The sequence below is a fragment of the Falco cherrug genome, chromosome 5, assembly GCF_023634085.1.
Source record: "Falco cherrug isolate bFalChe1 chromosome 5, bFalChe1.pri, whole genome shotgun sequence".
Lineage (NCBI taxonomy): Eukaryota > Metazoa > Chordata > Aves > Falconiformes > Falconidae > Falco > Falco cherrug.
Window position 1 is genome coordinate 626,019 of NC_073701.1, and position 60,948 is coordinate 686,966.

At 51.3% G+C, this 60,948-nt stretch overlaps 4 protein-coding genes across 9 annotated transcripts; 2 read left to right on the top strand and 2 right to left on the bottom strand.

Moving 5' to 3' along the window:
• Positions 1-13,057: 13,057 nt before the first annotated feature.
• Positions 13,058-27,174, bottom strand: PEX5 (peroxisomal biogenesis factor 5). Of its 2 annotated transcripts, XM_055710870.1 has the most exons (16): positions 27,082-27,174; positions 26,484-26,677; positions 25,894-25,929; positions 25,587-25,719; positions 24,752-24,886; positions 23,533-23,638; positions 21,555-21,645; positions 21,101-21,217; positions 20,625-20,717; positions 20,310-20,429; positions 19,618-19,761; positions 17,450-17,520; positions 17,067-17,282; positions 16,761-16,926; positions 16,408-16,565; positions 13,058-16,048 (listed from the first exon to the last, which is right to left on the bottom strand). In XM_055710870.1, the coding sequence occupies exons 2-16, from the start codon at positions 26,631-26,633 to the stop codon at positions 15,847-15,849; spliced, it is 1,938 nt and encodes a 645-aa protein (XP_055566845.1). In that variant the 5' UTR covers positions 26,634-26,677; positions 27,082-27,174; the 3' UTR covers positions 13,058-15,846. The 2 variants fall into 2 exon arrangements, with proteins under 2 accessions (XP_055566845.1, XP_055566846.1); XM_055710871.1 differs by lacking the exon at positions 21,101-21,217.
• A 4,898-nt stretch (positions 27,175-32,072) lies between these two features.
• Positions 32,073-41,394, top strand: LOC102054258 (solute carrier family 25 member 36-like). 3 transcript variants are annotated; one of them, XM_055710879.1, is made up of 8 exons: positions 32,125-32,175; positions 36,713-37,016; positions 37,600-37,776; positions 38,229-38,306; positions 38,626-38,726; positions 39,345-39,411; positions 39,596-39,879; positions 39,979-41,394. In XM_055710879.1, exons 2-8 carry the CDS (start codon positions 36,991-36,993, stop codon positions 40,176-40,178), a joined length of 933 nt encoding a protein of 310 aa, XP_055566854.1. In that variant the 5' UTR covers positions 32,125-32,175; positions 36,713-36,990; the 3' UTR covers positions 40,179-41,394. The 3 variants fall into 3 exon arrangements, with proteins under 3 accessions (XP_055566853.1, XP_055566854.1, XP_027654198.1); XM_055710878.1 differs by lacking the exon at positions 36,713-37,016 and having other exon boundaries at positions 32,073-32,175; XM_027798397.2 differs by lacking the exon at positions 32,125-32,175 and having other exon boundaries at positions 36,413-37,016.
• A 60-nt stretch (positions 41,395-41,454) lies between these two features.
• On the bottom strand, positions 41,455-56,754 carry CLSTN3 (calsyntenin 3). Of its 2 annotated transcripts, XM_055710839.1 has the most exons (18): positions 56,576-56,754; positions 53,653-53,775; positions 52,513-52,708; positions 51,826-52,034; positions 51,382-51,531; positions 50,541-50,726; positions 49,803-50,072; positions 49,395-49,507; positions 49,153-49,315; positions 47,996-48,052; positions 47,041-47,198; positions 46,710-46,858; positions 46,012-46,238; positions 44,768-44,938; positions 44,028-44,173; positions 43,761-43,896; positions 42,241-42,458; positions 41,455-42,156 (listed from the first exon to the last, which is right to left on the bottom strand). In XM_055710839.1, exons 1-18 carry the CDS (start codon positions 56,658-56,660, stop codon positions 41,989-41,991), a joined length of 2,925 nt encoding a protein of 974 aa, XP_055566814.1. In that variant the 5' UTR covers positions 56,661-56,754; the 3' UTR covers positions 41,455-41,988. The 2 variants fall into 2 exon arrangements, with proteins under 2 accessions (XP_055566814.1, XP_055566815.1); XM_055710840.1 differs by lacking the exon at positions 47,996-48,052.
• An 859-nt stretch (positions 56,755-57,613) lies between these two features.
• RBP5 (retinol binding protein 5) lies at positions 57,614-59,327 on the top strand. 2 transcript variants are annotated; one of them, XM_055710888.1, is made up of 4 exons: positions 57,614-57,771; positions 58,005-58,183; positions 58,650-58,806; positions 59,197-59,327. In XM_055710888.1, the coding sequence occupies exons 1-4, from the start codon at positions 57,699-57,701 to the stop codon at positions 59,208-59,210; spliced, it is 423 nt and encodes a 140-aa protein (XP_055566863.1). In that variant the 5' UTR covers positions 57,614-57,698; the 3' UTR covers positions 59,211-59,327. The 2 variants fall into 2 exon arrangements, with proteins under 2 accessions (XP_055566863.1, XP_055566864.1); XM_055710889.1 differs by having other exon boundaries at positions 58,650-58,751.
• Positions 59,328-60,948: the final 1,621 nt, after the last annotated feature.

Below are 60,948 nucleotides of genomic sequence, written 5' to 3' on the forward strand. Positions count from 1 at the left end.
GACCGCCTTGTTCCCTGTATAGTCTCAACTTGAAGCTTAGTCCCTGTTTCTATACCCTTCAACAATTTTTCATGTCACCAGGGCTTGTGACCCACAAGCTCGAGCACATTCCTTTCAGCTAACTGATTGTTACTTATGGTCCTGACTTCCAGGCCCCCTCCTGCACTCTGGGCTCCGGGCTGCTGACTGACAACCTTGTTTGTGTGACCCCAAAGCCTTTAACCAGGATTTCGAAAGCTGCTATCTGCCGTCAGATGCATCATTCTCCACCCGAATGCGAAACAATAACTGCCTGCCCATGCGTAACAGGTTTTCCACCATCCTGAGGTGCTTCCTTTGCAACAAGAGTTTCAAAACCAGCTGGTAGGTTCCCCTCTGAGCAAGCGTGCCAGTACCAAGCCTGTGAGTGCAACAAGGATGCTGCTCCCCAATGCAGGGCTGAAGCCCTTCAGCAGGATCCTTCTCCTGGGCAATGGCTCAGCCCACACCTGCACCGCTACACGTGCAGCTGCTGAAGCTCTGCGGGGTTTCTCCTCAGAGGGCCTCTGAACTTGAGGTGCAAATTAACATTTGTGCCACCTTAAGCTCTGTACATATTCACGCCTGGGAGGTAATTGCTCCTGTGGGCTCATCTGAGTATAGGTTGCTGTGCGAGTGGCTTGCACGTGCTCGACAGTAACTTCTGGTGTGAGTAAGGGGAAAAAATCCCAGGAGACGAGAAGCAGGGTGTGATGTGTGTGTTACACAACTTTGAAGAGAGGAGGTATATATTTTTGCTGTTAATGATTGTACACAGAGATTTAAAGGTTTCAGCTTCTAGGCAATATTTTCTGAATGAAATTTGGATCTAGAGTCTGTAAGTCACGCCAAACAGTTCTTCCCTTGAACACCACAGCCTGAAGGATGGTCACCCGGGGTTCTGTCTGCCAGGAATCATGACCCATCGGTGCACAAAGCCCAGCCATGAGCCGAGAGCTGAGCCAGTACAAGGAGTCAGCTCCAGGAAAGTTTTCTGAAAAAATCTGTTGTCTAATCAGCAACGCGACCCAGCATGGTTACGCAACAAGGTAAGTGGTTAATGTGTAATCATCGCCCTGCTTCTGGGTAGGCAAGATCTGACCTTAAACCCAAGTTTTATGTTCTGTGGTTACCCAAACATGTCTGAACAGTTCTGTGGACGTTTCTAACCAAGCAGAGAAAAGTTCAGCCCGTTTGTGTATCACTGCTCAGCCATACCCATGGTGCCGCCTTCTCAAGATATCCCGTCTTGGTAACCCACTCCCTGGGCAGCATTCTGTTCCAACACCCATTTGCACTTCACTGTGGATCAGCAATAGTCCCCTCTGTGAAACTTTTTCACTGACAGTTTATTTTGGAAGCAGCCTTTTTAGCCTGTCTCAGGCCCACAGGCAGGTTAACAGGGCTTGGGGCCTCTCTGTACTGTTCATCCCACGCCGATGGGCAGACTGAGGTGCCAAAGCTGTAGCCTTTCCTGAGCAAGGGTGATCCAGGACTTTTTTACAGGGGTGCACATCACATGAGAATGCCAGGGATGCCAGGGAGGGTGCTGTGTCCTTCTGAGATGCCCCTTGAAGCGCATTGCAAGGGCGAGTATGATCAGAGAACATGATTCAGGGGTACTGCTGTCTGAGCACTGCTAGCCTGCAGGCACTGCCCCCTGAAAGCAACCTCACCCCCAGCTCCAAATTAAAGAAAATCCCCTCTCTGGTGACCAGGAGAACCAGAGACAAGCAGAAACGTGAGATGGTTAAAATCACAGAGTAACAGCAGCTTTGAGAGGTAGTGTAATCTTCTCTCTGCCCGAGAGAAGCAGAGGGAAAACTCAGAGATAGAAAATACCTGATTCGGAGGCAGCCTGGCTGTAAATAACTTTTCAGTTATATAGGCCAAGAAAATAAGAGAATGCCTTCTTTCTTCTTTAACAAATGGCATTTTTCACAAAGTGAAATCATTAACTGTATTTCCTAGGAAAGGTAATTAGAGACAGCCTAAATAATCTCTCTTCTGTTAACAGTGGCAATGTAACATCGTTACTGTGCTGTGGTGCTGTAAGGAATCCCTCAGGTGTGACAAAGGCAATTCAATAGGATCTCCAAAAGAATTTCTTCCACAAATTTGGCTTGGGCAGATTAAAACATTTGCCACTTGATTTGCTACTCCAAAAGGTATTAGTACTATAGAGTAGCATTAATACAGGGATCAAAAACATACTGTGTGTGGTGTTCTGCAGCTTTGTCATACACTGTGCAGCAAAGCGCAGTGCTTGGGCCCTCTGGAAGCAGTGCAATGGTGGTGACACAGGGCTCTGCACAGTCTGGCTTACCTTGCTGAGAAGGCTGAGGTCGCTGCATACCACACACCCTCTGACAGCCTTGCTCCAGCCCGCGCTAGGACACCCCGGTGTCTGCTGTCCCCCTCCCGATATGCTGTCGCCTTCCTTTGGGCACAGCCACCTGTACCTGGCGAGTGCTCGGTGCTCCCAGGTCATTTTGGTCTGGAGTAGGGAGAATGCTCCACGTTCCTGGAACTGAATTTGAAAGCCCATTAAAAGAAGTTCCTTGGTTAAGAGAGCAAGGAAACCTGAAACTGGCTGCAAAGCAGAAAGAAGAGTCCCCAGACACATCTGAGCGTCCCCGAAGCTGAGCTGTCACCATTGCACCTGCCTGCGTGTGCCCAGCAAGGGAGTGCACACAGCACAGCCTGCAGCCTTCCTTTCAAAATGGGAGCAAAGCCCAGCACAGGAGAGCACAGCATGTTCTGGGCTTCATTTTTAGCTATGAGACAGTCATGGCAAACAGGGGCTCAGCAGAGAGCCAGATGGACGCTGCAATGCAGGGCTGCGTGACGGCTGCCACCACACGTGGCTCAGAGAATGCAGCTGCACTTAGTGGGAACGCAGAACTGCGGCTCTGTGCTCCCCAGGTAAGCCTGCACATGGTAAACCAGTTTTTGAAATGGCTAGCGATCCCACATCTGCAAGAAGGCCTTGCACAGTCCATATTCCAAAGGCAATGACTTTGAAGTTGGCTCTGTCATGCAGGTTTTACCGTACTGCTTTGGCATGGTCACCATCCTGCAGTGCTGCGATGGAGAGACGGGACACAGCTTGATGCAAGCAAATGTCAATTTGTTTTACAGAAGCATGAGTTTATATATGCTTTCAGAAGCTGCGCGTTTTAAACAGATTGGTTCTTGAAGCTAAGCATTGCTTACTAGGCAATGCCCGATTGGTGCTTAACTACCATCAATTAACAGCAAGGTGTTACCTTTCCTTGGAGCCATCCTTGGCTCATCCGTCCCCCACTCCCCTATGCTCTCTCAGCATGACTCATCATGTTAATTGTTGTGTCTATTTACACTCCTCGTCTTCCCAGGGTTCATGACCTACAAGCTTGAGCACATTCCCCTCAGCTAACTGATTGCCACGCATGGTCCTAATTTCCAGCCTGCTCCTGCACTGCAGGAGTGCTGAGCAGTGGCTCACTCCCCAGGCTTGCTGCAGGTGCTTCAGCAGCCCTTCTCCTGCAGCTCACCACTTCCCACAGCTGGCATCTTCATCCTCCATTTGCCTCCTTGCCCTGTGAAAGCTCTAGTTTGTGGCCTGTGGCACCCATGGGTTTGGCGAAGGACAAAGAAGGGCCCCCCAGGATCCACTGGTGCTCGTGGCGTTGAGAACCCCGGTACTGCTCGGTGTGCTGGAGGGCCTGGAGCTACCTGAGCTAGTATGTAAGGCTGCCCTGCAGTAGAGCTTACCACGTGGTGACTCTGCACACTGTTAAAACAGTAAAACACCCATTACCGCATTGAATTACAGTGGAGGTAACTTTAGAAGCTGGAGATTTTCTGTTCTGATTGAAATGCTGTGATTTCAAAATGATACATCTCTTATCAAGGTAACAAAGTTTTAAAGAAACCAGACAGGTTTTTCTAGTACCATCAACCGATCAATCAATTCAGATTTACCAAAACTTTCTGCTTGATTACGTAACTCAGGGCAGTAGAAGACTGCATTGCGAGCAAGATCAATGCCTTGAGATGCACTCAGGGTCGTGGTAGCTCAGTCAGCTCTGCAGGTAAGAGCTTGGCCGGGACCACAGCAGTGCTTGGCATGCTCACCAGGACCTCACATCTGGTTGATTCAAGGCTGAATCCAATGTTGCTGACAAGTGAAAATGTAAGGAGATAAAACCTTCCAGGAGAGATCCATGAGAAATATTTATAAGTGTGCGCATGAACCATTCTCTGAATACATAGGGGTATCTCATCATGAAAGGGCAATATGTATCCATATGAAACCACAAATAAAAAATAAAAAAGACCCGTTGCTTTCAATGGCTTTTCTAATGGCAACAGTGCAAAATGGAAAGCAAAAATATAATGGCAGAGGCTGTGTAAAGCAAGAGTGCTGTAAAACAAATCACAAAGTGATGCTGGTTAAACATGTTTTGTTTATGTATTTAGCAACAGAAGCTACGTGCAATGCTTTTACATTATTTAGTATGGAAAAATCAAAATACAGGTGCAATAGGCTGCACACCCCTGGCATGCCTCTTATCTTTGAGTGTCTTTCGTTTGACGACGTATGATAGCTCTTGCGTTTGCAGGCGCCGTAGGGAGGCAGAGCAGTGCAAGGCAGGACTGGGGCAGGCAGGTGCGCAGTGCAGCAGGGAAGAGCTCTCCCATTCAGCGTGATGCAGCGGGAAAAAGCAGTACAAGTACAGACAGGGATCTGGGTCTGCATCTCCTGCTGGGGCTGCATCTTGCCTCAGCGCTGCAGGTTTTGCAGCCCAACAGCCTCAGCTCCTGCCAGGGATCAGGGGACGCAGAAACGAGAGCTTGTCATTGAAATTGATGGCACCGTAATATGGGAGGTGCTCATTTTCTCTCGCAATGTAGCGAAAACCGCTCCCATCGCTGTGTTCACACAACAGCCAGACACCGCGCTGGACTTTGTGGGAAGATATGATGTCGTTGTCATGTCCCCTGGCAAGGTTGGTTGCTTCTCTTATCACCCTGCTCTTCCCTTGGTAATGGGCATGTTCGTAGAGAGTGATCTGGGGACTGCACAGATTTTCAGTGATCAGCTGCAGAGAAGTGATCTTATCATTCATCTCTCTGCCAACAAAGCCATGTTCTCCCTCCTCAAACACCAGCAGCTGGCCTCTGTAATTGCTGTGCTCATAAGCCACCCAAGGCTGGCCGAATACTTTCACTGAGGAGACACAATCATTCCAATCTACATCTTTTAGATTGGCAATGTCACTAGTGAATTCTCTGGAGTAACCTTGGAAGTTGGCATGCTCGTAAATGATGATTTTTCCCATCTTGGCAGGGCTTCTGTGGGCTGGACTTCTTGCTGTAGGAGCTGGGTGACAGTCTGCAGAAAAGAAAAACAGAAAATATGCAACACTTGTGAGAAGCCTTTTCACACCAGGCACAGGATGCTGGAGAGGGGGAAAGGAAAAAGAAAAAATGAAAAGTAAAACATTTTTAGCAGAGGATAAATATAGCAACAGCTGGAAAAGAGTGAGAGCGTGGCACAGACATTTGAATTGGGAAGAAAAATGTAAAATGAGATATGTATTCAAAAAACATCCAGTCCTATTTAGTTGTGTATATGTGCGAGGCTCATCTAAGCATTTAGTTTAACATCTTATTGGTATATCCTAAATTATAATGAAATAAAATATATAACTGGTGATAAATCTTTCAGTTGATAACTGACACTGCATTTGAGAATTATTTCAGAAATCAGCATTAGTTGTTTGGACTAGATTCCATGATCCACATAATATTACAAGTAGTGAGACCTTCAATTAATTTCTAAATGAAAGTGCTTTTTGTACTGTAAATACAAAACCACCTATTCTGTTCAGGCCAGAACTGAACTTCTAGACTGAAATACCTTATTTCTCTTTTTATATTAAATCCTATTGAAATCAAGAGATTCCTGTTTGTGATGTAAGCTGAGAAACGATCGAGATCAAAGCATCATCTCTTCGCATCAGACTAAATTTCAGGTTGTAAATGTCTTTTTGTAGCACTGTTACAAATACTCATACCGAATTCCACACAAAGTCACCTGGAATCAGATGAAGAACCACAGTATTTGTTAGCAACAGCTGCAGGGACAGAAACAAGTGGCCAGTTAAGACAACAGCTCCCTTCCTAAACCACGTAACAGTCATCAAAGCAAAGTTGTAGATTTCAGGGCAAATACGTCAGATGGAAAGAAGCAGTTACTCTAATTGATTCTACAAAGCCATGGAAGATCAGATCTGCCCAAGTAAGAGGAAAAGTCAGACTAAAATTGCAAGACCTGAGCAACACAATTAACCTTAAAAAAAACCTCTCACTTAAATTTCACTTAAGAAAAATATCTCACTATGCAATTAAAAATATTTAAGCATTTTTTCAGTTATAACTGAATTTACGGAGGCTGTGGCTACCTGAACTTTAATTTATTGATCGATGAGCACTGGTATAATGACCTTCTGCCTGCAGAAAAAGCAGCAGCAATAATAATAAGCCAGTTAATTTTTCTGACACAGCATAAAGATCCTATGCGCAAAATTAATTTGTAAAATAGTCTCATTTTCACCCCTCGGAATTTTGTAGCAAGGGCTCCCTCCATCCTTGCCCTTTGCAAGGTGTGCTTATCCTGCAGCTCTCATCACCTGAACGGTGTGTGAAGTTTCAACGAGCACAGACATCAGATCCTCACATACATGTTGCAGCCTTATGCTAACACAAACTTCCTCAGCTGCATTTCGCAGTAGCTGCCCAAGAAGCCGTTGGAAGTTGTCACACACAAGCACGCATCTCACCTCGGTGTCAGCTCTGGACAGAGAGACCCGACTGCGCTTCCTCCGGTCCGGCTCTAACGATGATGGGAGCAGCTCGCTCGCCTACTTTTATAGCTTGCACAGAGGTCTTGGGAAACACCCTATGCCACGGAACTGAGAAGTGGCTGATATTACCCTCAGGGATCAAAAGTCACTAACTGTTTTGGGTTTGGTTTGATCTTTCTACAACCCGCCATCTCATTGTTTCAGGTCAAAAGTTTATTGAGGAAGCATCTTGCGAAACCTTAGAGCTTTGCTTATTGATTGCGTTATTCTCCAGAAACCAGCTCTGTGACGGTAATAAAAACAAGTCAAAGTATTTTGTGGCACATGGGCTGTAGAATTTTTTGCTTCCTGCAGTTTTCATTTTTCCTTACCTAGGAAGCACGTCTAATACATGATGTTAGTTCTTCAGAGGGTTTCTGTGTGAAATATCCAGGTGGCAGAGGTGACATTTAAGTAGGTTTTTTTTTTAAATTCACTTTCCCTCTTCTCACCTATGTAGCCATTTGAGCAGCCATAGGGATGCAGAGCTGGTAAAGCAGGGCAGGGAGGCACTGGCAGAGCTGCAGTAGCAATATTTTTGCTTATTTTCATATTGCAGGTTTACTCTGTAATATATGGTCAGACATGGGAACTGGGCAGCGTACCGGCAAGCTGCACTGCAGTGGGAGGAAACAATGGGATCTTCGTCAGGCCAAGAGCAAACCAGATCCTGCAAATACCCGCAGCAGTGAAGAGGTTCCCTTTAAAGGCTTCTTTGGCCTGAGCCGTCTCCAAATTTTGAAATCAGCCAACAGTCTGATGAATGATAACAACAGTGTAAACAATGAACAAGCTGCACCACCAGTGAACAGCAGCGAGCGGCTCCACAGGTAGGAAGGAGCCTCTGGAGGTCCTGTCCAACGCCCCCCCATAGCCAGCCTGAATCTGCGCAGCGCCTTGCCTGGTGACTCCTGAACATCTCCCAGGCCAGAGAGTGCCCATCCTTGGAGGACACGAGAAAGCTCACAACAAGGCCTCAGAGGAGATTTTGTGGGTTATTGGCACAAGCGAATCCAATACCCACATGCTCAATAGTAGTAGATCTCAGTTAGACCTTAGGTATGGGCAGAGTGGCCGGGCAGGGTGCGCAGCCCTCTGAGAGGAGCCAAGGGGGCAGGGGCTACGAGCTGCTTTTTCATACACCAGAACTCCCATGAAAGAGAATACGCAGCCGCACATACAGCTACAGAACCAGTGCCATGCTGGGCTGCCGTGAATCGATGACTTCAAGGGGTGGTATCTGACCAGCAGGGCCTCTTTCAAGGTCACTCTTAGAACATGCCCTGCCGCAGGATGCTTCAGGGACCCCTGCTCCGCAGGTAGGATGTGACTGGAGAAGATGGGGAGCTGGGAAGGGAGAGAGCTCCCCCCTGCCAGAACAGACAGCCCTACACTGGCTCCATCCAAACTCTCCTGCTGCATCTCTTCCACCAGTGGTCGGCTGAGCTCATGGTGTGCCAGGTGACGGAACACCGCTAGCACAAAGCCACACCGCTTCTTTTCCACATGGCTCTTTCTTTTGATGCTCTGCAGAGGCTGGAAGCAGAGCAATTGACATTTGCATTCTGGGCTTTGGAGGAAAGCAGCAGGACCTCATTGTCTAGCAACAGCAAGATGCAAAATCAGCCCCGCTGTGCTGGCAAGCTGCGGCTTTGCAGCGCGGTTTGCTGTGGTGCAGGGAGCTCACCCTACAGCATGGCACCAAGAGGAAGAACAAGGCCCCATCCCACTCCTGAACCATCCTGTCCACCGCTGGCTAGGAGAAGGGAGAATACAAGCACACCAGTGGCAGGAATGTTTAGAAGACGGACTAAAACAGCCTAGAACAGGATGGATTTATGCCACCACTGAACAGCATTCATGCTTCTTAGTCTGCTAGTATATTTTATTCATGAAATTATTTAGTTGCGTTTCTGAAAAAAAGAAGTATTTTTTAATATATATATATGACATAATTCATCATAAACTAAACGCTTCCATCTATCTCAACACCTGCATACTCACAAAAGCCCTTTGAACAAATGTATGTGCCACAAAGGCAGCACAAAGGTGAGTCAGAGCGTGCCCCAGCTGTGTCAGAGCCATGCAGCCCACAGCACGCTCAGAAGTCCCCCACATCCTCTCTGCAGGGCACCAAAGCTGGCAGCGGGGCTTTCCATGGCACCAGGGAAAGTCAGGAGGGGATGTATGGTGGGATGAGTTGGCACAAAAGCTTGGCAAAGGATGTGTGTATAAACATGCCCAAGCTCACATAAAGAAATGAGTTCCTGGTACTAATGGCCATCTTTCCGAATGTTATGGGGATTGAAAATCAAAAGGATTCCAGTGTCACTCACCTCATTTCTATGGGGCTTTACGCACGAGGAATTAAGCCACTGCACACAGCAGACTAGCACTGGGTGGGACTAGGAGTTTAAGACTGGAAATATTTATGGCTTATGGGTTTTTTTGTTATACTTATGGGAAATTATGTTTCCCAAACTTCCCTCCACCTCCCTCCTGCAGAAAGAGCAGTGTCTCAAAATCTGGAAAAGAAACTGTGACAAAGAAGTGCAAATAAAAACAAAACTCAAAGAGGAAAAGGATAACCCCCTCTTCCTCTGTTGCCCTCAGCAGACAAAAGTGAAAGAATGAGCAAGACTAATGATGAACATGCAGTGTCTTTGAAAATGTCCAGAACACATTAAGCAAAAAAACACTTGAACAAATAAAGACTTACCCTATTTGGAGCAAAAATTACGAAAATATTTTGATCTTTTCCATAAAATCCATCTTCTCTCTCTCTCTCTTTTTGACAAAGCTTAATAGTGGGCTTATTTTTTTGTTTTCCTATAGAATAATCTCCAAATACATCAAGACTTTTATTGATTTCCTCTGTAGTTGGCTTCATCATCATTGCACTGCCAGAGTCTGTTTTCCACTAGACTGCAGGGTGACAAAACAATTTCACTTAAAGCTTTGGATGCCACGTAGGTACCCACTCCACAGTGCTGGAACAGGCAAAATGTTAGAAAAATCAAATTAACCACAAACCCCTTCCTCCTCCAGATCCTCTTGTATTCCCACCATTCTCCACCACAGTAGATACCTTAGTTTGTATCTCAATCTCACATCCTTTTATTCCTTACTTTAAAATGAGGGTTTTAAAAACAATAAATAAATAAAATCACACATGCACTCTATCTCCCCAGTTTCTGATTGCTATTTGGTCTGACAGTCGTGGACTCAAGGCAGCAGGACATTCATTTCTTTGGGCTGGAGAGGCTTTTTGTGGTTGAGGGGGTATTTTTTTGGTTTTACTCTCTTTGCAGTTGTTAGGGTTGGTAAAGTAATTCATCATAAAGATGGAGTTTCTTTCTCACTTTTGGCTCTAAGCCTTCTGTTTCTCAAAAAACACAGCCCCCAAAAATGCAACATCAGAACATGCAGTGGGACATAGGACCGCAAGCAGGCCACCGACCAGTAAATGCATTCACTGCCAAACACTGGAGGGGGGAAAGGCGCCTCCTTTTTTGCCCAGCGTGTATCTCACACAAGCTCCCTTTTTTTCTTCTTTTCTCTTTGTTTACCACTGTTTGCCACACTCCCCCATTGCCAGCGCTCCGTACAGGGGACTGAACAGCACTCGTTCAGCAGAGACTAGAAGAGGGATGGTGGCGCTGTGCTGGGTGGGTGCAGCAGCCCCACTCGCAGCAGCAGGGAACGAGCTCCGCCAAAGTCGTGCTGGGAGGAGAGGCACAGCAAACACTGGCAAAGCCTTACGGGTCCCACTTGACAAGACGCAGAAGCCAGAAAGGAAAGGGAAGAGCTTTTCTAACTATTCTTTCCTTCCCAAAGTCTCCCTTTTCCAGATAAAGGAAAAGGTAACAGGCTGTCTGTGAGTAACTGTTTTAGCTCACAATGTCAGAAACCCAGCTGGGTCGCTTTCTGTCCCCACATTTAATAAATGTGCAAACGGGTTTCCACGGCATGGTTGCTAAGCTGGGCTTTGCAAACGCAAAGGCCCAGACTAATCAGATGCTCGGTACCTGATGCAGGACCTCACCCGTCACGGACTCTCAAAAGGTTCCCAACTCCACAGCACCAGTTTGGCTGGGAAAGCCCCTCCGGCTCTGAGGCTCACGCGTCCAGCACGTTGCTCCCTGCTGGGCTGCTGAACCCTTGCACCCCCCGTGCTGGCCTGCCCCACCCAGCACGAGTGTCACTTCTGCCTAGGAGATGTGACAGAGAAATGGAAAAGTTCCAGGAAAAAGCCTACCCACCCGGCATCAGATTTTCAGGGGATCTCTGTACCCACAACCCTTCCTAAAGCGATGGACACTTGCAGAGCTTTGAAGTTTCACACACCTCAAGTGAGGTGCTCCAAAGCTTCGGCAAACACCAGGCAACGCTCTGCCCGTACTAAGTGTAACGGTGACCGCCGAAACGTTTCTCTCATTTTTGGGGGGAGCAAGGAAGCTCATGCCTAGTGAGCGAGGCCCTGCCAGGTGGGGAAGCTGCCAGCGCCCGCTCCGACAGCTCTGCCTGGCCGGCACCTCTCGGGCTGCTCCGCACCTCAGGTGGGCAGCACTGCGCTGCTGGCAGTCCCTCCAGCACAGGCTTGCCTGCCAAAAGGGTCCTGAGCACCAGGGGCTGACTCAGAGGAGGAGAAACATGCATGGAGGAGTTGGTGGTCAGGGCCCCGAGGCAGGCTAGGGCACGAAGGGAACCCTGGCAATGCCACAGGGGAAGCAGAGAAGGTGCAGGAGCATGGGCACAGCAGCAGGGAAAGGGCTCCCTCTGGGGAGACACAGAATGCACTAGAACCGTAATATTTGCTCTCTCTTACAGTACCAGGCCACGAAGGAAGAAGTAGCAGGCTTAAAACAAAAGAGAGTAATTTGGATATCTAAACACAGTTCTTCTGTGCATCCACAGGACATTGCAGAGACCAAAAGCACCACCCGTCTTAAAAATCAAGGCACCGACAGAGAACAAATTCACCAAAGGCTATTAAACTGACACAGTTTCTGTGCCAGGCAGTCTTTAAAGCAGCAGGATCCCTAGAAAATATGAAGGTACTGTCACAGTCCACTCAGTGGACTCGTGATGGTTCGTTAACTATGATCTTGAAGCGCAAAAATCAAGGCGACCATGCCAAGGGGTTATGCTTCTATTAAACAGCACAATTTTATTGTTTGCCCGTAAAGCGGCATGCAATAGGTAGAAAGACAGAAAGTGAATAAAAGGTAAAGTAAAAAGAAAAGGAAAGAGGATTATAGCTACCACCATGGGTCCAAGGTGTCCCTATGGTCCCAGGTCCAGGCAGCATCCCACCGGTCCTTCCTATCATCGTGATCTTTGGTGGGGAAGATCTCCAAAGTTCAGTTGCTAAGAAGGCATCTTTTTATGCCAAGCAACACACCTTGCTCCTCCTCTGGTCCATGGATTGTTGCCAGTCTCTGCCTTCTCGAGCCAGGTTATCATGCATGTCCAAAGAAGAGTGCCCAAGACGTGGTTTGCCTCAGAGGTGGGTAGCTTCAGACCAGGAGTGTTTTTGTATTGTTTTCTGGTTCATTGTTATGACCACGGTTGTGATCCATCTTCTGGACAGCTGTTATGAGGCCTTATTGTAGTTGTTCCTTTCAATCCCAGGTGGCAGGGAACAGCACAGCACTCCTTGTACTGCGCAGTTCTCTTTCCCAGGGTCTTTGTGTCTTGCTGTCCATGAGGAGCACATTCCATCTCCAGGTCTCTGTTGGCAATGTTGAGACAATATTGTTCTCTTTAGACCGACTCTTACAGGTACCCACTACATGCTGGCCCTTATACCCTTTCCATGAACACCCAGTTCAGGTCACCACTCCTAGAGGACTGGAAAGGCTTCAGCACACACAGGCAGGTGAGGTAGGGGCCTGGGACCCGAAACAAGAGATCAAGGGGTGGTAACTCGAGAAAACCCAGGATCATAACAAAGCTCAGCAGCTCAAGGTGAGGAAACAGCAGTGGTAAACCAGAGTGTACGGTGGCAGCACACCCACCTTCTCGACAAGCATAAACACTAACGAGGAGCACAGTGGAGAGAGGTATAAGGATTTCAGCACATAGACTTCCATTTGCTGGTACCTTCCAGCTGCGAGTCGAGTTAAGGTCAGCACCAGGAGACAAGAGATTCTCAGATTTATTGGAAGCAGCAAATAAATAAAACACTGAAAACACAACAAGAAGCATGGGTGGAAGAACATGTACTGAACCATCCCTTTTGACTGCACCTCCAGTGCCCTGCGAAAGATCTAGTTGGGGTCCTGTAGCACCCACAGACTTGGAAAAGAACAGAGAAGGGCCTGTGGGCTCCCCTTATGCTTCTAGTGGCGACAGGCCCTGCCGCTGCTCTGTGTGCTTGGGAAAGTACAAGAGGAGAAAGTACAAAAATTGCAGAGCATGCTCATTTGTAAGGCCCTCAGCTACCTGGTCTAGCATCCAAGGCAGGCCTGTTGTGACAGGGGAGTGGATTAGGGACCCCCAAACACCCCTCACTGCCTCACCTGTGATTCTGAAATGCTCGGCACCTGCTGACCACCCCCACTGTACGACAGGGCCTGGCACCAGACGGTGTAGCTGGAAATGCAAACTAGAATCAAGGTACTTCCAGAGCCCCAGCACAAGCCTGGTTCAGAGGTGGCTGGAGGGCAGGCAAAAGGCGTGAACAGGACCCACAATCCGGATACGATCAGCCAGCTGCTGCTCCCTGCACCAACGTGCCGTTTCCAAAGACAATTTTTAACAGGACAAGGTTAGACAGGGTCCGGACAGAAGCAGCTCGGTCTTACTCAGCCCTGGGAGGCTGAAACGGGACCTCATGTCTAGGTGAAGATCTGGCCTCAGCAAAGGCAGCACACTTGCTAGGAGATGATTTAAGGTGGGGGGGAGGGAAGAAAGAACAACTTACAGGGAAAGAGAACAAATGGTGACAGCTCACTCTAGCTACAGAGACAGGAGGGGATGTGCGATAGGTAAGGACACCAAGCACAAAGCCAAGAGATCAAGCTGAATAGCAAGGGACATTGAGACAACTAGGAAATCAAGGAGAAGAGAAGCATTAATGGCATCTGAGGATGAGAAAAAGGGAAGGCCAAGCAGTGACAATGGGAGTGTGAACAGAGAGGAATGCAGTGCAGCAGAGGGGCAAAAAAAATCAGTGGCAGGGGGGACCACAGGGAACAGAGAAAGGGAGATCAGGTGGACAGCAGGTGAGGAACAGCACAGGCACTAATGTTTTCTTTTGCTGAGAAGAATCTGACAAGGATTGAGATCAGTGAAAACCAAAAGGCAGTTCTCTGACCAGGAGCAGCACGTTAGCAGGATCCAGAAGTAATGTTTCCCTTCCTTTTAGACAGCACAAGCAGCAAATCATTTATGCATGCATTGCAGCAGTTTCAGAACAGTGCATGTAGGTTTTAGTGCCACAGGGCTGGATGTGAGACACGGGAAGCTAGAATGCAGAAGACACAGCAAGAACTATTCTCTGCCCATACTTTCTGCTCCTGATTGTTACAGCAGTGAGAGAAAAACAAGCCTGTGTGGCAGAGGTAGGAAGAAACAGGTGCCTGGTGGAAGAGGAAGGGTAAGCGCTCCCTGCTGAGCCCCAGGTCTCGACTACCACAGCAGGAGGGGTCCTCAATGAGATGACAAAATGTAACACAATTTTCCCCACTGCAGAGAGCAGGAAACCTGGGGGTGGCAGGGTGGTGGTGGTGCTGTGTGTGGGGAGTGCTTCACTGATCCCTAAACCTAAGCAAGGAAAAGAAAACGCTTTTGGCACAAGGAAGCTCTCCTGCTGGCTCATAGAACTAAAGCCCAAGGCTACAGCAAAATTAGGGCCTTTGAGCTTCATTTGCATACGAGTTATCAATAAAACAAAACCTGGATCAAAAGGGGAAACAAACTCAGACTCTGATCTATCTTTTGAAAGTCAGTGGGCTTAGACTCCCAGAGTGATATACACTACCCACTGCATGCAGCTCCAGAGGCACAAAGATGTCATTTTGGCAATTTTAATTCTCCCCCCTTTATTATACAAAATACTTTACAATTAAAAAACATTTTCCCCAACAGAATCATATACAGATATTTATAATTAACAAGATTCAGTTACACACAAGATGGAGAACTTCTGCACAAAGGAAAACAATGACAGATGATCAAGTGAAAATCAAGACTTGACCCTTTCCCCACCATATTCTGGGAGGGGAGATTACATTTTTGTACTTTTATTCTTATCACATTCCCTCAAGTCTGAACTCTGGGATCTCCTCTTACCCTGATAGGGTAAGGGCCTCCACTTGTGTCCCTAGCGTAAGTAAAATATTCTGCTCTTAAAAGGTTCCTTAAAAGACACTGAGAAACTAGCATGTGGCTGTACCATGAAGCTACCAGTACCCAGAAAAGGTGACTGCGCCCCCAGTTTTCCCTAGCAACCCACATATACACACATGCAAGCACATACATGCGGAACCATGCTCAAAACCCAGAATTTTTCACCCTTTCACTAAACGGCAATCCCACCCCACCAAAGCAACCTGCACTTGAGACACATCCAGCAGGTAGTCTCTGCAGAATGGCTATTGTAAGGTCTCAGTCACGCTGGGGCATTACAGCAAATGCAGTCTGGCAAGAGAGCTGGATGTTGCCATCTTCCCACTTGGATCATCTGCCTACCAGCAGAGCGCCAGTCAGTCACGGAGGTGATAGCATGAACCGCTCAGAGATGCTCAGGGCACAACAGACAGGTAGGGGAAGTTGCACACTTCAGCGGGAGGTCCTTGAAAAAACAGTCGCCAATGATCTGCCCTACCAGAGCGAAGATATGCGTGAACCCTAGTGAACATCTTCTCTCTAAGGAAGGTCACTGCTGGGCTGGGCCAACCCTGCACTCGCAGGGGATCCCATCCCAGAGTCACTGCTGGAGGCCAAATGCCTGAAGCAGTGTGGGAAGATCACGGGCATCAGCTGCCCCATACAGGTCACTCTGCCCCAGCATGGAGAGGGCCATGCGGAGGGTGCTCCAGATGTTGTCAGACATAGCGCCTTGCTGCCCTCGCGGACCTCGGCTCTTCTGCTGCATGTGCAAAGCCTCTAAGAAGTGCTCCACAGCCTCACTGTCAACAAGAGAGCATACACATGCTTACTGGAGAAGACGGTACATCTCATACTCCCTCCCCCATTTGCTTCTGAAGTACTTCCTCTCCAAAACAGCTTCCTCCACCAGATCCTGCCCCACTCCAGAACCAGAGATCCCCCTTTTCCCTCTTAACAGAAAGCAAAGTTCAGACGGTCCCGACTCCAACTGCATCTGCATGACACAGCTCTCAGGGCAGTCCACACACTTGCTCTGCTCTCCTATGCCAAGGGAAGGCTGCAAGCAACGTGGCACTGCCCTAGGGATCTGTCACAGTCTCTCTCCCACAAACATATGCACACCCATGGCTTACAGCAGATCTGCCCACCCTGTGCTCACCGGTGGGCACCTAAGTTGATGCAACTAATGCCCAAGTTGTAGCGAGAGCGGATGTATCCTGGCTGGAGCTCCAGTGCCCGACGATACGCAGCCACAGCTTCCTCACTCCGGTTCCCATTGGCCAGGGTGGCACCAAGCTTGTTCCATAGAAGATGGTCCTGCAGGAGAGGGCAGGGAGAAAGGGCTGAGATAAACTGGAATTTTTTAAGCTCCAAGTCAGCCCCCTCCCTTCCCCATGTGTCTATCTTATTCCTTCACTCCAAAAGCATACCTCATACAAGCAGCACCTCCCCCCAGACCTTCACCCATAAACCTCCAGGTACCTCCAGCATCCACAGTCCGCACTTTCTTACATTGGGGCGCACACTGAGCGCAGCACTGAAGCAATCCACAGCCTTCTCATACTCGCCACTAAGGTTGAAAAGGACACCCAGGCCGCACTGAACATCAGGATCGACAGTTGAGGGGTTGCTGCGCACAGCTGCTAGGAACAGCTCTTTCACCTCCACAAAGAGCGAGCTGGAAAAGCACAGAACAAGGATATTGGTGTGCTGTGGAGAGAGCTGGCCTTGGGTTGCTCCCTCTGCTCCTGCCTGGGCCAGTCCCAACCCTCCAAGAAGCCTGTCAGCTGAAGGCTGAAATTTGTAACCCTAACTCACTCAGATAGTAGAGAACCTAGGACACGCTTGGAAGGTCCCAGGTTTGTCCCCGAGACACTCTCCTCCACCTCCTTCTCCAGCAGGTGGGCATAGTCCGGCTTATGGCGTAGCCAGTCCCGCAGGGTCTCACATGCCTGCTTCTGCAAGGACTCGTTGGTGAAGCTGACTGCTAAAGCCATAAGTGCCGTGAGGTTCCCAGGCTGCAATTCCAAGCACCTGCAGTTCAAAGACAGACAAGTGAATACAGTATTAAATCCACCTGGGAGACACCCAGATACAGGAGGTATCACAACCAAGACAGAGCACACCACGCTAGCCATATGGTTCTTGTGGCACCATGCTAGACAAGGAGTCACACTCAAAAGCTCTTCGGCAACACTCACTGTCTGAGAGCACTGATTGCCAAAAGCTCCTGTTCATTCTCTGCTTGGGTGGTTCCCAGATATTGCCAGGCCTGGAAGAGACAGAGATGCACAAAGTCAGACTTCACATAGAGAGAAAAAGCTGGGCTGATAAACCACGGACACAGAGATTAAATCCACCATATTATCCTGCACGTTTTCAGCGCGAGACCAAGTATATGCAAGTATACACTAGCCACAGATATGAAGTTTCTCTTGAAAGACATATAGACTTTATGGCACGTAGGTCCTCAAGGCCAATAAAACTGGCACTGTTATAGTGAAAAGAAGCAAATGTCTACCTGGAGCTCTATCGAAGCTCTGCCAAGTTTGATGGCAGTTTTACACTTTGAAGTCACAGCACCTCCACTTTTAACTTCTAACTGTGGTCACATTGCAGAGGAAGGAGGGAAAAGTAGATCTCTTATTTCCCCAAGAACAAAATGGCATTGTAACAGTGCTAATAATAAGGGGACCCCCAAGGCAGGCAGCTGCATATACTTGTGCAGCGGTCCACTAGCAAGTGACAATCTTGGCGAGTTGACCATCAGACCTGAAAGTAGAAGCACTGCCATTTTACTGAATCTTCAGTCATCACGAGATCAGTACATGAAAGTCACTTCCATCTCCAGGCTGCTGACATAGGGAATATTTAATTAAGGCACTAAATCCAAAGTACCTATTCACTTTATGTACATTAACTACACCCCTTGCTCAAAAATAGGCTAGACAGTTGGCGGGACTGTCAGCTTGAAGTACCCGCATTTTGAACACAGGTCACAAAATGCAGTATCCTGCTGTCTCAAGGAAGGCAATTTTTCATTAGCAAAGAGGCAATCCACTGCCTCAAATACCTCACCATATAGCTAGCTGCAACTCAGGAAGAGCTGACCAGTGATAACTGCACAGTGTTCTGCAGGCAGAAGAGCTGAGATTCAAGGTAAAATTGTGATTTGGACTAAAGCAACCATGACATTTCCTTCAGAGCAATTAATTGTTCAAGCCTATTTGATCACTATATCATTTGTGAAGTCTTGACTTCTCCTGTATTTTCTGCAGAGTTACAGTAGAAGTATTCAACATGTTTTCAATACAGCTAGCCAGAAGTTTTCTTCCCCTAAAGTTTTACCTCTCTCCCTATTATGCTCAGCCTGCAGTCTATGCTGCCTATGAGAAGAGAGTGACAATTCTAAAGGAACATTGGCCACACCTTTTGACCACTTTAAAGCTAAGGTAGATCTTCAAAACCTTTGTTTACTTTTCACCTACTCCCAGTACCCCAGAAAGTTAGATGCCCATATTCCCAGAAGCCAATAAGCTCTGTTCCGAGAGGTTACCCATCTAAGCCTCAGGATTAACAAATTATGTTATTTCCAGTCATATACAATTAGCAGGGCTTGATTCAGACACACCGAGAATTCAGCATCCCTGTGTCCATGAAGCAGGGACTCCAGAAATGGCCAACATGGGTGTATTTGCATTCTTCCTCTTCCTGCTGAGAATGTCCACATCCTCTACCTCTGGAGAAAGGCGCACAGACTACTCTATTTCTCAACCCATCTTGCAGAAGCTGAAGTACTTTATGGAAATAAGTATTCACTGAATTAGGAGCTGGAAACTTGTCTTCAATATAAAAATCATTCTCTGGCCCACAGCTTCAATGGATGACTGAAGACATCCAAGCCATCTCCCTCAACACTTTCAAGTTACATCCTCTCCTGGCACGTAGATGGAAGACCTGGCCAGGACCTCTAGTCTAATGAGCTGTGCAGGATTAGTCTTTAATACGGATATTGAGAGCCGTTATCTCCCATAATCACCTCCAAAGTTGCAATGACAAAGACTTCCACAGAAGCTACTTAAGAGACAAGAACTCTTTGTCTTGGCCCCATGCACAGCCCCACGTGCACCAAAGATTTCACACAACTCTGACTTGCAGGCTTTGTGACCTCCTCGCCCACAGCCCTCCTGGGAATTCACATACATCAGCTACAAACTCAGAGCCACAGAAAAATTACATGTTTCATACACCCTGCACAGCTCGTAACACGGAAGTGAGATTTCTACACACCCCCTGACACCTCACCTCAAGAGAAGGATTCAAGTAGCAGGACACCTGGCCAAGGCCTGTTGTCTCTGCTCTCACTCACCTCCATGTGATCGGGTTTCTGCTGCACTGCAGCCTCAAAGAGCAAGACAGCATTGGGGAGGTCACCTTCCTCCAAGCGCTTCTGCCCCTCTTCAAACGCATCTGGATGATCCCTCATGGGATTATCTTCCTCAAACTGGTAACCCTAGCAGGGAAGACAGATGCTAAGCATAGGAGACAGGCTTAGGGAGAAAAGCACTCTCTACAGTACGGTGCAGTCTAGTCTTGGTGCATCAGAAACACCCAGACTGGTGTTTCTAGCCAGCTCCTTGTCCTCTACGCTGATTTTTAGCGGATCAGAGAACAGTGGCTTTTCTTCCTGCCTGCTCTGTGCTGAAAAATTCCCCCAAACCAGACCTGGAATAAGTTGCAACAGAGACTAAACATTTAGTGTGTGTCCTATCAGCTTGAGAGAGTAAGCAACAACACTTGCACTCATTGCAAAGAACCCCAGCATTCACTAGTATTTGGTGCAAGACAAGGACTATACAGCATTTGCAGGCAAGCACAGGTATTTGTTTAACCCCTAGCTGATCTGGCATGAGGGTACAAGTGACGGCAGAAGATCAATGCAAGAAGGAATCCTAGCAGCATTTGGGGCCTGTGGAGCTCACCCGCAAGGAAGACATACTGCCAGTCTCCTTGAGGCCGTCCACCACAGTGCTGGGACCAAGAGACCCCCTTCTCTATTACCTTGTCATATGAGGAGGAACTGAGGTCTTCATAATCAGAGAGCCAAGGGTGAGCCTCTGCATCTCTCTTGGCCATCTCCTCCCATTCCACCTGGAGTTTGTCCCAGAAGTCCACATCTGACTGAAGGGGAGAACAGAACATGACTAGAGTATCTCACATGACTAGAGTATCTCAACCATAAATTCAGCTCTACAGACATCCCAGGGAACACCGTCTTAAATGTTTTTAGTCATCCTCACAACTTGCAAAGGAGAGAGGTAACTCTACCATGGGCTCTCAGTTGGTACCCCAGCCCTCCGCCTCCATCAGTTTTACCTCCACAGCAGTCTTGGCCTGCTCAAATTCCGTATCAAGAGTTGACATGTTCCCAGATCGCGCAAATTGATCCACCCAGGCATCAGATGCCCCCTGGGAGGTTGGAAACAGAAACACACTTTTCTTTTTAGAATTTGGCAACATCAGGGCACATCCCAAAACAGCAAGAGGGTCGGTGATGACCGCTCCTCCCCATCAGCAAGAACTGATGGCCTATGAAGTGGAAAAGCATTCATTTGGGTATCCCATTCCTCCCAGGTGCTACAGGAGACAAGAGAACTCACGCTGCCCAAACACCTTCCCAGCTCCTGGCTAGACTCTGCTAAGAAGAGCCCAACAGCCCCCCCCTTGCCTCCCCCAACCTAACCATTAGTAGAGCGCTGCTGAGAGCTGGACTTGCCATTCTCCCTTGCTCCCAGGCTGCGCTGTGGCAAAAAGCTTTCCTCCTTCAGAGCACACAGGGCTGGGGCTCCTACCTGCTGCTGTATAAACTCAGCTGCCCATTGCTCTGCCTGATCTTGGTCTCTGTGGGTCACCTGATTAGCTTCGATCGATACCCTCCCATCTCCGATCTGGCGGACAAACTTTAGGAACTGTGGCAGAGAAATGAAACAAGGGTGGAGCTGGGCAGACGCTTTGCCAACAAGCCCTCTGCCCACACCCGCCTTCCTTCACTAAGAGGACTTCTCTCTGCAAAGTGAGCACAAAAGGCCCGAAAAGGTGGAAAGGACAGGACTTCACCAGAGTCATGTGGCAGAGACTGACAATATCTAAGAGCAGATTGTGGAGTTCAACTTCTAGGAATCGGGGAAGAAATGGAAACATGGGACAGCAGGAGGTTTTATTCCTTTACTGCTTTCCCCCTTCTCAATTCCCCACACCCCTTATTCACCCTAGCTACCTGTGAGCCTCAGTCAGGGAATTGCTCACCTCAGAATTCTTGAGTTTTGGATCATCCACTTCAGAGAGGAAATCACGAACAGTTTTCTTAAGATCATCCTCAGGCTGATATTCCTCATACCTGCGTTCAGAGGCAGTAAAAGGGAAAGAGATAAGTCTGATACCAGGCAACAGTGAACTGTTTCACTAACAACAGTCTACACAATGGGCCAGACAACAGTACTGAGGGATACTACCCCTCCTCAAAGACTCTGGGGTTCTCCTAAGTGATTCAATACCTTTATCCACCTGTAAAAATTCAAAACTGCTCCAAGGTTAACTATGCAAGTGACTGACACAAAGAGTAGCAGAATTAAACAACTACAGTGACAGCACAGTTCTGCAGAACTGTCTGGATTCCTTGGCAAGCTCACATGCTATCAGACATTGCGAGTTTTAGCACTACACCAGAAACAAGGTCATCTGTCTAGGAACAAAGAAAGTAGGTCGTGCTCATGGAAGAGGAACAGTGCCTTGGAAAAGCATCAGCTCCGCAGAGGATTGAGGGCTCACAGTAAGCACACAACTCAATGTGCTGTCTGGCTTACAGCAGGATAGCACCAGTTCCAGGTGTTACCACTACATTCAGTCTCGGTGAAGTCTTTGGATCTGGCAGCAATAACTGAGGAATGTCCATATTTTCAGAAAGGTATTGTTACAGATCTGCTAATAAGTTAGAATTAATTGACTTTATTTGATTTTATAAAATCATTTGGAATAAAAGATGTATTTTAATGAAACTTGTAGATGCACAGTAAAAGCTGCTATGAAATCCTTTGTACAGCCCTGTACCAAGGCCAGAAGAATGGGCTAGAATCATTGTTTAAAACTTAGGTAACAAATTTGGGATTTTACAGATTTCTTTGTACTTGACTAGTCTTCTGTATGTAGAAAGCGTATTGAAATGTCAGAATATAGAATTAATGGGAGCTGGGGAGAGTCAACTGGAACAATTTGTAGTTACCTGCCAAGAAACCGTGAACTTTAGTAAAAGGTAATTCCAGCAGGGGGAGATCGTGACCACTGACTCATATACCACCTACCCAAATCGTACCCCAGACCCATTTCTGGACCTTTCTAACCTTTACTGCACAGAATCGGATATGGGAGGACAGTATGTTAATGATTTTTGGGAAGTATTATGATTATGCATGAATACTCAATGAATATGTATGAATAAGTTCTATATATGATGTATGATTTTGAAGCTTGGTGTGCGTTGATCATGAGGAGACTCACTCTCGCACCCGGCCATCAATAAAGAAGTGTCTGCTTATCTGCATCTCATTGGTGTCGATAAGTTCTTCATTCTGAGATTTCGGTAACAGTATCAGAAAAGGCAAAAGCCAGGAGGAAGGAGAATCCAAATATGCAAAAATCTCTTTTAGGGAAAGACCTAAGCAGCCCAAAACGCTTGCTTGTGTTTTGCTGCTTTAATTGAAAAACATGACTGTAGTCAACAGGTACCTATACAAAGATCTGAAGTAGCAGACTGTCCTTTAAACTACCACACAAAACCACATGAAAATAATGTCTGGAAGGCTGAATCTAGAAACAGGCAGAGGATGTGGTTGGTCAGATAGGTAGAATAAAGTGATGAAAGTTTACAGTACTAGTCGAGTCTAGCACTTGAGATCTCTAAATCTAAAAGAGTACCTGTTGTGGAAAAAAGTTCTGCCTGAACTCTCTTGAAATCACTTTAAGGATCTTTGCATTAGGCATGAGATTAAGTTAGCCTACATGATCACAGTATCTTCCTGGAACTAGAAAATAGAAAAGCTAGGACATCTTAAACACTTCAGTCTCCAAGCATAGTTTCCTCCTTTCTCTGAAACCAAAGGCCTGAGAACATCAATCTGTGTTACACAATTCAAGAGCATTCAGGTCACAGCAGATTTCTGTCACCTATCCAGACTTCACCCACCCAAGGGCCTAACAGCAATAACTAGTTTTGAGAAGACAAACTCACCATTTATCTGCCAAAGACTGGTCTTCCGATTCCCCAAGCCACAGTTTCTCCTCTGACTGCTCCAGATATTCTTCTGCCCACTTGGCAGGAGACACAGACAGTGGATCTACATAGGACATCAGGAAGAATGGGGGGGAAGAGTAAGATAGGTAGACCATTACTCATATTCACTTTAGATTTTGTGCTCTCCACTTCACACAGTTAGCTAACATACAGAAGGACCTCTTCAAAGAAAGACTGTTTAAGCTTGTTTCTTCTAACTCTGTATATTCTGATCTAAAGATCAAGCCTGAGGTTCAGGCTGTGTATTAATACAGATGTCACTGCGGTGCCAATAACCTCATGATTCTCTACTTTAATTTCACAACTTATTTGTCTGCTCCACATGGGACACTATGTAGGTCAAGAAAATTAGCAATGCATTATGAATCTCTGTCAAAAGCACAGCCTACAAAGCACTAGGTTTTTATCAGAATTTTCTCAAAGACCTTTGTAAATGCTGATTTATATTCCCAGAAGCCTAAAGTGCAAAGGTCAAAGGATAGGACGACCTGGCTCTCATTGGTGCAGTAGCCACTCCTGGAGAAGAGAAGAGCATCTATTAAATTCTTACTGATAACTTCCAGATGAGGTTGTGAATGACAAAAGGACCCTATTTCCAGCCCCAGCTCTATACACAATGCAGGATGGCTTTTACACTGCTGGCTTGCTTGAACCAGCAGGTTTAACCTTTGGGCCAGAAACATTTCTTTTGCTCGTTTCCCAGATGCAACATCCCTCCACCTCCCTGAAACTGACAAAAGGTATTGGGCCAAAGCACACTAAACAAGATTTACCTTTGTACCAAAGGCAAATTTAGCCTTGGGATAGGGAATTAGAAAAATATGTAAGCAAGAAGCAGTATCAGACCATCTCCAGAATCTGCATTGGTTGAACCACAGCTTGAATAGCTTGCTTCTCCTAAATTCTCCAAGTAAGCTAAACTAAGAACAAAAGACCCTTATACTTGAATAAAAGCTTCCACACCACACTGTTCACAATTCGGCTAAACCATCACGAAGTAGCTTCCCCCGCTGCCGCCCCCCATTAAAGCTGCTACAGCAAACACTGACTGCTGGGCTCAAAGCACTACTCCAGTTTCACATTCAGTAACTCTCCACTATACACAGGCATGTGACTGGGCAGCATCTTGACAGAAATTCCAAAAGGGACCCTCCACCTGTCACTTCAGCGATGAACTCCTGTGACCAGTCAGCCTCGTTGTAATCTGAAGAGACATCACCAGCACTATCTGCTGTAGCCAAGAATTCCTGGGTCCAGTTTTCAGACAGTGCCAGGGCTGCCACACCTGGAGCTACAAGAATTAAAAAGAACAGAAGTGAGGACTGGAGAACTCAAAGGCATCATTTAAGTGTTCCAGGCTCACCCTCATCATCTCTGATCTTTCTCTTTGGTAGAATAAAATCACAGAAAGATTCCGCTCAGAAGGAACCTCTGGGCAGCTTCTCACAGCAGGTTAACACTAAAGCTAGAGATTAGGTTGCTCAGGGCATTCATCAGGTAACTTCTGAACTTGTCCAAAGCTGGCAGTTCTCCAGCCTCCCTGGGCACCTGTTCCAGTACTGAACCATTCCAGTACTTCCCTCTCCAAGGGAAGAAACATTTCCTTACATCCAGCCAGATCCCCTTTCTGCACATTGTGTCTGTTGCCCCTTGCCCTTTTGCTGTGTATCACTGCAAAGATCTTGGCTGCAGCTGCTGAAGACAGCAACTAGACACCCTACCACCCACCCACCCTACCCCTTCGGCTCTTCTTCCTGAGGCTGAACAAACCCAGTCCCCTCAGTCTTTCCTCTTACACTGCGTATCCCAGCCCCTGAACACCTTACTGACTGTCCACTGGACTCGTTCCAGTATGTCAGTGCACTGGGAAGCCTAAATCTGGAAACAATACTCCAGATACTCCAGCTGAATAGATGGGAACCACCCTGCTAGGAGCTTAACCGTAACACTAATATCTTTTCCAGCTTTCCACCTACTCTAGCTACACTTACCTCGCTGAGGGGCCTGTCGGAAGCTTGACTGTTCAATCTCTTGCATCTCAGCCAACAGGTCATCCATCTTAAACGTCTGGGGTGCACGGGACAGTAAAGGGGCATTCTGCTCTTGCAGGAACTCTCCAACCAGCTGCCAAAGACAGAGGTGGATTACAAACACTGCGTAGAAGATGAATGGGCAGAACCGTGGAAGATGAGAGAGAAATCAGTTTGTCAGAAGGGAAGATTAATACCAGGTACAGAGAAAAACATCAAACAGTATTGGTGAGAAAAACAGTAAGAAGATGCACCAATCTGTTCTTACCTCATCTTCGGTGGCCACTCCCAGGGGTTTGGATATCTACAGGGAATAGAGTGCAATTATCCCAACAGCTTTAACCCCGTACCCCTCTCCACATGCACACCCCATGACCCTGCTTAGTTTACATCTTCCTCTTCCATGAGCTTAGGGCTGTCAGCATTCTTGTGCATTAGCTGCCAGCCTACGTATGAGCTAAAGGAGCAGGAATACCTCGAGTGAGGTTGTCCAGCTCCTCTCCCAGCACCTTCTGGGTCAGAGCCTGCAGCAGCCAGGTGCACGGCTCGCCACCATGACCAGCACCCCCCTGCTGCCCACAGACGCACCTTCCACAACAGGCCCTGGCCTCACAGCCCCCCACAAGCCAAGTGACCCCACGGCACCTTCTCCCAGAAGAAAAACCACCACTGGCACCTCCCTGCACTAACAGCCCCCCACCACCGCCCACCCCACGGCCCCCATCCCCTGCTGGCCGACACAGCCGCAGGCAGGCCCCGCACCCAGGCCCCCGGACCCCCTCTCCGCCGTACCCGGACCCCGCTCTCCCGCACCCGAGCCCCCGGACCCCCGCTCCCCGCCAGAGGGGCAGCACTCACGGCCGCAGCAGCGGGCGCGCCGGGGGGCCAGGCTAGCGGCCCCTGGAGCCCCTCCTGCTGCAAGGCTTTATCCTGGGTGAAGTGCCCGGCCAGCTTCATCAGGGGGTTGGAGCCCCCGCACTCCGGCTCCACCAGCTCCCTCATGGCCATGGCACCAGGCAGGGGGAGAGTGTCCGCGCCGAACCCCGCCTGGCCTGCACACACAGCAGGTCAGCGCCGCCACCGCAGCCCCGGCGGGGCAGGGAGGCCGCCCCCCCCAGCCCAGAGGCGCCGCCGCCGGGCCGGACCCCTCAGGCGGCGGCCTGGCCCCGAGACACGCCGCCAGCCCGCCCGCCCGCCGGCCCCCGCGGCCGGGAGGACCCTCCGCCCCCGGGAGCGGGACACCCCCTGCTCCCCCCCCAGCCCCGGCCCCCGCCCGCCACCAGGCCAGGACAGCCGCTCGCCAGGACGGCAAGGCCGCGGCCCGCCCAGCGAGCCCCGTGCGCCCCCGGCCGCCCCCCCCGCAGCCCCCCCAGCGGCGGGACCAGGGGCCGGGCGGGCGGAGGGGCCGGGGGAGCGAGGGGGCGGCGCGGCAAGACCCCCCCGCCCGGTGCCGTACCTGGCGCTGCCAGGGCTCACAGTGCTGCCGGGCCGGGGGCGGGGCTAGCCCTTAAAGGGCCAGGCGCCCCAGCGCCGCCGCACAGCGCCTTAAAGGGGCAGAGTCCCTGGGGCTGCCGGTCTCTAGGGGAGTGCCCGGCCACCCACCGTGTCGCCCACGCCCCCGGTGGCCGCGCGGCCTCCCCGGGAGCGCGGTGCGTGCACGCAGCCCATGGGCACCCGTGCTGCTCCGCCATTGCGCGGTGTCACCAGTGACTGGGTGGTGCCGGGTCAGAGCCTGGCGCCGGCCGGGCTCGGCTGAACCGCGCTCGGTGGAGCTGCCAGGTTCGGTAAACGTGGTGGGGCGGTTTTCACACCGAGGGGAGTTGCAGCCCATCCTGCAGCGGGTGCGGAGCTGCGTCCCACCCGGCTCACTGCAAAGGCGTGTGGAGAACGGGGGTCCCGCAGCGCGTGTAACACGCGTGTACCCGGCCGACGGACCGCTGTTGTTCTGTGCTTCGGGTCACTGGAACGTTGAGGCTGGCGGTAGCAGGCTGAGCGCCTGCACTTAGCCGAGAAGTACGCGATGGCTTCAGACCAGCCACAGAAATGCCAGCTCCTCTACAGCCTTCCTCCTTCTTACATGTGTGATTCCAAGGGAAGAGCCAGCCACCTGGAAAACTGGAGCTCATTCATGTACAGCCTCTAAAAGAGAGGGTAAAGCACAAGAAGGCGTGACAGGTACTGCCTCCTGTGACGTTAGGGTGCTAGAAATCAGTGGTTTGCAGAATCAAATCCCATCTCCTTTTCAAAAGGAATATGGTCCTCTGTAGCGTTCCCTCCAGACTTGCCAGATGCAGTTACCTGTCCAAAACCTGATGTCTGGTGCTGTTTTAGACACCATTCCTTGGCAGCAAGTCTTCCTACTGCTCTCCTTGCAGCTTTGAAACTCATCAGACACCTACAGCCAGGTCTGTGCTAGCAAGTAGCATGGCTGAACAGGAGGAAAACTTTGAAGTGATAAAGTTGGGTCTGGAAATCCACTACCCACACCAAACGCATTTGGGGAGCTTCAGATTATGTCTTCCCTGGTGCCATGGGCTGAACGCCACTTTGTGGCTGGAACACTGGAGGAGTGCTGCCGTGTCCAGCATGCCTGCTCGCTCCCCACCACCTGAAAGCAATCTCGATTGCACGCCAACACTGCTCTGCCATACAGACCAAATCCCAGCAAGTGGGGACCGCTGGCAGGTCCACTTGGAAAGCGCACTTCGGGCATCCATTCAGCCACCAATATGCCAGCACCCTACATCTAGCAGGCAGCTGCACTGAGATGGTGACACTTGAAAAGACATTTACATAAGCACTCTTGGAGACTGAGGCTGCCCATGCTGCCTAATGCTGGCACGATACACTGACATTGCTCCCTACCCGCCTGTAAGTTGCAGTCATCCTAGGACTATGAGTACACTAACCCAACCCTCCCAGAATGAAGCCCCTGCAATGACAAACAAGACTCACTACTACCAAATACACTCGGTGTGATCAAGACCACCTGAAGACAGAGGGAGGAGGCTTTTTGCCAGAATCCCAAATTACTTTCAAGAAGTACAGACGGACAGTGCTGCTGCTAGGAAAAACAATAGACTGCACAAAGGCATGGAGAAGGGGAGTGTAGGGATTGAGATAAGGCATGGGCAGAAGTCCAAAAGCTGTCAGAGCCTGAGCAGTGAAGCAGTCAAGGGGAAGCAGTTTTGATTTATAAATGTTTGTATCAGGATCTTGGGTATATGCCTATGACACCAGCCTAGGATACCAGTCCAGCCTGGCCTACTGGTTCAGGACATGGACCCTGAAAGACTGCTCTGTAAAAAGTCCTCACAGCCTCCTGTCTTCAATCTGAGCAGCAAGGACACAGGGAATGCACCCAGGGTCACTGCTGCTGCCTGCAGGGACAAGGCACACCAAAGAAAAATGTATCCTCTTTTCTCTTCCCCTCTTTCTTTTCTCCTGGGAAGACAGTGCCTTTTCCTTGACCCTTGGCTGCCTTCAGGCTCGCCAAGATTCTCGCAAAGCAGCGCTCATCATTGAACCATTCCAACATTAAGCAATCCTTTGATCTACTCAAAATGTCATGGTATCACTCACACCAGCCTGAAGACAGCCTGTAGAAGGCCTTCAGAAAGCATCTTCCATGGCTCAGTCAGTTTGCCATTGCTTCAGAGTGAGGCATGGGTGCCCCTTCACCTGAAGGTACAGAAAGAGACCTTGCAAAGTGAGACTTAGAAAGGTCTTAGACCCAGAGCAAAGGAGGCAGAAGGAAAAGCTGGATGGCCCCATTTATCCCTTACACTCCCAAAGTCCCGAAAGGCTGTGATGCAACTAAAGGCATCAGAGGTGGCAGTGGTGGCAGAGCATCCAGGACAACCACAGCTATAGCTCCTGGTGGTTAAGTATCCTCCTGAGGCTACAAATATTTCTGTTTCCAGGTAGAAAGCAAAGGATCTGATCTAAAGTCATCAGGAAAGGGAGCAAAGTCAGTGGACCCTTGCATGTGAAGCGTAAATATTTTGGCAGTGAGAACTGAAATACCAGAGGGCCTCAATAACTCTTGGGCAGGTGAGAAAAGCACATTGAACAGTTCCCAAAAAGATTGTTCCAGGCTCTGCATCCTTCAGCCAGCCTGGTGTGATGGTGGCCAGTACTCTGCTGAAGGTCCTGGCCTAAGGGGGACCAGTGACAAATGGAGGCCTCTGCCTGGCTATTCCCATTCTGACTTTGCAAAATCCATGATTTCTTTCTAAGCACAGAACTTTGCACTTGCTTGTATTAAATGGTGTTCTGCTCTTTCAGGCCACTTCTCCCTTAGATCAAGATCATTTGAATACTAATCCTGTCTTCCAAACACATTGCAACCCCAACTGCAGGTTAGCGTTGTCTGCAAATTTAATAAGCACGCTTTCCACTGTATAAATCACTGAATAAACTATTAGCACCATGCTGAGAACAGATCTCTGCAGGATTCCTTCCTGTTACTTTTCTTCAAATAGAGAGCATAGCACTGAAAAACAATCTTGGAGTTTTCTAATCAGCATCACACTCTCCTAACAGCGATTTCAGTAGCTCCAGTTTCCCATGTTTCATAGCTTGTTTGTAAGACTGTCAGAGGAAACAGAATAAAAATCCTTATTGAAGGCAAAATATGTGACATCTTTTGTTACATCCTCACGCACCAGGCCTGTTAGCCTGCTGGGAAAGATTGGTTTGACTCTTTTTTCAGCATATGGAAGATGTGGGTTGTCTACTGAATGTTTGTTCGTTCCAGTATCACAGGCAATAAAGTAATGCTGGCTGGCCAGTAATTCCTCAGATCCTTTCTTTCTTTCTTTTTTTTTTTTTTAATAGCCAATATGTTTGGCCTTTTCCAGTCTTCTGAAACTCTCCATTCTCTAGAGCTCTCAAAGATTACTGCCAGTGGGCCTGACGTTGGGTCAGCGAGTTCTCCAGCCATGATAGAATTAATTTCATCAAGCCTAGCTGGTCTGAAAGCATTGACTTTCCCTAAGTGCTTCGAAATCTGGAATGATTTTTACCCACTTGTCATTGGTGCTATTTAAGGTATTCACCCATCCATCGTCACAGCAAAGGCAAGTGAAAAATACTCGCAACTTTTTGGTATCTTTGGTCAATTTTCCATTACACTGACCAGAAGGCCAATCCTTTCACTGGTCTTCCCCTCGCTGACAAGCACTACTGGTGGGCTGATAGTTCTTTTCTTCTCCACCACAGGTAAGGTAATTATTAATTTCCCCTTTGAAGTATCTTTTTTCACACTTGAAGTCAGTTGCCACATCTCCCTCAGTTGCCCCTTCCCCAGAGCACACACACAGGTTTTCCAGCCCTCCTGCCTGGCTGGTGCAGGCAAGTTGCTCCCCTCTGTGGGTTCACTCCCCCATGTTTGCTTGTTCTGTCGCAGAATGGTACCCAAATGGGACACTCAGCCCAGTGTCACTTGATGCAGTGACTGAAGCTACAGTAGCACAGAGCTGATCTGACAGCTTATTTCAGCTGACCTACAGGCTGTCCTTCCGGCCATACAGCCCGCTCTGTGTGTGCGCCTGTTGGCAACAGCACAACGTTGATATACATTCCGCTTTTTTCCAAGGAAGGTGATATTCTGTGACCTATAGTGCCACCTGAAACTTTGCATTTGCAAAAGCCAGAGGATCTTTTCAGCCTGAACATTCCCCCTCTTTAACATACCGATCCTCCAAAGTTCCAGTTCATGGGTCTGGTTTGTCCTGAGGGTTTTTTGCCTGAAACACAATGCCCTGTTTCCATCTCAACTCGAACACCTGAGGCAGCACCTGCTCCACCGGGCAGGGGTGACCAGGCTCTGCTCTCCGCCCCAGCACTCCCCCAGCCCTGACCTCCCAGAAACTATTTTGCCATCTCTGCCTTGGTTTCCTCACTTGCAAAACAAAGACGAGGGTTCTTTGTTTGCCTTTTTTTTTTTGTTGGTTGGTATTTTTTATTTTTTTAATTTTTTTTTAATGAAAGTGCATCGACCAGCTGAGCAACAGGAGCTGTGTCAATGGAACCCGCAAGGAGGGAAACGAGAGCACAACAGCGGGGAGGAGGGGGGGGGGGAGGTGGGGGGGGGCGGGAGGTGGTGCGGGGGGGGGGGCGGGGGGGGGAGGTGGTGCGGCGGGGGGGGGAGGTGGTGCGGCGGGGGGGGGGAGGGGGGAGGTGGCGGGGGGGGAGGGGGGAGGGGGGGGGAGGGGGGGGAGGGGGGAGGTGGTGGAGGGGGGGAGGTGGTGGTGGGGGGGAGGTGGTGGGGGGGAGGTGGTGGGGGGGGAGGTGGTGGGGGGGGAGGGGGGGGAGGGGGAGGGGGGGGAGGGGGGGGAGGGGGAGGGGGGGGAGGGGGGAGGTGGTGAGGGGGGGGGAGGGGGGAGGTGGTGCGGGGGCGGCCCGGCGGGGAGCGGAGGCGGGGAGGCGGCCCGGCGTGGGGCAGGCGCGGCCCGGCGGGGAGGCGGTCCGGCGTGGGGCAGGCTGCCCAGGCAGAGCGCCGGGCCATGCCGCAGCACAGCACCCTGCTCCACCTGCTCGCCGGAGGGTGAGTGGCCGGCGTGGGGCCCTGCCCCGGGACGCACGGCCGGCGTGGGCCCCAGGCCCGCCCTCCTCCCCGGGCCGGCCCGAGCCACGCGGCTGCGGCGGCCCCCCGTGGAGCGCCGGGCCTGCGCCCCTCTCCCGCCCGCCGGCGGGCCGGGCTCCCTCCCACCGGCCGCGGCCTGCCCGCCCCAGCGCTGCCCGCCCGGCCTGGAGCGGGGGGCCCGGCCGGCCCTCAGCCAGGCACCGCCGGGGCCCCGCGGCGCCTCCCGCGCCTTCTTCGCCGGGCCGGGGCAAGCGCGGCGGCGCCAGCCGCAGGGACGGCCCGGCCGCAGGCGTGGCCCGGCGGCCTGGGGTGGGGGGGAGCCCCCCGGCGACTCGGGGCCCTCGCCCGGCCTGACAGCCGGCCCGAGCTGGGGGCGGGGGGAGCGGGGTGCGGAGGGGGGCTGTGGGGGGTGCCGAGGGGTCTAGAGCAGCGTGCAGAGCAGAGCATCCGCCTTCGGGAGGGCGGCCGGCCCCCCCCACCCCGCCCGGCCGAGACCCCCGCCCGCCCCCCGGCTGTGCGCAGCGCGGCGGGCCCTGGGCCGCGGGTCCCAGCAGCGCCCCCGACCCGCAGCGTGCCCTTGAGCGAGTCCGGCTCACGTGGCGCTTCGCCCTGCCTCTCTTTAAGAAACATTTGTCGTTTAAGTCTTTAATGAGCTGTGGGTTCACGATGTCCTAAAGCAGAAGACACTGTGTCCTCCGGGCTTTGCTGAGCCACGACGGGCCTGCCCTGCCCAGGCAGCACCTGGTCCCTTCCCAACTCCCGCAGGCTGTTGGAGTCTGCTTGGCACCGAGGTCCGGTATAGCATGTGCAATAAAGCACATCGTTTAATTGCTCCTAATTAGTAGATTTCTGGGGTTTTGCAGCTGATGGTGGTTGTGCTATGTGGATCTTTGCTTACATGTCCCTGCCCTCTCTATTTGCAGTGTTATTTTACATATCTTACTCTCTTCCATTAATTTAACCTTTGAACTATATAGGCACTGCATCTTAGCCTTTCTTAATATATTTTTTCATATTTCTTACTATTCTTCTTAAGCTTTTCCTCATCCTTGCTTTCCACTTTCCTTCCTGAAAAACCATGAGTTTGGCTAGCAACAGGAGCATTGCTGGTGGGAGCTTTGTCAGTCTGTATCCTGCACTCGCTCACTGAGCAATAATCCTTGAATTACAGTTAATCAAAACCCAAGAGACAAATAAGAAGTTTTGGTATTGCTGCAGTGTGTAGTTAATAATATTGTTTTACCTAATGGAACAGATCTCACACAGGAATGGTTGTTCACTCTCTCTCCTAGGAGGAAAACTGGGGACCATCAAATGAAACTTGTGAGAGGTTTGTTCAAAACTAATGCAAGAACATAACTCTTAACACAACGTGCAGTTAAACTGTGGGACTCCTGGCCAGAGGATATTAGAGGATAAAAGCTTTTTATGTGCCCAGAAAGCATTTTAAAAAGATTGATGAAATGAATGTGTTGAAGGCTATTAAATGCAGTGCAGCATTTCTGGCTGAGGAAGTCCCTGAGCTGAAAATTGTGGAAGCTGGGACAGTATTTTGGAGATGAGTATTTCTCCTACTCTTCGGCAGGTGGTCTTTATTTGCCTGTGTCCTAGGCAGAATCCTGGTTTAACTGCTGAATTGTCTGACCTGTCATTGTTATTTTTAAATTAATATCTTCAAGCCATTTCAATTTTTGGATAGCCTAAGGGCAGGCTAAAATGGGAATTACCAGTAAACCTTGTGTCATGTTTTAAACACAACTGGCAACTAAGTACCATGCAGCTGCTTACTCAGCCCCCCTACCCCAGTGGGATGGGGAGGAAAACCAAAAAGAAAGTGAAACCCGTGGGTTGAAATAAGAAAGGTTTAGTAATTGAAATAATGATGATTATGATAATAATAATATAATTGTAATGAAAAAGGAGACAACAAAAAGAGGGAAAGAAATAAACCCCAAGGAAGATAAGGGATGCACAATACGGTTGCTCCTCACCGACTGACCGATGGCAGTCCCCGAGCAGCAATTCCCCCCCCAGCCAATATACAGAGCGTGATGTTCTATGGTATGGAATAGGGAATAGCCCTTTGGCTAGTTGGGGTCAGCTGTCCTGGTTATGCTCCCTCACAGCTTCTTGTGCACCTCCTGAGAGGCAGGGCATGGGAGCTGAAAAGTCCTTGATTTAGGCTGGGTAAGCACTACTTAGCAACAACTAAAACATCAGTGCGTTATCAACATTATTCTCATACCTAACCCAAACCACAGCACTGCACCAGCTCCTAGGAAGAAGATTAACTCTCTTCCAGCTGAAATGAGGACACCATGTTGCCTCAGTGTATGTTCTCATACCCTTTTTAGATCATTGAAAAAATGCTAATGGCATTTTTTGTGTTTCTCTCAACTAATCCACTTTTTCTGCCACTTCAAACTTTCCAGTTTTCCTTTTAAAATGTGAAAGCGCGATTTAGAGGCAAGTACTGTTTTCTGAGGTGAAATTACCTGCCTTCTTCAATTAGCTCTTTTTGCTGCTGCTTTTCTCTGGGAGCACATGTACTGGTTGTCTGCTGCTGCTCTTCATCGTATTCTGCAGGAATTGCTTTTGTTTCTGCTTCTGGAGTAACAGCTTTAGTCAGGGGGTTGGTTTTGTTAAACCAGTCTGTTTAAGCCCAGTGTAAGTACCCTTGGTGACTGCTCAGTTCCATGTGGATATTTGTTACTTGCCAGTCATCACGGCTTGGCTCAGTACTGTGACAATCTTTGACATCCATGGATTTTATCAAGAGTAAAACATTACCTCCTGTCTGTTAGTGGAAAACCTGAAAATTGTTAGGTCTGGTTTGAAGTGATTTTCCTAGACTCTTGCTGGACCACTGCTGACAACTGGTTTCAGGGCAGGAAAAAAGTGGGGCTAACTTTTTTTTCTTCTTCTTCTTCTTTTTGAGATTTTGTGCTCTGATTTGAAGCCATTCAGTATCTATGCTGTAGACAGAGTGCTAAGGCTCTAAGCGTGCTTTTGTGAGATACCAAGCTTATTTTTTTTTTTGCAAAACTGAAGTATGTTACATCTTTGTAGTTGCTTTTGTGAATCCACCTTTTGTTTAAGTTCTGTTAAAAAGCAAAATCAACGTAGCTCCCTGACAAACACTGATTAATACAAAGTGTCTCTTAAGTCTATAGTGATCTGATTCCATAATTCTCTTCTGTCATGAATCTCAGGTCATATAATCATGTAACCTTAGCAGCATAAATTACTACAAATACACATTTTTTTTTAGTCCTGATAGACATTAGAACTCTTCTAAGCTAGTATATTTCCCCAGTCTTCTAACATTTCTTAGACATTTAAATCTATAGGTATGACGTCTCCCCAGTCAGCTATTTTTAGCAGGTTTTGTGCCTGCTGATTTTTAAAATATTTCCTCTGACTAAATTTTGTTCAATTTTGCCTTCCTTAGTATTGGACTGAAAAAAGTTCATTTCTTTGTGACGAGAGTACATAATTGTCCATTTCTCCTGAAACAGAAGATTTTGGAGACCTATGCCTTTCATGCATTGTGAGCAGCTGTATCATCATGTAGCATGTGATAATGCATCATAGTTTAGATTTCTTCTAGCTTTGAACAACTGCTGTGCCTTATTTCCTTAGCTTTCCTTAGTCAGTGTTCTTCGCTCCCTGAAAAATCTTCCTTAGTCCCGCCATTGAGCCATAGTGGCTCAGAGGTCCCCCTTCACCTCGGATGCTCTTACTGCTGAGTAAGTGGCCACCACACTAAGGAGTAACAATTTCTTTAACTCTTCTTATTGCTTTTAAAATTCTTATCTATTTTCTATACATATCAGTAGCCCGAGGAACTTGAACTCAGGAAACTGTTACTTATACTGGAGGTGTGGGTTCAACTTCATATCCTGACCAGGCTTGGGTAGGGGCTTCTTGAAGAAGTGAGATATTATGAAGACATTACATAAAGCTGTGTCTGCTTATGCACTGAGAGAGAGAAAAAAATCTTTAGGCTACCAAGCAATTGCTTCTCTAAATGTTGTCCTGTTGTACGGTTTGCTCAGCTTTTAGATACTGGGAGCGCTACTTGTTTCTACTTTGTTTCTTTTTATGTTTCTACTTTGTTTCTTTTTATGTTTCTACTTTGTTTCTTTTTATGTTTCTACTTTGTTTCTTTTTATGTTTCTACTTTGTTTCTTTTTATGTTTCTACTTTGTTTCTTTTTATGTTTCTACTTTGTTTCTTTTTATGTTTCTACTTTGTTTCTTTTTATGTTTCTACTTTGTTTCTTCTCTCTTTGTTTCTTCTTTTGTTTTTTTTCTCCCTAACCTGCTGGCAGTAATACACGAAGCCCTAGGAGCAGAGGCTGTGAGAGAGCAACGTTATGTGTGCACTGAGCTGTACAGACTTTCAAAAGAATCCTTCAGCACTCTGGCCATTGCCCGTCCTGTACCGTCATATGCCATTCTGTTGATACACTTGATTCTTCTCTGACACCTTGCAGTTCTTTGGCTGGCTTTTCTTTCCTTGGAGCAGAGGAAGCTTTTTTTAAAGCCTCTGCCTGTTGTGGAACACAGTGCGTTTGGCTGTGGCAGATATGAACACTGTCCGTCGAAGCCCCTGGCGCGGCTTTGTGTGCAAATGCACCTCAGACCATCTCTCTGGTGGTGAGCATCCTCCAGAAGAACAGAGCCGTCAGCTGGAGGCTCTGAAGGGGCAGAAGCCGAGAACCGAACGTTTCAGTTCTGACTTGTCGCTGGCTGGCAGAAAGGGAAAAAGGGGATGCGTGTCCTTTCTGTGTTACTGAGGTGTGACTGGGCTGACTGGTGGTGATGGTTCATGAGTTCCAAAAATAATTTCTGTCTGCTGAAGGCTGGGCTCCTCTTTCATTAGGCAAGCCAGGCCAGGGGTGACACAGATCTTGCGTACAGGGCCTTGCCGATGTGGGGCTGATTGGATGGTGGGTGGCGCAGACAGGGGGTGGGAGAGTTTTGCGCTGCCCCGCCCTGAGCCAGTGCTGCTGTGGGGAGGTGTGGGGCACGGTGCCTGGTGATCTCAGCAGAAGGCATTGCAGCCAGGTCAGGCAGCAGAAATGTTTGCTCTGGGAAACTCTGAATGCAAAGATCAGCAGCTTTGAGCTGAGGGACTGCTGAGCTCCTATGGACTTGGGACTGTTTGAGTGAAATACTGAGTGAGGTTTCAGAGTGAGGCTGCCAGGTGTCCCAAGCCAAGCCACTGCTGCGTTAATCAGTGTCAGAGCAGGAGGCCATGTGTAACGCAGGCTGGGGGACCTGACCTCTCCTAGAGGGGAGAGGTGGTGGACTTGCAGGGTTAAAATTATTGCCCTGTTCATGCACAGAGGTCTTTTTTATGTGTGCTGTTATGCCCTAGATGTGGTGGCACAGCTGGAGCCATCCTGACCTGTCCCCTGGAGGTGGTGAAGACACGTCTGCAGTCATCCCAGCTGGCCCTGCGGCCTCTGTGCCTCTCGGAGCTCCAGCTGCCGGAGGTGAGCGTGAGGCTGACGAACCCCAACCCACCGGCTCCTGGAGTGCTCAAGCTGCTGCGGTGAGTAGGACAGGGCAGTGTGCATGTCAGCGCCAGGGAGGTGAAGGTCTGGCCACCAGGGAGAGGGGAGCGGGGGGTGCAAGAGAGCTGGAAGTAGCGTTTGAGCTAAGGCTCTGGAAACCACAAGTGCAGTAGGAAGTTTCATCAAAGAACAGGTACATCTGCTTCTCACAGCTGATCTGTGCTTTGAACTCTGAGTCTGCAAAGCAGCTTTTGGGACTGAGAAATGTCTCAGCTAGTGGTTTGATCAGACCCAGACTGATGGTGTCGGCAAGAATAGGAATCAACTGAAGGAGTGACAAGTGCCTGGAGAGAAAATGAGAGTAGGGCAGAAAAAGGATAACATGGAAAGTGAGGAGAGGATGTTACAAGAGTTGCTGAAGAATGAAGAGGAATGGGAGAGCCCCCAGCTTAGTTATTCTGCTGATTCCTCTGTTCATTTCCTTCTGTAGGGCCATCCTCGAGAAGGAAGGCATGCGATCCCTGTTCCGAGGTTTGGGTCCAAACCTTGTTGGCGTTGCTCCTTCCCGGTGAGTGCTCCTCCCTGAGGACAGCTCATGCTGATCACGCTTTAAAGGAGCTCCGTGACAGCTATTGCTCCACGTTCTGAAAGCGGTCTGGGCCTTGTGATCATTGTGAAACAGAACTCCTTCATGCACGTATTTTCTGGACCTTCTGATCATAGTTGTAAGATAAGATGATTGCTGTAGGCTTAGTATAAATGGTACCTGATGTCACATGAGACAGACCTGTGTTGGGAGTAAGAAAAGTTGGAGTGAGACCCCACAGCAGTGTTGTCTCTGCTCCTCACAGGTGAGCTGTAACCTCTTTGCATTTCTTTCCAAACAGGGCTATATATTTTGCTGCCTATTCTGGTGTTAAGGAGAAGCTCAATGCTGTCCTTGTGCCAGAGTCCAAGAAAGTACACATGCTAGCAGCAGCCAGTGCAGGTGAGCCTCTTTTTTCTCAAATTGGAGCCAAGGGGTCCTTCTGTCCATAAGTGTAAATGGTTCCATTCCTTCCCCATCAGTCCTGCTCTGTCTTCTGACATTTTCTCCCTCCACACCTGTAGTAGTGAGTTCCTTGTGTAATCAAAATGTTTTCTCACTCTTTGTTCTTCTTAGGCTCATGTCTTCAAGTCAAGGATCTAGTCTTCACACCCTTCAGCAGCTATTGGGAAAAGAGCTCTATTCAGGCGTGGGAGGGAGAAGGCAGTGTGTAATTTAGACCACTCACAGAATCATTTCTCTTGATGCACCCTGGTTCCCTAACAAAGAACTTCCACTCTTGCATGTTTAGCCTGTTTTTTCCTGCAATGCCAGGGCCTGTAGCAGGGTTATGTTGGAGGCAGGGGAGCTAATTACCACCAGGCAAAAGCTTGGAATGGGGGAGGAGGAGAATCAGATAGTCTGCCCTAAATGTCTCTTCTCCCATGGGAGCTCAAGGTCATTCTCAAATTGCAAATGCCTGAGGTTTGCCAAGCAGAATTCAGAGAGCTGATAGATCAGCACCTCCTCATAAACTGTCAGCATGATCCTGGTGCTCATGGTTCTCTTCATCTTCTCCAGGCATTACTTCTGCCACACTTACCAACCCTATCTGGTTAGTGAAAACCAGGATGCAGCTGGAAGCCAGGTAAGGCAGGTGAGCAATGCAGAGCCACTCTGTGTCAAATCTGGACCAGCTTGGGGGTGGGCTTGGGTAAGGGTCTGTGACTTGCCATCAGAACATAGGTCTTCAAGGTATGCAGAGCCATAGAGATGTGTTCACAGCAGTCAGCGGAGCAGTATGCCGTTCTAACCCTTCTTCCTCTTTACAGGGCGAAGGGGGAGATGGCCAGCAATGCCCTCCAATGTGCCATGCACGTGTACCACACTGAAGGCCTTTGTGGGTTTTACCGTGGTATCACTGCCTCCTATGCTGGAGTGTCAGAGACCATCATACACTTTGTCATCTATGAAGCACTGAAACAGCAGCTGAGAAACAGCCATCATTCCCTTTCCCCGCCGCTCACACTGTCATCAAACAGCCATGATTTCTTTGGACTAATGGGAGCTGCTGCTGTCTCCAAAACATGTGCTTCATGCATTGCATATCCACATGGTGAGTGGGTCCACTCTCCTTGCTCATGTTCCCCTCAATGGGAGATGCTGCACCTGTATGATCAACCTGCTAATATCACTTCCCTTTTTGTCTCTGCAGAGGTCATTCGGACACGGTTGCGAGAAGAAGGGTCACGATACCGTTCCTTTATACAGACTCTGCAGCTTGTGGTCCATGAAGAGGGACCCTTGGCTTTATACCGAGGGCTCCTGGCTCATTTGATCCGCCAGATCCCAAACACAGCTATCATGATGGCTACCTATGAACTCATCGTACGCTTGGCCTCTTCCACCTCATAAGCATGCTGTAGCACCTGGCTGAGGCTGCTGTAGGGACCTCATGGTCCTGAGACTTGTTTTTTTCAGTGCTCCAAGAGGTGGTGCTTTTTATCAGATAGCTATCAGAACTGGGTCAGGCGTAGCATCCTCAGGACATAAGACTATTTTGTGCAATGTTTTTGGCTCCAATGTGCACAGTGTACCCATTCTTCTTTCCGGAGACTTGAATTATTCCAGTGTTTCAGGATGTTAGGGCAGTAATTTGACAGTTCCTGCCTTAAGCTCCTTGAATGAAAAAAGGGCATGGAACTTACTGGGAAGGAGACAAAGGAGAAATCATAAGAATATCTTAGACAGCCTCAGCATGTTCACTTCTTTTGGACTCGGTAACAACCGTATGTGGGCACAGTTGGACATGAAGGCAGGCTAGAGCTGAGACATCTGAGAGAACTGCAGCAAGCAGAGACCTTGCGCTGAAACCTTTCATGCCCTCAGAGAGGGGCTCTTCCATTCTCGCCTACTGTGCTACTGTCCTGCCCCTGAGGAAGATTTCTCAACCTTGCTGCTACCAAATGTCCTATTGCAGAATCTGCCCTTTGGTCCTTAATGTAATCCATTGTTGCCCCGAGACAAGTCAGGCAGCTGGCAGCCTTGCAGGGTCTGAATAACCAGACCAAGTTGATGAAGCGAAGAAGCACACCCTGCTATGAAGCACTACCCTAACAAATCATGCTACTGGGCTCATAGCTGTGCTTTGCCAATACCTATTGTGCCTTCGTCTCCTCCGTTCCCAAGAGAAAGAGGACACCTCCTTCCCTCAGAAGTGCTGGGACTGTTCTGCTACAAGCTGGAACCCCTGGTTTATGCTGGTAAAGAAAGTGGATTGGGTAAAAAGATGGATGAGGCTGAGTATTTGGCCTGTTTCTACTGATGTTACACTAAGTGTATGGAAAGAGCCTTACTTTTCTTCTGCAATCAAGAATTCAGTTTGCTGCATGCGTTGCACTTGCCTGGGACAGGCTGGGATGCCTTCTGTTCCTCTCTGGGTTCCTAGCCCTGTGTCCTGGGGAAGGCTACCTGTGTTTACAAAGAGTATTTTGACTCTCAAAAAGGCAGGAGGTCAGGGGTGATGTGTTTTTCTTGTTCCAACACATACACTAAAGAATGTAACCCTTCCCCAAGATAAGGCAGTAATTTCAGTAAATACATGTTCTGGACAATCTCCAGTCTCACGTTAGAGGCTCTGCTGCCTTTTTCTTTCCCTGCTTGTAGTGAAAAACTGCAGAAGCCCTGAACATTTTATTTGAAATCCATTTATTTTAAAATCCACTTTGTTTCCTCATCCTTCTTACCTTCATTCATTTAGTTTAGGAGTATCAACAATTTTACAAAGCGACACAAGCTGCAGTGGTTTGGGTTCGGGTTTTTTTTGCATGAAACAAGAATAAACCTCAAACGACAACATTGAAAAAATATACAATATATATATATAATATCTGGGGAGGGTTGTGAGACCCCACTCTGAGCCCTATGGCTGGCTCCTCCATCCAAATTCCTGTTCTTTCCAAGCCCCTCCTTCCTCATCGCAGTTTGACCTGTGCCACTGTCATGTGCAAGTGCCCTAACACATGTTTCTAGAGAGCCAGATGGGGGGGTCAATAATGTGGGGGAGGTCCACAATGGGAATGGCAGAAGACGAAGGAACATGGGAGGCAGAAATGATGATTGAGGGAGGAGCGCATGTGTACACGGTGGGGGAAGGAAGAAGTTAGACACCTCTTCCTTCCAGCCATGTTTCTGGGGGATCCCTTGGACTGGTGTTTTAAAGCTCCTAGTAGCGGTGAGAGCCATCGCTTTTGCCGATGTGTCGGTCATCCATGTCATTGCTGTCTGGGGAGTCGGGTGTCTCCGAGTCGGTGCTGTCATCTTCATCCTCCGTGCCCTTGCTAGCTCTGCCTTCGCTGCTTTCTGCTGCTCTCTCCTGGCAGCTCTGGTAGGACTGGGGTGGTGAGACATGGGGTAAGGGGAAGGATCTGGCCACCTAGCTGCCAGCCCAGCCCCAGACACAGTGGCTGCTCCTCACCTCCATGGGGTTGACTATGATGGTGAGGGCTGAGTCGTCCCAGAACATGTCGCTCTCTTTGCCTCCAGTGCTCATGTGCCCAACTTCGGCAGCCCCAGGAACCTCTTGCCCTGCTCCCCGCCGGTGGAGGGAATGGATGCGCAGGATGCCAAGGATCACCATGAGTGCCAGAAAACCCACACACACCACAATGATGACAGTGGCAGCACTGGGGACCACTTTGGAGAAAGAAAATGAGAAGACATGGTTAGAGTCTGTCACAGTAACATGCATTTCCAACCTGACCAGGAGCTGGGGTTCCTGGGTGGAGCCTGGAGTTTCTGGTCTAGGCAGGAACATATCCTGACTTTCCTGCTCCCCTGAGCACAGGCAGTTCCCGCCTTCAGCTGCTGCATCTTCGCTTGAGGCCTGCATGGTTTTCCAAGATGCCTACATTCGGGTGTCCTCTGGTGCCATCCTGGCCTGTAGACTGCACGTCTTTTATCTACAGAGCTCACCGATATACGCTGCACAGGAGGGAGAAACATGCTGGGGCGAGCCCCTAAGGGCACTTGGATGCTTTTTGAGGGTGTGATTCCTGTGCAAGCACTAGAGAAAGAAGGGAGCCAAAAGAAGTCTGAGCAGGGGCAGAGGTGAGGGCTATGGTGGCCATCTACTTAATGCCATGGTCAAAGCCTGGTTTCTCCACAGGAAAAAACTTGAGATTCATCCAAGACCCCTACGCAACTCCCCCCCCTTTGCTCTAGGCCTGCAGGCTGAGCCTCACCTCTCCAGACACCCCCCTTCCCTGCAGAACCAACCCAGGCCCCCCGTGGGTTCGGCTGGGGCTGCTGGGGGCCACAGGGGCAGCTCTTCCTCCTCCTACACAATGGGGCAGGGCTGGAGAGGCAAAGGCTGGGCTGGTGCTGGCCCAGCACATGCCGGCCGGCCCCGCGATGCTTGTGGCACAGGGCTGCCAGCACAGACCAACAAGGCTCAGCTCTAGTTTTCAGGCTTCTCTCTCCTCTGTTTCAGGGGCAAGAATCCTCCTTTTGTCTGTGTGGTGCCGTCCCCTACATTTATCTGCCTTGCTGACCACCACCCAGTCCCATCTCTTTTTTTTCTTTTTTCTTTAAAGATGGTGGCAGTCTTGTTTCTCTTGTTTCTCTCCTGCTCTTGAAGCTTCTTTCTGAAATTATGTTACCCAAGCCTGCATAGCACCTTTGCAAGGTGCAGGATGAAACCGTACCAGCTTACGGTTGTTATTTTTAGACCTTCTCAGGTGTAGATTTCAGACTGCTTCTACATCAAGAAAGCAACACACCAAAAGAGGAGGATTGTTGTACCAAGCTCTAAAACACAATTTGACACAAGAGTGCAGGTCGTTTGCTAATGGCGAGTGGGACAGGGCAGTAGGATGAGAACTCAATAACATGGGTACAGGGAGCCTGAAAGGAATCCTCTGCTGTGGGTTCCACCAGGATATCAGAAAATTGGCACCCTGACCTAAAGGAATAAACTCAAAAGATAGTGTCACGTACTTGGGTTATTACGGGTGCTTGCCAAACTGTGCCCAGATAACTCCGGGGGTAAATGGTGGCCTTGGTGCATGAACTGCTGGGAACTCAGAATATGGTTAGGGTGAGCAGCTCGGTTCATGTTGTGGAGGACATTCACCTGCAGAAAGACCAGACAAAGAGAGACTCAGCCCTGTGTTCATGGTACACTCCACACAGTGCATGTTCCCGTCCACCATGTCCTCTCCATGCATGCACAAGTACACATATGTGCATGCATTGCTCTTGTACCTCAACAGTAAACTCATTGCTGGAGTAGCGTCCGTTCATCTCAGTGCAGGACAGGTGAAACTTCCTTTCATAAAGAGCAGCACCATGGCTGACGTGGTACGAGACTTGGCGTAGTATTTCCTCATAAACTGCAATGCTCTCCACGCCTGAGACAAGAAGAGAGAGTTGGTGTGGGGTGAGGAAGCTCCTGCTCCAGAGTCATCTGGCATCGTAACCTCATAGCAACCAGGAGCTACAGAGGAATCCAAGGCAATGTTGGGTTCATTAATTTTAGGAAGGGAGCAGAAATGGAGCTGGCTGCAAAGGGCCTGATGAAATCCCTGCTTGCATTGCTAAACAAGGCGAAGGGAAGGAAGGATTAAGAGCAACAGCCCTGTTAAATTCTGGAGAGGACAATAGCGTTGTACCGGTCCACAACCTGTGGGACGTGCCGTTCCCCAGTTGTGTCCTGTAAACTGCCGCTGGCACCCAAGACCACCAGACCCCAGGGAGTAAGTCAGGAGGGGTGACACAAGCCTGGGTGAGGGCTCGGACACCATGCCCTAGCACCATGTGCTGGACGAGCAGCCCTGTCCCCAAGAAAATGGCATGGGACTTCCCAAAGCCAGGAATTTGACAGACGGTTACATCGCAGAGGCTCGCAAAGTACACCAATGCATCACTAACATCGGGCTACGTGCTTCTCCCAGCGCTGCCGGAGGGGCCGCTGGCATGGTCAGCTGTGGCCAGGAGGGACATACCAGTGATGGCCAGGTAGGCAGAGGTGTTCGCAAGCTCCAGGCCCCGCTGCTGCAGCAGAGCCCCATCCAGCAGCAGATACTCCCTCTCTGGGTCCAAGTCATCTCCTACCAGCGAGATCTCGCAGCCGTCCAGGTTGTGCACAATCTCATCCGACATTCGGGTGTCTGTCACTGGGGCGCAAGCAGGAAGAAAACAGGGCCAGAAAGCCAGCCAGCCATCAGTGAAGGCAGGAGTTACTCAGAGTGGTACCCACTTACTTAAAAATGTTCACATCATACCTAATGACTTTTCTCTGGCTAGCACTGACCTTGAGTAAAATTGCTGTCAGCCTAATTACTTGTTGGAGGAGTTCACTGGTTCTAACGACATTATTTATGCACATAATAAAGTCACTTTATTTTGGAACAACATATTATCAGACTGGTTCATGATAACACATCTTGGCTGTAAGGACTCTGTTGACAGTGACAATGTGCAAATTAGGAACAATCCTATCACACGTTCCCAGACCCTGAGTGCTTTTGAAAGATTTCCCCTGTCTCGGGACTGCTAGTTACCACGGCTGAGATCGTACCTTCTTTAAAATGGCAACCACATTCAACGGCTACCTGCTTTCAGCAGGGCTAACATCAACGTAACCATCACAGGAGGAAAGGCAAAGCTGCTAAACAGAAAACTGAGCAAAAAAATCCATTACCAGAGGAGAGATGAAAGAATTGAAAGGACATGTAAAGCACAAAGTGCAGGGAAATAGTCTGAGAATGATGGAGAAAAACGGAGGGACAAGATATTATAGGGTGTGAGGAAACTGACTGGAGAATTCATGGGAATAAGTGATGCAGGAGGAGACGGGAGGATGCAACAAATGAGGAAAGCAGGAGAGCAAGAAGCAGGAGGAGACTGAGTAAGTGCAAGAGTGGAGAGGGTAGCAGGCAGGACATCCAGCCCGTGCTGAATTCAATAAAGGGAAATGTAGGTAAAATGTGAAAGGGATTAGGAATAAGCAGCCTGGGAAAGGAGGAGAGAATGAGGCAAAGGAACCCGGTAGATAGAAAAAATACAGGGAGGAGCAGAAAGGGATAAGAACTGATTAGCCTACATATTGATAGACAATGTGCCGTGCTACTATATTTTTAAACTCTCTATTTTAGGTGTAACAAGGGGCTCTACTTCCTCTGCAGGACAGCAGCTTGTGTAGGTCCTTCCAGTTTGTCTCTCACACCTCACCCTGTGCTCCACTCACCAGTACTGTGCCAGTTCTCATCCTTCTTGGCCTCCACCTGGTGAGAAATAGAGCAGGTGATCTGGAGGTTGGGGAACAGGGGGACCCCATCTGGAGCCTCAAAGTCTGATGCAGGATGAGCAAAGTGGGTGTTGCCACTCAATAGGATCTGGGGGGCATCCGGCTGTAGCACCACAACATAACCTTCCACATCAGGAATGGAGACACAGGACTCTTCACTGAAACACCTGAAGGAGAGCAGTAGAAAGCATCAGTTGGCCCAAGCTTCCACCAGCAACACCATGAAAGAACACCTCCTGCCCGTTACTGCCAGCAAAGAGAATAGCCTTTCTCTGGTAGTCTTCCTAAAGCTTCCCTATAACCTGCTGTGCGAGACAGGGAAGGAATGCCTTCCCTACAAAGACAGTGGTAGGAATGACATCATCAGCTTTCAGGTAGCTTGGTCACATCCACACATCACAGAGAAAGCCAGCCCACGTGCCTGGAACAGCAGGTGGGAAGGTGGAAGTTCTGCCACCCGCACAGACACCAGGACCCAGCGTTATCTGGGTACGGGATGTGATGTTTTCAGCAAGACTTCAACCCATTTCGAGACCATCCACTAGAATTAAAATAGAAGGTGAAGGAGTGCAATTCCATTCAAAAGAGAGGCAACCTGCTGGCTACACTTGGCCAGAGGTGCTACTTTGTCCACTTACTTGACGGTAGTGGTGAGCCTGAGTGGCCGGACCCCAGGGGTAGCAAAGCGCAGTGAATTCATGTAGGCCACATGCTGGATTGCGTGGTTGAAGGTTTCCACATCGTCACCCTCCAAGGTGAGCAGGGACTGAGAGGGGTTCACATGAACCTAGAGGTGGAAGAGAAGAAAATACTCAGGACTCCTTGGCAAATGTCAAGAGTTCAGGCTAACAGAGATGCAAAGGAGAAAGGTGGGGAGTTGTCCAAGGTGGGGGAGCAGGCAAAGTCCTGGGAAGCAAGGCTGGGGAGGAGAGTGGAGGAGACCCATGCAAGCTGGGCAGATGGGCATACCTTCATCCCTTTGCCCAGACTGTCGAAGTCACTGTAATCAAGCCCCTCACGGCAGGCATACAGGCATTCAATAACCTCCCGGCTCTCCAAGCTACCAGGGCGCACAGTGAAGCCAGCCAAGTAACCATGGAAGTAGTGGTGTATCGACAGAGGATCTCCTGAGGGAAACATGGGAGGTGGAGGGTGTGAGAGACACAGCGAGGAAGAGTGCAAAACCAATAAAAGCAACAGTGTGAGGGACACACAGATGTTACGGGAGGTAGAGGGAAGCAGAGGGGTGCATGGGGCAGGAAAAGTAGACATGGAAAAGACAAAGACGACAAAAGCAACAGTGTGAGGGACGTACAGATGTTAAAGGACACAGAAAGAGACAGAAGGGTGCACAGGACATGGAAAAGCAAAGACAAGAAGACGGGGGATGCTGAAGTAAAAAGATGACAATTTGTTGGATTCTAGATGGGGGAAGGTGAGAAGGACAGACCAATGGGAAGACTAGGGCAGTGAACAGTGGGTAGCGTAGAGAAGTTTCTGCAAAACTGCTGAATGCCAGATGGAAACAATTTCTTGTCCCCTTCTTACTCTGCTTCCTGTGAGGGCTTTTAAAAGAAACTGTATGTTCCATAGACAGTCAGGGATGAGGTGACATCTCCTGATGTCTCTAATGGCTATTGTGTTCTTCAGAGACCAACTTTAATGATCAGGCATGAGGACTGTTTCTCCACACAAAAAGCAGACTCCATCTCTCAAAGCAGGCTGTAGTCCTCCTATCAGCCTTCTCATGCTCCACAGATATCAAGGTGCCAAGGACCAATCTCCCACATAAGGGCTTTCCTCCCAAGATGGGGGGAGGTGGCAGGACGGGAGCGGGGGAGCTGCACGAGGAAGGCACCATGCAAGAAGTGATAGTCATGCACAATGAAGAGGGGAAGAGAATCGTCTTCTCTCTTCTCCCTACCTTGTACAGCATCAGTAGAGTTCTCGCTTCCTTTGATTTTCTCTTTGTTTTTCTCCTCTGCAAAAGGAGAGCATTCAGATGAGCAGTAAGGCATTGGGAAGGGGTAGTTACAGGGTCAGGCAAGTGCCTGTACAAGTGCCTGCCTTGGCCAGTCCGAAAGATCAGGTCTGGGCTCATGTGCCCAGCAGTGCACCCTTCAGCCCTAAAGCCAGCCCATCACACATGAAAGAGGGCCGAGTGCCCCCGTGGAGGGGGTGGTGAGACTCCAGGATGAATAACTGCTACAAGGGAGAAAGTGTAGTTGGGCTGTTTGCTCCTCCTTTCCCAATGATAGCTGTTTGGGGAATTAATTGATTTCCATTTATGGAACATGCTCCTACCCATGTTCACAACAAGCCACGTTCTCAACACCCCTTTGAAACTGACGGTTTCACAAAGGTGTCCCATGCTGGTTAACATTTGTTGGTTGCAAAAGGCCAGTCGAGAGCACAGAGCTGTGGAAGGGTCCCTGACCTGGAAGAAGCAGTACAACAGTAAAGATCTGATCTTGCTAGAAAATTCTGCTGGAGCGAAGGCAAGCGACAGGCAGATTCTTCTAGTTCTGTCCTGCTTCAGTCTTGCAGGAGAACTGAAAGACCAGGGAAATGAGGATTTACATCTCCACAGAACAGGTTTTAATCTGGTAGTGGCTTAACTACACTCCTAACTTGATCTTTGTCCTCCAACCCAATTCCTCTACAGAAGGATTTGTGATTTCTTCATATGGACCTTCAAGACACAGAAATCCCCTTTGGTACACCTGGCAGCACAAACAGTACCGCCTGCTTTCTAGTGAAAAGCGCTGACAGAAACACCAACACCTGAACGAGGTGCAGAGTTTCAACTGCACTGACACTGCCTGCTATGGCAGCGTCCATCGCATGTTCTACTGCTGTGGGCACGAAGCTGCCAGTGCCGCTTGTCCCTGAGCTATCGCTTCCATGGCCTGCTGGCTTGGTGTGCGAGGAAGGAAGGAGCCATGCTGGCATCAGTGCCAAGAAGGCAAGAGGGCTGCAGTGCAGTTTGCACTGTTCAGTATTGGGTGGTGGTTCTTTCACCTCTTCTGGCTCTCCCTCCATGCCTCCGTTTCCCGTGTGGGTGAGGGTGCAGGCACTCACCGCTCCAGCAGGCTCCGATCATGAGTGAGGGCTCCTGCCGTGGTGGGTGGATGAGGCCATTGTCGTGGATGAGGGCAGGGTCATAGGAGACGCCATCCACGTAGAGCGTGACGGTGGGGAACTCCAGGTTGAGGGCATAGTGGTGCCATTCATCATCGCAGACCTGCGGCAGGCAGCAGCCAAAGGGGTCAGCCAAGGGCAGAAAGAGAAGGGACACAGGAGGAGACAGACGCTTTCCTCACCTGCTCGAGCTTCCAGAGGAATTTCACAGGCCTCGCACTTTCCAGCAGTGGCCAGTAGAGGAAAGCAATCCGGCAGCCGTGCACAGTCAGAGAGTAATGCGAGTAGCCATCCTCTGCCGAGGGCAAGCACAGGGGTCACCCACCACAGCCCAGAGGGGCCATGCACCGCACCCCTGCACCTCGGAGCCAGAGCCCAGAAGCATGGGCTAGCCTGCACGCCTGGTGCTTGCCCCGCAGGCTCCAGCGGCTTGGCCGCTCCCAGAAGTGACACCCAAAGCTGTGTTCCTAAGGAGGGACCCCTGCCCAGGTCCTGCCGTGGGACACCAGAGATCTCCCCCTGCAGGGACAACCCCCTCTAACAAGTCAGAGGCAGTGGGCAGAAGCATCACTCCGGGAAAAGCATCTCACCGCTCTGCACTGTGCTGCAGATCACTGTCTCCTCTTCCCGCCTGCCTTTGCTGGGCACCACGGCGTGCTTCATCCACAAAGACAGGGTGAAGTGGTCACTCAGCCCCTCGTGGGCATTGGGCCCATTCACCATGGGCACTTGGGCAGCCTGGCTGCCGTTAAACCAGTAGATGAGGCTGCTGTCCTGGCTGTAGTGCACCGAGAGCCGCGCGGTCCAGTTCGCCATGGGGCCAGGCACGGGCAGCAGGTCAATCTCTCCCGAGGCAGCACCTACCAAGAAGGGAAGACATCAGGAATGTCAGCAGAACAGGAGAATAGGGAACTGAGAACTGGAGAACAGACCAAGAGGGTGCTGGAGGGCTCATTGTGACACCCCAGAGCCCAGGGAGAGGACGAGTTGCCTACAGCCCTTCTGTCTGGAGAAGGTTGGTGACTTTTCCGTCTGTGCTAGAGAAGTCCCATAGACTGTGGGCTGGGGCAATGCACAGAAACCTCTGCTTTCCCAGCAAGGAAGGCACAGGGAGCACAGGCAGGGTGCTCACTGCCCCTCAATGCAGCACATGAGCCAGGTGCCCTCCCAGCCCTGCTGACCACAGCAGATGCAAGGAACAGGTCCCCTAGCACCCCTGCTGTGTGAATCCCTTAGCTACCTCTGGGAACCCCTCCAGGGGAAGGGTGCCTAGAGGCATGGTTTAGCTGTGCCACAGCTGCCCTCAGCCCAGGAAAGAACCAATTCACCACAGAGTTTGCGTAGTGACTTCTCAGAGTAGTTATCCCGGTCGCAGCCCTTGGCCACATGGTTGGTCTGCAGCTCCACCGTGGCCTGGATGTTCCAGAGGGGCTCGTCGCAGGTCTCCAGGTGAATGCTGGGGAACAGTGCGAGGCTGCCTGCACCCGGTGTGTACTCAATCCTCTTGTTCCAGCCTAATGAAGAAGAGCCAAAGAGAGGGGCTAGGTCCTGCCAAGGACCCAAGGCCAGAACATTTGGCACACACACAAGTGGCATCCATGGACTAGCCCAGAAACAGAGATTTTTGGCCCTTTCCACACTGACAAGACAACATTACGCAGCTGGCATCAGTGCAACGGAAGATTTCCTAGAAGCACCAAGTCCAAATTCTCATTTTCTACAGCTAGCAGCAGTGGAGCATCACTCCTTGGATTGTCAACCCCTCTTATCAGGCAGAGCAGACATTTAGTTGTGTGGATTTCCCCTTCATTCTACAGGTGAACCTGTAGGCGTACAACACCACTGGAAAAGCCAAATATTCTCAAGATGAGCAGCCCCAATAACAATCTACGTTGAATATAGTCCTATGAGCCTTATCAAATACATAGTAGTTCACAGTAATCCAAGGAATAATTTTCCAGTGTTTGTCTTTCAGTGACTTTGCAACAGACTTAGATAGATGCCTGCTGCATCCCCTCAGATGGGACTGATGGGCTGGTGCCAGAACTGAACCATATAGATGGACATACAGATCTGTACGTTTATATACAAACGTTCGCCATGAGGAGGACCGAGCAGCAGTTCAGCAAAAGCAAAGGGAAGACCTAGCTGTGTTTGGAGGTGTCATACCCTGCCAGCTGGGCTTGCAGGTGGGTTTCACCTGGATTTCCACTTCTGCATCATCAGAAGCTCGCTTCTTTCCACAGTCATAGGCTGTCACTGTGAATTTGTAGAGATGATCCCCACTGTACTGCAGCTTCTCTGTGTTCTCGATGTTCCCTAGTTAGCAAAGCAAAGACATCAAGGGAGAGGAAAGACAGTTTCCTCAAAGATGTTCCATCTAGAAATCACTTATTTTTGATCCACTACAAAAACAACCAAGAAGGGGTTGAGTCATGCCCCCACATTGCCGCTCTGTAACAAGCTACAGCATCCCACAAAATGGCTGCTGCATCTCTGCACCAGCAGAGAGAGGTCAGCAGTGCTAGAAAATTCATATAGCACAGCTCTGCCAGCAAATGGGACTGGCGGAGAGGGAGCAGAGCAGGAGCCGGGGGGTGACATGCTTCTTACCATCATTGTCAATCAGAAAGGGAATGTTGGGGGTGAGAATCTCATAGTAGCAGATCTGGCTGTACTGTGGCGAGCAGTCTCCATCAATGGCCTCCACACGCAAGATGCGGTCGTACAGCTTTCCCTCAGTCACTGCCACTCGATACAGCTTTTCCACAAAGACAGGAGCAAACTCGTTCACATCGTTTACTCGAACGTGCACTGTGGCCCTGATGCAGAAAGTCATCAGTAAGAACTGCTCAGCTGATAAGGGGCCATTACACCACCTAAATGTCAGTGTAAGTCACTCCCCCAAAGTGCACCAGCCTGATTTTCAGCCATCAAAAGCAAGGACAAGGAAAGAAACCTTGGGTTTCAATGCAGCAATGCTGGCATGCAGGGATGTGGGCAATGGTTTCCCACCCCAGAGGAAGAGCAAAAGAAATGATAAAGTAATCCGGATCTCCTGCCCGTATGCAGCAACAGTCCTTAGACACAGCTGCCAACCAGCCCTCCTCTCCAGTGCAGTCACTCCTATGACTCAGTCAGTGAACGTTTCTCTTTGGGTTTTATTAACATGTTGAGTTACAGTATCAAGGCTAGGGAAAAATACTTCTGGCTGAAGGAAGCGTTTCCACAGCAATTTTTGTTTGTGTTTCTGTGTCAGATCGCATTTTATATCATGCGGCAATGACCACAGGGACTTACTTGTGTGATTTCTTGGTATTTGCTCCATCAGGTCCCTCTCCACAGTCATAAGCCTGGATGGTGAACGTGTGCTCCTTGTGTGCTTCACAGTCCACTGGCTCCTTGGCCCGGATCAGCCCCTCACCTGTAGCTTTGTCCAGGATCACGGCTTCAAAAGGCACCCCTGCCCCATGGATCCTGAAGCCACAGATTTCACCTGGCACCCACGAAGGCAGAGAGAAAGGGGAGAAAGAAAAGACCTGAGGACTGTGCCTTGTGCCCCCTGGCTTCCCTCTCCCATATTTTCTTCCTCCCAGGCTGACGTTCCCCTTTTGCCCCCAGTGCCACCGTTTCCAGCAGGCTGTGGCTCCCAGGGGTCCCTCCGGCCACCTCCCAGTGCCATCAGTGGTCCGGATTGCCCTCTGCTGGGGACCGCTCCCACAGCCAGGAGCCCCGACCAGCACCGAGAGACAGAGGTGGCAAGGCTCGAGGTGGTTTACTCGTGCCACACGGGCACAGCGCTGAGGGAGCACCTTACTTCTCCTCTGCATGCCCCGGGGAGGCAGGAGGCCACACACTGCAGGCAGCCAGAGCACGGGGATGCGCGGTGCCTCAGCACCCCCCCCCGGGCAGGATGTGCGCAGCACGTGGAGCGGCAGGCCTGAATCCCAAAGTTCAGCTCACAGGGACCACGTTTCCTCTCCCAGGGCCGAGGGAAGAGGCAATGAGGAAGCTCCAAGCACGGCCTAAGCCAGCACCAGGAATACAACCCTCACAAAGCCTCTTCCATGGTTACAGGGCGTTGTGCTTACTGCGAGGAGATGCGGCCCTGCCAACACAGCGTGCCCTACCAGCTTTCTCTGGCGCTCACAGACACACAGAGCTGTGCATGTGATCTTTGGAAACAGCAGAACTGCGTCAAAAAGTAGCTGGCCCCACCCTCAGTTTCTCTCCCTGAGGGAAACGGCTCACAGCATCCTAAATCAAGCTGTGCCCAAACCACCTCTAGACTTGGCTGGGGAACTCCTCTGGAGCAAGCTTCGGAGGGGATCGTTTCCTGGAGAGAGCTGGAACCCAGCACAGAGGTGAACATGTCCCTGCCTCTGCCTCTTCAGAAGGCCCCCCCTGCCCCCCAGCCTTGCAGGGCTGCTGCCCACCTACCTGCGTAGCGCAGCGGTGCGTCCTTGTCCAGTGCAAAGAGCGGTGGGTTGAGCAGGACTGTGTTGTCGTTCTCCATGACAATGCCCTGATACTCAGCTTCGATCCAGGGTTTGTGCTTGTTTGCTGAGGTGGGTTTCGGGTAAGGCATGGAGCACAGGAATGTATTAGCCATCAGTGACAGATTCAGTAGAAAAAGACCAGAATATCAACCAGTGGCAGGTAACAACCACACCTCCCCACCTTTGCTGAAAGTAAGTCTACAATAGGCTAGGAAGAAGTTATCTTTCTTTAGTTCCACTCTACATGGCTTTCAGGAGATCTCATCAGAAACAATGTGTTCCTTCTGGCCTCCTCATTACATATTACTCCTCATCTTACTAGACATATGTGGAGAGGCACCTGAGTGCCCAGGAAAGCTGGAGCAGTTAAAAAAAATATAATGAAATCAAGAGGCAGAAGTAGCCTGATTCTGGAAACACGTTGCAAACACTAAATCCTTTAGCTCATTGAAGCCATAATTAGAAGTTCCAGGATACACCTTCCCTTGGGGTGTCCCCGGGGGGGGCAAGACTTGCACACAGCCATGATCACTTACACCTTGTACCCTCTGGACTGAGGCCCAGGGACCACACGCATGCACTCAGGTACACTTGCAGCCTGGCATCCTACGCCTATAACAACCTGCTCTGAGAGCCCCCTTGCTCCTTCCTTCCCCACTCCATGGCGAGTACCATATTCCTTTGGCCCCTCCTTGCTAATCCCGTGGGCTGGAGCCCAGCCAGGCTTGGCATGAAGGCAGCAGCCAGCAGGAGGCTCTGAAAAATGTCACAGGCCCAGAAATAGCAAATTAATCTTTATCGCACAGGCTCCGGGGCAGGGAAAGGGAGAAATAAAGGGGTGGGGGTTGGGGGGGGAAGGGGAGAGGAGAAGAGGGGGGAGAGAATAAAAATCATTACAAATTAAAAACCCCTCCCCCATGCCCACTCCCTGCCAAATGAGCCTCAGAGATTATATTACATGGCCTAGTTACAACCCCTATTCCCAGATAATCCCCCACTCTCCAGCCCCCTGGAGACCAAGATTTATTACGACCAAGCAATGCTCTGAGCAGAGATGGCTTGGGCTGATGGGGAGCAGGAGATGCAGCCCTCCCCTCAAGGGCACTACTCCCAGTATGCAAATTCTTCTGCAGCACAGTATGCTCTGAAGATACTGGCATGGTATGATGCGTTGACCCCAAAGGGACTGCGTCCCTTACCACAAGCACTCCTGCAAATGGGGACGGGGGTGCGGCTGGAGCTGGGTAGGGGACCAGCGGGCAGGGCGGCAGGACAGAGCGGGGATGCACCAGGGCAGAGTGGGTAGACCCAGCCTGGCGTAGTGGCAAGGAGCGTGGGGTGGCATTTCTCCCTCATCCTATCGATTGGGATTATAGAGCATTGCGCAGGGAATCCAGAGGAACATCCGTGCTGCTCAGTATGCAGGTGGAATCCTCCCTGTGTGCATGTGCCCATGTTTCACCCCAGTCCTCCACGGCCCCCACCAGATTCCGCTCTGCAATGGCTCTGGTCCGTGCATCCCCGAGGTGGGGGCCCACAGCTACAGACGCCCGGTGTGCCCTGTTGCTGGGGTAACAAGCTGGTGGCAAAGGGAGAAATCCTTCGCTGCATCCACCTGCAACTTGGGAATAACCAACCCGATCTCTCGGGAAATGAGTTCCTAGAGATCAGAAAAACATTTGGGGAATATTTTTAGAATACAGACTCCTGCCAGCTTCGAGAAAGCTCCCATCAATTTGAAATAATTTGCCAAAGGTGGGTAGAGGTTTCAGGGTGTAAATTCACAGAGAGAGAAAATCCAGAGCACAAGGGGCCTCACCTTGCCACAGGGCCCCAGCACCAGAGTGACACAAATGAACGCCCCTGCCAACGCCAGCACCGCAGAACGCGGTGCCCACCCTGCAGCCTGGTGAGCACCCCAAGGTGCCGCATTCCCACTGACCCCAGCCTCCTGGATCTTCTCACTTTCTCCCACGCTGCTGGGTTATTGACGCACTGACTCCCCTCAGATGAATTTCTCACACCTGCCTCTACAGCCATAGGCCTGGAAACCAGCTCTGCCCATCGCCCTGCGGCTTCAGAGAACATCTGCATTCAGGGCGTCACAACTGTAGCGTTAGGGTTGGGGGGGGTTTACGTATTTAGCACATAAAATACTGTTTTATATAAGCAACCTGCATTGTTACTGCATAACGGCGTAATTCCTATTGACAGATTGTGGATGGATGAGCAGGAATTGGAAGATGGAGGTGGGGGACGTGTGTTGGAGGTGGCTGGAGAAGCAACACATTCTCTGTGCACACGCAAGGGAGGGAAAGCTGGATCCACACCACGGCGACAGAAACAAAAGCAAGGCGAGCGGGTGGGAAAGGGGAAACACGAGGGGAATGCTAGGAGGAGAAGGAGGAATGGAGGAAAAGCAGCTGCAGGAGACCAAGGGAGAAAGTAGGGAGATGAAATGGGATGGGATGGGGTGGGATGGGGTGGGATGGGATGGGGCAGGGTGGGATGCGGTGGGACAGGGTGGGACATGGCAGGGTGCGGTGGGGTGGGATGGGATGCGGTGGGATGGGGCAGGGTGGGATGCGGTGAGATGGGGTGGGACGCAGCGGGATGCAGTGGGGTGGAGCGGGATGCGGCGGGATGGGGCAGGGTGGGGTGCTGTGGGATGCGGTGGGATGCGGCGGGACAGGGTGAGATGCGGTGGGATGCGGAAGCCCGAAGAGGCGGAAAAATCCGGAGCCGGCGGGGACGCGGGGTGCCCGGCAGCAGCGGGCGGGGGGCAGAGCGGAGCGCCGCGGGCAGACCGCGCCTCAGCCCCCCGCCCCGGGGCCTCGCCGTGCCGGGCCGTGCTCGCCGCTCACCTTTGTTGGAGGCGCCGCCGGGCAGCGCGGCGCAGAGGCAGAGCAGAGGGAGCAGGACGGCGGCGCGGGGCCGAGGGGCGCCCATGGCGGCAGCGGGTTGCAGCCCGGCCCGCGGCCCCGCTCCCGCACCCGGCCCGCACCCGCCCGCGCCCGGCCCGGCCCCGCCCCGCCACTGCAGCATGACGTCACGGGCGCGGCGGGGGCCGCGGGGGTCGGCAGCCAATGGGAGGGGCCGCCGCGCCAGGTGCGGCGGGGGGGGGGGCGCGGGGCGGGGCCGGGAGGGGCGGAGCCGGGGGAGAGGGTTGGGTGGGGCGGGGCGGGGCCAGGCGATGGGACGGAGCTGCGGAGCGGGGGTGCAGGGCGGGGCGGGGGTGCCGGGCCGTGCGGGGCTGAGGTGCAGTGTGCTGCAGGGCAGGGCGGGGCGAGGGGGTGCAGGGGTGCGGCGCGGAGCGGTGTGCTGTGATGCGGGACGGTGCGGAGCGCTGCGGAGCGGGACGGCGCGGTGCAGCCGCTGTTTTCCCTCTCACTGCAACCCGGCCAGGGCAGGGAGCGGGCCGAGGGCTGGGGGCGCCTGGCCGTGCTGGGCCTGGGGGCTTCGAGAGGGAAGGGAGGGGCCAGCCGGGGCCGGGGGTGAAGCGATCGGGGGGGTAGCGGTGAAGGGGGTGCGGATCGCACCCGCCCCCCGCCCGGCCCGGGCTCGGCAGAGCGGAGCTGCCGCCCGCGTCGTGTGCCCTGGACGGGGCGGCCGGGCCGGGGGCAGCGCGGGCCGGGGCACAGCTGGGTGGAAGCCCGCAGCCGCGGCGCCGCGGGGGCAGGAGGGGCAGGTTTACGGTGGGCCCGCAGCCCGGGGTTTAACCCCGGCAGCCCCCGAGGAGGGCGGAGGGTGAGGCGGGGACCTGCCGCTCCCGGCCCCCCCCCCCGCCGAGCTGGCGATGCGGACAGCGGGGGCAGTCCCGGCCTTTTCCGCGCCCCCCGGCGCGGGGACTTTTACGGCAGCGGGGGCCCGGGAGCGGGGCGGCCCCGCAGCCCTCCGCAGCCCCCCCCGCCCCGCCCGGCCCGGCCCGCACGCGCTGCCCGGCCCCTCTCCGTGCCCTGCGCTGCCCGCCCGGCCGTGCCCCCCGGGATGCCCCCCAACCTCACCGGCTACTACCGCTTCGTCTCCCAGGAGAACATGGACAACTACCTGCGCGCTCTAGGTAACCCACCCGCCTCGCCCCCTCCTTCCTCCCCTCTTGCGCCTCTAAAAACACCAGAAAGGGGTTGAGAGCTCCCCCCCCTTCTGCCCGCGACCACCGCCTTTGTGCAGCGGGAGGGGGCAGAGGGGTCACGGCTGGGGGTCCCTGGCTGAAAGAGTGGAGGGGCTCTGCGGGGGTGCTGCTGGGGGGGGGGGGGGGGCCGGTCACCCATAGGTCTTCCCCTCCCCCTCCAGATATCAATGTGGTCCTGCGAAAGGTGGTTTGCCTCCTGAAGCCCGATAAAGAGATCATCCATACTGGAAATCACATGGTCATCCGCACGATCACCTCCCTGCGGGACTACGTTATGGATTTTGACCTGGGAGTCCAGTTTGAGGAAGACCTGGGACCTGTGGATGGACGCAAGTGCCAGGTGAGGAGTCCATGCAGTGCCCTTGGGGAACGTGTGTGTGTGTGTGTGTGCGCGCGCATGTGTGTGTGTGCACAAGAACTTGCTCAACTTTTGTTTCCCAAAGAGCTGAGATGCTGGCTGGGAGCTGGCATGCCCCTGCAGGCCCAGGAGCAGGTTCTGGGTAAACCACGGCAGCACGGGTGGGTGCCAGCCGGGCAGAACCCCAGCGCTCTGGGGCCCAGGGGTGCTGTCCTCTGAGCAAAGCCCTGCGGAGCCGAGTGGCAGGGCAGTACTCTGTTGCACTTGGAAACCGGAGGGTCATTCACTCCCCACAGAGCATCAGTTCCAAGCAGCCACCAAAGCAACACCAGATCAGGGGCTGCCTCTGAAAATGTGTCTGAGAAAAAGAGTGTCATGGCTGGAAAGCTGTACTGCCCTGACACACTTGCCTTGGGACAACGTCTTCCCTTCTCCTCCTTTTTTTCAGACAACTGTCTCCTGGGAGGGGGATCAGCTGGTGTGTGAGCAGCTAGGAGAGAAGAGAAACCGAGGCTGGAGGCACTGGCTGGAGGGGGACAAGCTGCATCTGGTGAGGACGCAGCTTGCTAAAATCCCAGTTGCAGTGGGTGGGGGACACAGACAGGGTGAGTGCTGTGGGATCTAAGCCAGCCACGCAGCTTCCTGCCAGCTCCTCTCAGACTTCAGCCCCGTCTCCGCGGGGCAGCCACTGCTGCACACAAACATCCACCTCCAGGGTTTAAAAGTTAACGCAGCTTGACAAAGGCAACAGCCCGTCCGTGTGCCCTGCCGCCTGGCCCATCCGTGCCACCTGGCCCAATCTCTGCTGCCTGGCCCATCTGTGCTACCTGGCCCACTGGGGCTTTGGGGGGTTCAGGAAGACCACACAGCAGCATCTCACCTGCGTGACTCTGGCAAGCACAGGGAGGGCAGGCAGGGCTGCAGTGGCAGCAGCTGAGGAGGGAGAGAAGTGGGGGATCCAGCCTAAACTCCTCTTTTGCCTCCCCTTTCCCCAGCATATGACTGTTGAAGACGAGGTCTGTGTCCAGGTTTTCCAGAAGGTGAAGTGAGCGCTGCCTGACCAGGACCCCACTCCTGAGGGCAAACTGCCCCATGCTGAAAAAGAACCGAGACCTGAGCGAGTCGAGCCCCCTGCAGCAGCATGCTTTCTTTGGCCCCTCAGAGCTGGGATGGGATGGGATGGGCCAGGCTGGGATGGGATGCCATGGACCGGGCCAGGATGGGACGCCATGGGTTGGGATGGACCTGGCCAGGATGGGATACAATGGGTCAGGATGTGCCAGGGGGGATGGGATGCCATGGGCTGGGATGGACTGGAATGGACCTGGCCTGGATGGGGTGCCATGGGCTGGGATGGACTGGAATGGACCTGGCCTGGATGGGGTGCCATGGGCTGGGATGGACCGGGCCAGCATGCAGTGGGCTGGGATGGACCTGGCGAGGACACGATGCTATGGGTCAGGATGTGCCAGGCCGGGATGGGATGTGATGGGCCAGGATGGCCTGAGCCGGTGTGGGATGTGTTGGGCCAGGATGGACCGGGCCGTGGTGCGATGCGATGGGCCGGGATTGGCCCGGACCGGGGTGAAATGCGATGGGCCGGGATAGCCCGGGTCGGGGTGGCTCGGACCGGGTCGGCCCGCGGGCAGGGATCCCGGCTGGGCCGGGCGAGAGGCGGGGAGAGGCGGTGGGCAGGGCGGCGGGGCCGGCAGCGCTCGGAGGCTCCTTTCAGAATAAGAGCGGGGCGGGGAGGAACGGGGCGGGGGCTGCTCCAGGCGCGGCCGGCCCCCAGGGCCGCCTCCTGCCTCCCCCGCCTAGGCCAAGCCCCCGGCTCCCGGGGAAGCGAGGGCTGATGCCCGGGCGGGCGGCGGGGCTGAGCCTGCCGCTGCTGCGGCCACCGGCACCCGCCGTCGGCTCGGGGCCCCGGGGCGCCACGCTCCTCCCAGCGCCCTGGGGTCCCCCGGCAGGACGGTGGGAAGCAGCGCTTGGCCTCCGGAGTCGGGGACTCGCACGTGGCGGTGCGAAATCCTTGCGCTGCTCCCCCGGGAAGGTCCCGGGGGTGAGGAGGATCCCGGCTTTCCTGGGGTAAGAAGCCACAGCCACCGGCTTCGGCCCCAGCAGCCCTGGGCCCCCCTACAGCCATCACAGCTGCCCTGCTTCTCCGAGACCAAGGGACAGCACTGGAGGAGGCCAAGTCCCCTGCAAAGCCAGCCCGGTGCCAAAGGCAGAGGCGTCCTTCCGCGCAGAGAGCTGACAGGACATGCAGGAGCCCACAGGCAGCTATTTCTGAAGGGCACTTGTGGTTGCCCCCACAGCAATAGGTTGAGGAGCAGTGTACGTAGAAGCATGTGGCTGCTGACACCGCGAACCAAGAGGCAGGCAGGTTTTGAAAACACAGGCCCTCCTCAAGCTGAGAAAATGCAATTTCTTTCTTCCAGCAGCTCATCTAAAAAGTAGTATTTTCCAAAGAGCTTCTTCTCAGGGAACTGCAAAGATGAGTGCCATGGGAAATGCGTTACTGCAGAACACGGGATAAGCAAGGGGTTGGGGAGCTGCAGCTGCACCTATAGCTCCAGCCTCTGGCCCCTCAGCATTGCCTCTGAGGGCATCCCAGGCTGCAGCACCCTGTCAGCACCCACAGCACCCACCACCCAGCATGCCATTCATCAGCTCTATGCAGACCTCTACAATACACCATTCCTTCCAGCATAAGGAGCCTCTACATGATCTCCATTGCATCCCGTGGT

What these genes read in the sequence shown, in the direction of transcription:
- PEX5 (XM_055710870.1), bottom strand. Translation starts at nt 26,633, where the DNA reads ATGGCCATGAGGGAGCTGGTGGAGCCGGAGTGCGGGGGCTCCAACCCC. An exon ending in CAAAACTCAAGAATTCTGAG is followed by an intron (nt 21,218 to 21,554) that starts GTGAGCAATTCC and finishes TCTCTGCCACAG; the next exon opens with TTCCTAAAGTTTGTCCGCCA. An exon ending in CGCTCAGTGTGCGCCCCAAT is followed by an intron (nt 16,566 to 16,760) that starts GTAAGAAAGTGC and finishes CCTCTCCTGCAG; the next exon opens with GACCATCTTCTATGGAACAA.
- LOC102054258 (XM_055710878.1), top strand. Translation starts at nt 32,135, where the DNA reads ATGCCGCAGCACAGCACCCTGCTCCACCTGCTCGCCGGAGG. An exon ending in GGAGTGCTCAAGCTGCTGCG is followed by an intron (nt 37,777 to 38,228) that starts GTGAGTAGGACA and finishes TTCCTTCTGTAG; the next exon opens with GGCCATCCTCGAGAAGGAAG. An exon ending in GTTGGCGTTGCTCCTTCCCG is followed by an intron (nt 38,307 to 38,625) that starts GTGAGTGCTCCT and finishes CTTTCCAAACAG; the next exon opens with GGCTATATATTTTGCTGCCT.
- CLSTN3 (XM_055710839.1), bottom strand. Translation starts at nt 56,660, where the DNA reads ATGGGCGCCCCTCGGCCCCGCGCCGCCGTCCTGCTCCCTCTGCTCTGC. An exon ending in TGAGAACTGGCACAGTACTG is followed by an intron (nt 44,939 to 46,011) that starts GTGAGTGGAGCA and finishes CTTGCGCCCCAG; the next exon opens with TGACAGACACCCGAATGTCG. An exon ending in GCAATGAGTTTACTGTTGAG is followed by an intron (nt 43,897 to 44,027) that starts GTACAAGAGCAA and finishes GTCTTTCTGCAG; the next exon opens with GTGAATGTCCTCCACAACAT.
- RBP5 (XM_055710888.1), top strand. Translation starts at nt 57,699, where the DNA reads ATGCCCCCCAACCTCACCGGCTACTACCGCTTCGTCTCCCAGGAGAAC. An exon ending in CAACTACCTGCGCGCTCTAG is followed by an intron (nt 57,772 to 58,004) that starts GTAACCCACCCG and finishes CTCCCCCTCCAG; the next exon opens with ATATCAATGTGGTCCTGCGA. An exon ending in TGGATGGACGCAAGTGCCAG is followed by an intron (nt 58,184 to 58,649) that starts GTGAGGAGTCCA and finishes CCTTTTTTTCAG; the next exon opens with ACAACTGTCTCCTGGGAGGG.